Genomic DNA, 60,948 nt, shown 5'->3' on the forward strand with positions numbered 1-60,948 from the left:
TAGTCTCTCTACCTATCTATCTCTCAACCTCACACACCAACTCAGGCTCCTTCCCCACCAGAGAGGTGACATTCCATGTGCCAAGAGCCAGCTTCTGTAGCCAAGGATCAGACCGCCAAGGTCCCCACCCTCGACTACCACCCGTCACACACTGCATCCGACCCCTTTGGCCCCTCCCACGAGTGGTGAGCCCATGGGAAGGGGGACCTACGTTTCCTCTTCGGGCTGTGCCTGGCCGGGCTCTATGGGTGAAAGCGCGGCTGCCAGGCGCTCGCCAACGTGCCCCACCTCCAGAGGGGGGCCCCGGTGGCCCACGTCTGGGTGAGGGAACACGCTTTCCATTTATATAATTCATCATAAGAGGTCTTCAGGCTGCTCTTTGTCTGATCCCTCACCTAGGACTTGTTTGCCATGGGTGACCCTACCAGAGGCAGAAAGCCTCAGACAACTTAGCTCCTAGGATCATTGAGACACTCAAACCTCTCCACCATGGTAAGGTGACAGCCCAGGGAGAGGCAGTCTGATTCCTATTGAGTCATATTCACATATGGGGAGGTTGAGCCCAAGGAGCAGGTGAATGCATCATCAGGAGAAAGGCATCAGCTAAAGGTAAAACACAGCATGGACACAGGCATTAGAAAGGAATAAAACAGAAGAAAATGTAAACAAGTAAATGAACCAGGGCACTTTTAAACTGTAGGAGGGTGATTAACAAATATAAAAGGATGAGCCAATTGAATGATTAAAGTTACAATGTGTAGTTTGCACTGTTAATCTCTGGAAATACCCATTAAAATGCTTTTGAAAATGAATTATATTATGTAGTTAAAATATTGGGGGCTTTGTAACATATAACCATAAAAATACATGCAGCAGGTCTAATGGCACTTACACACTAGATTCGGCTCAACACCGCCAGGACCGGGTGGGGAGTGTTCTCATTTGGGTAGCCTTGGATTTTCCTGCACTGCACGCAACCGGACATCTTTTCAGCCCTCTTCCCGAGGTGGTCTGCCTGGAGCCGAACTAATCCAACACACCCATTGGTGACTGATTGGCTGGCTCAAAATCACACGTACCATTAGGGGGCATCTCTGATTGGCAGATAGAGTCAGCCTGTTGGGGCTTCCTGCATGTGTGATACATTTTCATTCTGGATGCTGAAAAGTTAACGAGCCTCTGACTGGAGCTGTTTTTCTCTGTGTCTCACTGCTGTGTGTGTGTGTGCACACTCACGTGCACACACACACACACACACACACACACACACACACACACACACACACACACACACATTTTCATCTTTCCCAGTCAGGTTGTGTCACCCCATCATTCTTATGTGTTACTTTTCAATTTGTACCAGAGAAGGAGAGTCTGGTCTTTACTAGTACTTTGTGAGGGAAATGAAGAGTGGGAGTGAGGGAAAAATGGGTTGGGAGAGCAGGCGGTTTAATTGACACTGACAGGGAACAGTCAGCCCCGATTAGTTCAGCCTTGGTAAGCAGTTCATTGCCAATCCAAGTTTTGAAAGAATAGACGCCAAGGGAAAAAAGATGGAGAGAGGTATAATATGTGCATAGATGTTAAAGGAAGCCACTGAGTGTAATGTAAGGGGCCTGGTTGATCATGAAAGTTCCAAACTGACGCATTGGTGAACACAAGTAGCTTAAAGTAGTTACTAAAATTTGTTCGATGTAATCATCTTGAAACGTTTCTCTGAGAGGCAACACCTTTTATTTATTAGTTTTTATGGTTGTAGAAACATTAGTGATCATCATCTAACAAAATGAAATACTGAATTGTAGCATCAAACTTTATAGTGTAACGACTGCATATTTAATTATGACCAATAAGATGTGATGATTTCATATAAATATGAAATATCAACCCATTTGATCTTTGAATGATTAACCAGAAGAGTATAGGATTCTTTGCTCATTCAGGGACCATAAACACACTTTGTATTCATTCAGACAGAGTCAAGTATAGTTAAAAGGAATTTGTTCTTTTCTAAACTAATGGTAATACATGACAAGCTATGAACAATGATATGTGATGGAGTGTATATGCGTGATGTAATGTGTGTTGTAGGTAGTGTAAAGTAGATGTGTATCATAACCTTTGTATCTGAAAGAGATTGTGAATTCTGGGTGTAAAATAATTAGTTGTCTGCTATAAACTTGCAGAGTTGATTATTAATGAAACAGCATCAGACGTAATCTGTTATGTCTACAAAGCCTGATCGGAGACCCCCATCAGATCCAGAATGTCAGGAAGTCAGGTGGACCTCAAGGCACCGAATTTCGTAGAATAAAAAAAAAAAAAAAAAAAAAAAAGAATAACCGCGGTGCGACCAGTTCGGTCTTTAGTTGTCTCCAGGTCACAACAGGCAGTAAGGTTCATTGCGTCTAAGATGGATGGAGGATGGAGTAACTCAGGAAGTCATTCTAGTTTTAATAATCTAGAGTTAATCATTTCTGCGAATCAGACTTTGACATGTTTGTAGGCTTTACCAAACATCACTCAGAAAACCACACCTTCCAGATACAAGCTGTTCTAGTGCTGTGGATAAAGAATCTTTAAACTTTATGTGAGGTGCCAACCTTAATTAGCATCTAAAGAACATTGTGTATGAGTGCAGATAATGATTGACTTTTTAAATCAAACAGTACTGATCAGAAGATATAAATGGATCATTGTAATAATAATATTCATTTCAACTTCACTGAATTAGGCACAGATTATTCAAACATTATATTATAATTCATGTTACATCTGGTTCATTCAATCATATGATTATAAATGATTATTTAACTTATGAGTGTGGAATCCAGCAGTCTGAGATAAGTTTGACAATCTTATCTTCATGGACTGTCAACAAGCACTGCAGAATCTTCTGAGTGACAGAAGTGTAACGTCCAGGAATGGTCAGTTTTCACCTACAGATTGACCTAGAAGCCACCAGTCATCTACAGACATGAATCTGCCTCTGTGTGTCTCTTACTCTTCCAAGCTGCAGGAAAAGCTTTGACACTGCGCGTTTACACTCAGATTGTCAACATCATGTTCCCTTCTCAAGGTTCTTCTCTGCCAAGCTTGTCTGCTTATCTAGGCTGTCCTGCACAGAATAAAGGACTGAACCGTTTCAATAGTAAATAATCATATGGTTAAATGAACAATAATGGTTGATGGATAATGGTAAATGGTAAATGGTCTGTATTTTATAAAGCACCTTTTAGAGTCCTGGAACCCCTCAAGGCGCTTTACAACACAATCAGTCATTCACACATTCACACACTGGTGGGGATGAGCTACAATGTAGCCACAGCTGCCCTGGAGCGCATGACAGAGGCGAGGCTGCCTAGCACTGGTGCCACCGGTCCCTCCGACTACCACCAGCAGGCAATGTGGGTTAAGCGTCTTGCCCAAGGACACAAAGACAGCTGCAGTTAATCTACTGAACCTCGGTGCCCAGAGGTCATCCGACCTTCCTGACCTCCGGATCCACGAAGAGGGTCTCCAAAAAGGGTGAGGTAGACACAGCATGAATTACGTCTGATGTGGTTGTGATAAGAATCAACTTCCTAGTTAATGCAAACCAAATTCTTTTTCACATCCAGAACTCAGTTCTTCAAGATACACACACCATTCAATCACCATGCATCACATCCCAACCACCTAGATTCATCCATCACAGTAGTCTTAGTTAACTTGGCATGTTTTTAATTGTTTAGAAAATACATTCTTACTTTTTATAAACTTGACTCTCTGTCTGAATTGATACGAAGTGTGTTTGATCCCTGAAAAAGCAAAGAATCCTAGAATCTTCTGATTAAACATCCAAAGACCAAGCAGGTTGATATTCTATATTCATATAGAATATCACAGATTATTGGTCATAAGTAAAGGCAATATATTAAGCTTAAAAGCAACAATATTTAACCCCACAGAAGATAGAATAGAAAATCCACCTAGATGATGGAATTACGTCTGCAGATGACCAGTCATTATGTAAGTCAATATATAGGTCAAAATTGCCCTTTTCTGGACGTTACAGAATAATGAAATGTTAAAGGAAACAACATCAATTTTAAAAAGGAATCTTTGCAGGTGCACCACTTTAATTCAATACAATACAATTCCAACACACAGCCAAAATCCCACATTCCTCACAACACAACACAACACAACACATAACACAACCAGTCATTCACCCATTCACAAAAAAAATCTTGTGAGTGTGGTGAAAGTTGAAATGATTCGCAGCGGGCCATCTGGCATCAAATACACAGCATTGTTAGCAAATGCATGCTTATCAGTGCATTCCAGAGGCCACAATTTTTTTTAATCGTGAGGTGATCGTGACTGCAGAGGCCTTTCTGGGGTTTGGTGGCGTATCCCCCGAAGAGGTGTGGGGTGTTACATGTCTGCGGGGGGTTGGGGGGTCTAGGGCTGCTGCGGATCACGGGGTGCCCGTGGTGGAGAGTGGTGGGGGTGGGGGAACGAGTGTGGGATAAGATTCCTTAGGGGGTTGTGTGTGTTCACTGGGGTGGGCGGGGTCTATGTTGGGTGGTTTTGTGGGTGCACGGGGTGGGGTGATTCGTGTTTAGTTGTGTGAGGATGGTTGTGCCAAATGAGTTGTGGTGACTGATGTGGCAGCAATGTGCCTTTTGGGCGTCCAGCTGCCTAACCTACTGAAGAAGAAGAAGAAGAAGAAGAAGAAGAAGAAGAAGAAGAAGAAGAAGAAGAAGAAGAAGAAGAAGAAGAAGAAGAAGAAGAAGAAGAAGAAGAAGAAGAAGAAGAAGAAGAAGAAGAAGAAGAAGAAGAAGAAGAAGAAGAAGAAGAAGACACTGTCCTTCCTTGGTCAAAGAAAACAGTTAAATGGAACAGGCTTACCTCATGCTCCAGTAAGTCACACCACATCACATGACAGGTGAGGTACAGTTATATTTTACATATATAAGTATCAATATAAATGTATTGTGAGCCTTTACCTTTTTAAATTGAGTATAAATTGGTTAAATTAAATATGTAAGCAAATTAGTGCCTGCTAGCTACCAAAGCTGCAACTACTAAGCAACCAACCATATATAACTTCTTTGATTCTATAAGCGTTTTACATAGCAGCCTGATAGCTACAATTAGTTGACTTACATGAAAATTTGCCCCCGAAGTGGCTGCCAGCTCCTGATCTGTCATTCTTTTAAAATGCACCTGACCAAGGCCAGGCTACACGACACCTCCTGTGTATCCTTGCTCAGCTAGCTAAACGGCTAACAAACGGAGAACAGATGCCTTGGTAGAACATGAACTTTGGAACCTGCCTTGGCGGTTCCTGATGATGTATCTCCTTGGCAACCAGGGCAGGACCAAGACATCAAAGCAAGATTGCTTGACATTGAGAAAGACCCGTTGTTCTTGGCCTGACTCATGAATGCTCATCAAACTGTTCTGCTGTTCAACATACTGCTGTCATTATTGACTCAGCATATTTAAAGAGCAAGTCACAACCTACCAGAGTCTTACTCCACCCATGCTTGAAAAGTGCTAAAAATACTGTTGCCTGGCAGACCAAGAAGGCAGAGAAAGCTAAAATATGACAAATGCACACGCGCAGGCTCACAATGGCATTGTGACATCATAATGTACCAGCTAACATCATAGTGTACCTCTTAGCCAATAGTTGTGGAAGATTTTTTATCAAATGCAGTGCTAAGTTTTTACCTGACGAAGGCACAACACTAACTAGGATGCACTAAAGTGCCAAATTATTGATTGCACGGTCTACAGCATGATTAGACACTCATTTATATAGTTTATCAGCAAAAAAAATTTTGATTTGGGGTGACTTGCTCTTAACTACTATAATACCACACACAGGTGCAGTTGAAGAATTAACCGGGCAACATTGTAATAACCAGTTAAAGGGGCATTATGGAAGTTTGACAGCCAAAACATGTATAGAAATAATAAATTTCTTCTTCATACATTCTCCTGCAATGCCCTGGTCCTGTGGAATGAGCCCTGGCATTTTTACTGTGATTGCCTGTTTTTCTGTAAAATCACAGAAAAAGAGAGCTGCTCGGGTCGAGCAGGCTGCTTCATGCGCGTTCACGCTCAGGCATAGCCCGTAGCAATTGCTATCAGTAGCTTTAGCAGCAGAGAGTTAGGTAGTGCCAACTCAGTGACTTTGTCGCTGTTCCTAACGCCTAGTGACGAACCTAGCTACATTTCTGAGGACCCTTAGCCACTTTCTGTAGAGCTTTCTTCTCGATATTTCCTGCAAATTGGCAACAAAATAGCCATTTTCGCTCCAAACCGTTCCTTGAACGTTGTTTTAGCTGTAATGAAGGATATAAATATTACAGATACCAAAGACATCACTGGTACTTTAGCTCACCTAATTAGACGTTGGACACTCTTGCAGGAGACCTTGGTTAGATTCTGGATGTGAACATAGTTCATTTAGAGTTTATTTTTTACATTAATGGTATATTTTTTTACAGTAAGATGCCCAAATTTTTATTTGAGACTCGCAGAACGGCATTGAATTCACAGATAAAAAAGATGTTGGTTCAACTTTCATTTTGGAACAATTTTTCAAGCAAGGGAAGGGAATGATCTGAGCATGCAGGAGGACTGACCCATCTTAAACCTTTGTCGGCTGTGCTGAAGAGAAAGGTACAGAACCAAATTATTTAATTAATTAGCTGTGCGTTCTCCTGTCCTCGGGGCCACACACACACACACACACACACACACACACACGGGACTGTCTCAGCTGTTATTTTCGTTAAGGAGTGTGCACGTACAGCATGCGCGCCTCGTGCACGAGCCTACTATTGAAGCTGCCGTTACGCTTTTGGCCTGAGGGGGCAATCACGAGCATAAAAATTCAAAACTCCGTAAAGTCCCTTTAAGACCTTTAAGGCACTTAACCACTTAACTAGTGATGGGACTTTTGGTTCTTTGAATGGAATTGTAAGTCGTCATTTACCTTAAAGAGCCAATCAAACGACTGGCTTTTTTGGCCTGTATTTGATATAGCGCCTTCTAGAGTCCTGGAACCCCCCAAGGCACTTTACAACACAACCAGTCATTCACCCATTCACACACACATTCACACACTGGTGGGAATGAGCTACAATGTAGCCACAGCTGCCCTGGGGCGCACTGACAGAGGTGAGGCTGCCGAGCACTGGCTCCACCGGTCCCTCCATCCACCACCAGCAGGCAATGTATGTTAAGTGTCTTGCTCAAGGACATGACAGCGACAGATCGAGCGGGTGCTCGAACCTGCAACCTTCCGATTACAGGCCGAGCACTTAACTCCTGTGCCAGTCGCCCAGCTTTTTGAACAAAGCAAGGTCGTGATAGCAGGGGTGGGGGGCAATGCGTCTCTCCAAAATCAGTGAGAGAACTGGGAGTGGGGTTGCAGTTGCTTGAGACAGTTTTATGGACTGAAGAAATAAAGATGAAACTTAACACTGTGATGAAAATGTTAAAATCTATAGAAGGATCTTTATCCCAATCTGTGATGCACAGTGGAGGTAATGTAATGGTTTGGGCTGGGATAGCTTCTTAGCTGAGTGCTTTTAAAGGTGTGGAGTACTCATTTAAGCCATACGTTTGCAGTGGTCTTTAGTAGGAATGAATGCCTTGTAAGTCAAACCTGGGGGATAAAAACTCAGATGCACCTTATTTGAAAATAAATTTTAATACTATTGCTACACTATAGTGATAGTAAACATTTTGGGATGTCACTTTTACTTTATAGATAAAATCAATGTTCAATTTAAGGTTTCATATTTCTCTTGCTTGCACACATGCACGCACATACACACACACACACACACACACACACACACACACACACACAGAGAGAGAGAGAGGTCAGTATAAGCCTAAGACTGAGGCTGACCTGAAAAGTTTCATAATCTAAAACCTAAAAAGCCATCATATACTGCTTATTTTATTTGGGCCCCTGGAGAGACTGTCCCTCGCATGTTGCCATGGCAGCAGAGCTCTAATTTCAGTAGTGTCATACCACATTATCATCCACGGTGTTCTCATATAGTCCAGTCTGACAACTTCACCGAGGACTGTTAAAAACCCAGCCTTCCTCCTTCCCTCTCCTTCTGGTATTACCTATTTCACTCCCTGCTGCACTTGTCACACACTTACCTCCTTCTGCACCGTCCAGCTTTCTCTCAGTGAGTCATTATCAAAGATAGAATATCTGATACATGAAAGAATTGGGGTTTTTTTCCTAATTGGAAACAGACACAGGCATTGGTAGCAGAAACAGATAATAATTTACCCAAGGATTAATAGAGCATGTGCAGCATCTAGTGTGCATGAAAGTGTAATGATTTTTCATCAAGGTCACATTGAAATGGTTATGAACATACAAACATGCATACAGGAGTGTTCTAGTGTTGTGTTACGTACTCATTAATCAGTGCTGAGGGATAAACAGTCCAGTACAGTTCCACTGGGTGTTGTAATATATCAACCTGATAACTGATTACAAACTAAATCTGCATATTTGTTTTAGAAAACCAGTAGCAGTAAGCAAAAATGAAATTTCAGTGTATTGATTTATTTTTTAAACAGACTTTTTAGTTGTATATTTTTATTGTCAGAAAGGCTTTGATACAAACACACTGACAAATCATGTTATATATTTCCCTTTTTTAACTAATTACAGTTGAATTTGATTGTTTTAACCTGTTGTAAATGTGCAGGGATCCTATAGATTGCCAGTCAGAGGACAACTACCCTGACTGTAAACTCCAGCCACACCGTTAGTGTGAGTGGAAGCACCCATTTAAAACCATGCATTTTTATTGTTGTTCTTAACTTTAAAATGGCAGCAACAGGAAACTTTAACCTTTGAAAACGTAGAACCGTCTACAACACATCACATCGCTGGATGAGCTTTTGATGAGCTTTTTCTCCAATTTTAATTCTTACGTCCTGCTGTTTGTTCTTAGATATTTTAAAGGCTTACTTGTTCATAAGAAAGGTCAGCAACTCTGCAACAGTTTAGGTACTTCCACAAACGATTGCGCATGCTCTGTGACTGACATCTGTATGTAAATGGATATCTAATGCTATTGGCTAATGCTGAGTGGCGCTCATTTCAAATTGCATGGGTTTCTACGGGTCGGGGGCAGGATGTAGAAAAAAATGTACCTATTACCTACATTATATCACAGTACAGGGTACGACCATCACTTTTACAGATTTAAAGGTTCCATTTAAAAGTTACACCTTTGAGGACAAAGGTAGGCACAGTGTATAATAAAACCATCGGCATATACACTGGACAATTTGTCTCCATAGGCTCCAAATATAAGTTTTTGTGCCAAAATGGGAGATTCCCATCACCGCCATTTTGACCGTGTCACAGGTTCCATCAAGCCCAGACAATTCCAAAAAAGGGAAAAGAGGTGGACATGAGGGTGGGGCTGTGAGGCTGGGATCAAATGACGACACCCGTTGAACTGAAGCGATGTAGCTACAAGCTAACCCAACGCTAATGCGGAGGTGGGAGCTAAGCTAACGGAGGTAGCTACTTAGCTACAACCGTAGTTCACTGTGCACAACACCGGAGCTTCTCAGTCAGAGATACGCCGGGGTGACCGCTGGGTAAAACCGGGTGGAACACAGAGGTCTCCGAGACCTCCACAAGCCTGCAGCCGCACAGCAGACAAGTGCTGCTGCGATCTGAGATGCGCAGAGCTGCCGCTGAGGGGACCATACCGATAGTCAGAACCCAGCTCCACCAACATGTTGTATTTCAACCCATTTTCTAAAGTGCAGCATTATGTTAAATGCACTGGGTTTTACCCTATTACATTTAAATTTCATGGTTAAACGGTACATGTTAAAATCTAAGCTCAGCTCGGCAGTGACCTAAAATACATAAATATAAGTTTACTTACCAAAACAAAAATGAAGTGGAGACTCATTGGACGCTCTATTAGTGCAATTAATACCACAGCAAGTCATTTTGTCCAACAATTGCACAAATAATATCCAAAAAGAATGCACAAATGCTACAACTAATGGTCTAAGTAGAGAGACTGAAAATGGCGGAACAGTTTTCAGGCCAGGCCGAGGCTCTACTGAAGCCTTTCCCGGGAGCTAGCTCTGTGGTCACGTGGGTCTGATGCTCATTAATTATACAGAATTTTAGGCTTTTAATACACTTAAACAGAAGAGTGAGAAAAAAATTCACCCCCCTCAGAGTTGTCATGAGTGTAAACTAGATCATGTAAACAAAAAACATGTTTTGGTACCAGGCTGTAAACATGTTTATTTCTGCTGTGAAATTGGTATTTTTAACATGGGAGTCAATGAAAATTTGCTCGCTTCTGACACCAGCCCCTAGTGGATGAGGGTGGAACTGCAACTTTTGTTACTTCCTGTTTGGCTTCATTTCCACACCCGAATTATGGGGGCTTGAATAAAATATACCGTTGGCCCTATTGAGATGTCATTTATTGTATATATGGGTTATTTTCGTCGGCCTGATTTTAAACCCGGAAATAAAATGCTTTGTTTCAGTGAAACGCCCACTCCGACAAAACGTGCCTACAACAGCGTCCTAGGCTAATCAGTTGTTCTTTTGGCTATGATAGTCCCATGGTTTTGGCGTTCGGCCGAGCACTCTATGTTTATGTTTATGTTGATTTATTTGGCGGACGCTTTTGTCCAAAGCCACGCACATTTGTTAACGCATAGGGCATGTTGTGATCTGCGGGGGTAACTAGAGTACCGCAGGCAACCCACACCTGCATGGGGAGAGCATGCAACTCGACGCAGAAAGGCTGCAGCCTGGTTTCGAACCTGCAACCTTCTTGCTGCGAGGCAACAGTGCTAACAACTGTGCCACCATGCAACCCTGGATCACTCTAACCACTGGACTACCAAGTCTGATACACGACACCACTCGCCTCAACCGCATATCCTGTGCTGGCCAGAGGAGACTGTTTCAGATCAGAGACTAGCTTCCGGGAGAGGAGCATGGTCTGATGACGAGACTAGTTGCTATTATTGCTTTACAGGATTTTCAAAGTAAAACTTTAAATGTGCAGCTGAAACAGGAAAATGCATGACTACAGTCCAAATTGGGCTAGTTTTTTTTTAAATAACAATAACATATTTTAAAGCCCTCCAAAAAGTGGATTTTCCATGATATGGCCCCTTTACAAAAGCAAAATCCATTCCTGAAAGGGGGACAACTCCAGATTGCTGCTTTAATTGACAGGTGGATTTGTTTCCTAGTCAATTTCTCTCTAAAATAATGTCAAAAATTAAAGATACTGGTGAAAAAATGTTAAGTTGTTATTCTGTCATCTTTCAATAATTCTTTTTCACACAGAAAAAAATACATCTTCAGCGTATCTTCAAAATCACATTAAATAGAGCTCTGAGGACTAGATGGGAGGTCTCTGGGTGCAGCCATATGTAGAGCAGCTGGTAGGCCATCCTTCCATCTGCCTAATCATTCTGATAGACTACCTTCACAATAAACTCCAACACATTAAACCAGCTGGGGTCCCTATTCCAACAATTCTCAAAACATTTTAACAAAGTGGGCCGGTTTGCTTCCATGTAAATAAATAACCATATTCACTTTCAGAGCTGGTATTGGCCCCATGACAAATTTACTGTAAAATCAAGCAAGGATGCTCCTGAGTCTGTCACAATAAAGCTGGCAAATTGCATCGAGATGCAAACATCCCAATAGAAAAATCTCATTTCACCCCAAATAAACCACAGGTTTCATTGATTGCAAGCCACCACTGTTTTCATATCAAGCAAATCAAAAGATATGACAGCCCCCCTCCCCCTGTGTTCAATCAAAACGCAGCACGGGCCCTCGGTTAATGGGTCCAATTCATGCGTTTCAGAGTGCAATGCAAATTAGGGGTGTGAAGGATGAAGATGGAGCTTTCTCTTCCTCTTCTGCTGTTTCCCAGCATCATCGCAGGGTTAGATTCTGATGAGAACCAATCACTTCAGCATAATATTTGCCTGAATGTGGTTCAACAGCACCGTGTACCCCGCCATCCATAGTCATGCTGTGGAGATGCCGAATATCAGCGTGATGGAAAGCTGGAGGATGTCTTCGCTCCATCTAAACGCCTCCTGCTTTAAAATAGATTAAAATGGAGAAAAGTAGGAGATCCAGAAAAGCATTGGGATAGAGAACAGAGGAGGAGAAAATGGGTGGAGACGTGTTTGTGTTTACAGACAAATAAAGGATGACAAGCTAAAAAATAAAGAGGAAAAACAAGCTAAAGGGGGGAGAAGGCATGACCATCAAGGGTAAGAGTACGTTTCTATACTCTCCATTTTCTCTTCATCCATTTCCTTCCATTTGCTTTTGTCTAGAAATAAAACAAAACTCCCAACATCAGATTCCATCCTCTTCCTCAAACCCAACTCGCCAAACAAAAGGAGCGCAAGAGGGTGTCAAAATCTGCTTCACTCAACACAAACATTTTGTGTTTGAATCAAATGCAGCAAAACTGTGAGATTTCTTTGTTGCACAAGATTTGCAAACATGTATCATATAAATTTGTAAAAAAATAATAAAAAACTGTTAGAGATTCTCTACTTTAAAAATACAAAACTACTCGGGTTTGTTAGACCCATTCCACCCTGTGCCACGATCTGCCCCTGCCTTCCTGACTGTGTTCCTCTCCTGCCCTGATTACCCTTATTTTTCTCACCTGTCCCTCATTACTCTGCCCATGTGTTCCTGATTTCCCTGTGTATTTATACCTCCCTCCTTGTGCCAGTCTTTGTCAGATCATTGTTGTTTGTTGTGTTGTTCCTGCCGTATCCTGCTATTAAATCCATTTTTACTTTATCCGTGCCCGCATTCCTGCCTCCTGCTCAGCTCCACCACACTTGGTCCATCATCTCCACCATCACTACATGACACCCTGGACACATGTGGGTTGAGCTTCTTCCCTCTGGGAGGAGGCTGTGATCCACATGGAACAGGAACTGTTTCCTTCCAGCTGTACTGCTCAGTACATCTGACCCCGGTTTCACACTGCAAGCATCAGCAGAACGGAACGGCAGCAAAGCAGCACCGCTTCAAATAGGATCCAATTATAGTCTATGGAGTGTTTCAAACCAGTGGCGTGTCCAGATCTTTTAAAATGGGGTGGCCCAGGTGAGGCACAACTTTGTGCATGGTTATGCTTTTTTTTATTTTACCCCCAAGCCTTTTGTGGACAATAAAAAGCCCATTTAAAGGTAAACTAGTGTGGTGGCACCTGGGGTGGCCAATTAGATTCCAAGGGTGGCCTGTGCTACCCCAGGCCACCCCCTGGACACACCCCTGTTTCAAACCAGCTGCGACGCGGCAATTTCCAGGCGCGTCCCAGAAGCGGCATGCCGCGCCGCTAAAGATAGGATCGAGTTCTATTTTTTCCGCTAGCCGCTTCTGGGACACGTCAACTTCCACAGTTCGCATAGTGCGAGACAGGAAACCACACGGTTTCAGTGTAAAATTCCCAGTTATTTTCAAAATAAAATGCAACCTTGCGATGTTACATATAACTGACGTCAGTACGTGTGACCGAACGGCTTTGTTTACCACCAGTTTCTTTCGAGAAGTGCAACAGTGTGATTCCTCGCGGGAGTTGTGATCTCTCGATGAGGAAGGTGTCGGAAGTCTCGAGGGATTTTAGAATCTCGCGGGTACAGCGAGGCGCAGCGAGGAAGCCGTGCCATAGCCAAGACTCTCCCGGTGTGAAAAGAACCGCTTTGAAGTTCGCGAGTAAGCCGCTCTGCTGCTGTACCGTTCTGCTGATGCTTGCAGTGTGAAACCGGGGTGAGTCCTCAAGCCTAACAAAGAGACTAATGCATCTTACAAAACCACTTCCACAGAGAGGAAGTATTAGGCCAATTTCGAAGCAAGTTGTAACAGGTCCAATGCAAAACATGTCCATGAAGTTCTTTGTACCAAATTACTTTCAGACAAAAACATCTCACCTGTTCCATTCACAGTTTCAGTATCTTTAAAAATGAGCCAATTCAGGAATCTGTCACTTTAATGCTCATTTTCCTTATTGTGATGTCACAATAAGGTGTATTTTCAAACGGCTTGTAGAGGCAACCTGAGACCAAAGTCTGAAAAATTGATGAACTTTTTTATTTGGGTTTGGGGTGATTTTAGACGCAATAGAGGCCAGTACGGCAACAAACTTTATGCAGAAAGTGAGATTTGCATGATGTTAGTTTTCTTGCGCGTACTCTTTCTCACATATTCAGATGTCCATATGTTTAAACGTGTTTTAATTGCTTGGACACATATTAATTGTCTCCTGCAGGAAACACCAAGATACATTCCTTGTTATTGTCTTGACTTGGCCTGATTCTGACTCAACACTTTTGTTTTCTGAATCACAAGAAAGGCATACACACTCATTTTTACACCAAAGCACAACAAATATGGTGCAACAAAAATCCTTCATCTACTCCCTTCCAGGATCTGCACATCCAATCATCAGTCACCGTTTAGTCCTCTCTTCTGCCTCCTCATACCTTCACACCAACAAACTTCATGTCCTCTTACACCGCATCCATCCATCTCCTCCTCTCAGCCTCCTGCCTGGTGGCTCCCCTGTTTGTGATTCACATGTTTGATTTGCCCTAGGTTTGACATGAGATAACTTGTTGTTGTTTACATCTATGTAGGTTTTTTTTACTGAGTTGACTTGCATATGTGTACTTTTTATATATTGTTTTTTTTTTTTTTTGTAGAATGTTCTGGATGATGTTTGTCATGTTGTCTGGAAAAAAGACTTCTATTCTCATAAGAGCCTTAAAAACATAAAAATTGTGTTATAGAACATTTATGATCTCTGATGATTTGTGATCACATTGATAACAGAATGAAGAGGACCTGTCTTGTTTACCCTGTCAGCACAAGCTCTTACTGAATGAGCCGAGCAGCCATGAGGACCATCTGAAACAAACACATTTTCACTCAGACAGCATTTGTTTGCTGCAATGTAGCGCACTAGCTAGCCCCTTAGCTGAGAATTAGAGGAATTTATGTTAATGCCTCTGTGTGCCTTTCATGTCTGAATCAGACCGAGATCTGCAACATTGGCTTTTATCTAACAAGGGCAAGCTCTGCACAAACTTCTGCATCTTGTACTGCTGCCACAAGATCCATATGCAAGTCAGGGAGGCGGAGCCAGTGTGTGTGTGGGGGGGGGAGGGGGTGCTCTATAAGTTAATTGCTCATCAACTAAACCCTTGCATGACAGAGGACTTTAGAATGATGAGAAAGGGCTTAGGACAACATAAGTCATCCAAAATGGAGAGAAGGTCAACCAACAAGGTGTTCCTGAGGAGGATTGGAGGTGGTGAGGGAGGTGGGGCCAGACGAAAGGGAGAAAAGGGACATGGGAACAAAAAGGGAGTGGAGAAATGAAATGAGAGGAAGTGTAAGAGGGAGGTGAGGAGAGGGAGTCATAAGAATAAATGAGGGACAGAGGAGGTGAGATTATTTCAGGCAGTGGTTTAGGGTTAACCCTATCCTTGGAAAGCAAGGCGACAAGTGAGTCTGACTCTTTAGACGTCTGTTTTTTTTTATTATCCTACAGACGTGACTTTTTCCTGAACAGCTAGACGGTAATTTTCCCTCTGAAGTCCTGATTCTGCTGAGATCTGCTTTTCTAATTAGCAGTGGCTCACTGTGATCCGAGGCATCTTCACACACCCAATCACATTTCATTTGTGCCCCTGGTTTCTTTTTGTTGTAAAGATGAGCTGGAACCGGTCACCAAGTGTTACGTGGCCACAATTAGAGTTTCACACCATCAAAAGCTAAACCTTCTTTTGAAGTGAAGATTGTGTCATTTCTAGTCTTTAAAATCAGTCAGACAGAAACAAAAAATGAGGTTCAGTTTGGTTTTGTTTCTTTTTAGGTGGCAAAGTGACAAATCCTCTCAGAATGTCTCTGCTCTTAGTGTCACTGTGCTCAGAAAATCCAGTTGTGTCTTTTGTTTTTGATCCTCCGGCTAGTCTGGGATAACAGCGTGATCAAAAGCTTAACCTAAGTCAGCACATGACGCTCTGTGGGCTGCCCGGGAGATAAAAGGAGGTCACAACCGGGTCTGCAACCATAAGAAGACTTCCAGGATGATTACTGATTGGGTTCTTATTAGCGCTCTGCTCAAGACATTTGCTAAACTGTCATCTTCTCTGCTCAGTGTACACTGACTCCAGCGCCAGCAGGACGTTAGTCAGAAGAACCGAATGGCTTCAAGTGTATCTCCCAGAGACAGCACCATTACAGAGAGCTAAACCTGCAACCTCCAGGAACTCCCCGTGCCTTGCTGTGAGCCCATTAAGACGGAGTTAATTAAACTACAAGGCACTGCCTCAGCAGGGGGAGGGGTTGTGCACATGTCTCACTCCCCACCTCATGCCACTCCAGGTGGCTGTTTCCCAGTCAGCTGGGGCTTTTCCTTGGCATCTGGAGGAAAGGTGAGGGGCAGGTAGGGGAGCATCACCATCTGTTTGTCTGTTCACACAAGGTGGTTAGGTGTGTTTAAGTGGTGGTGGGGGGGGGAGGGGGGGGGGTCAAACCCCCAGGAATGACCACTCGTGCAGCCCACCCCAGTTGAAAGATCTGCCAGCCTGCCTTTACCTGCTGCGATTCCATTACCCCGCCTGCACATTCTGGCACTCAAATGTTTCTGGAGCATATTAAACAGATTAATAGCACAATGCTCCAGGGACAGAGCAGCCTGTCAATCTCAGCTAAAAACACAAAAGCAGAAAATTAAAAAGGCCTGTGGCTGAACTCCAGCACTGATAAAAAATTTAAAGGAAGTGCTGGAATCTTGTGCGGCTGAGAATGAAAAGGAAAAACACACAGATGGTAAATATTTATTCTCTTCTCCTGCCTATAAACCACACATGCATGCACGTACGTGCACACGCTCACACAGGCCTGCGTGAAAGCCAAGATGAGATGGCAATGAGAAGATCTGGAATTATCAAAGAATGTGAAGTTGTGTTTTTGGATCCTTCGGTATTTTGGTACCTGCAGTTTAAAGAACGAGCAGCTGCTCCTGCGAATGAAATGTTTTATCCCAGATGGACAGTTTATCTTTTATTTCTGGGGGGAATGTCCTCGATCATTTTATATCTCCACAGAGGGTTCTGCTTTCACTTCACACACCATTGCTATTTACACGGTCTTCTATCAGAGGCCCGAGATCTTCTGGGATCTGTTTGATGTTTCATAACACTTCGGAGTTCTTGATTTTCTACTGCTTCTTAATTTCCTCTTTCAGCCCTTGGTGCCTCTCCTGCTTCTCTGATCTACTGGATCTATCAACATGTTCTAGTGATGTTAGTTGCCTCCTTCTACCATTTGCTTCTCCAGATTTCTTTAGTCTCAGCTCTTGGTGGACCTATCCTCCTCCCCGCACAACCTGGAGTGCACTTTGGATAATTTAGTGGAGAAAAGCCTATTCCTTCTCCTGGCTGTGGCTTTTCCAACAACTGTTCCCTTTACGACCACATGGACCCGTCCTCTGATGGCTACTGCCAGCAGGATAATCCACCATGCCACAAAGCTCAGATCATCTCTAACTGTTTTCTAGAATATGACCATGGGTACACTGGACTCCAACGGCCTCCACAGTCACTGGATCTCAGTCCAGTCCAGAACCTTTGGGTTGCAGTGGGATTAATATAGTTAGCGTGCAAAATCTGCAGCAACTGCAACCTCAGTTAAAAATTATCAAAACATGCAATAATTATGTCATAGTGGCTTGGACCTAGTCTGCAGCAGATATTGGAGAACCGGATGTTTGGATGAGAAATGGGTTTCTAGTAGGAATGCACCGACACTGATACTGGATTTTGGTATTGGTATCGGACCGATACCGACACCATGTACTCGTTAAAAGTTAACCGATATCAGGATGCAGTTGCCTGACTTATCATTTCTGTTGTAGCTTGTTATATTGGCCACTAGGGGGGAGCGGTTTAGCTAAAGAGTAACAGTGGGGTGCTGTAGCTTGGTTAAACAGCAGGTCAGCCATGTGGACGTACTTTAAAATGTGTGAAGATGACAGAAGCAAGGCCAAGTGCAAGCTTAGTACTGCTAAGGTGTCCAGGGGAGGAAAGGAGAAAACGTCATTCAACACCAGCAACTTAAAGCTTCTTTCCAGACTATTGCTCTTATCCCATGGCCCCATCTAGTGGCTGACAAGCATATCACACAAAAAATCTGTTGCTCTGTTTGAGATTGCGACTTCACGTTTCTGTTTACAAATGTGCTTCTGAAGCCGACAAACAGCTAAAACACGTTGTTTTATGAATATTATTCTCGTGTCATGTTGTGTTTTCATATATTTATATTTTAGAGACTTACTTGTCCGTGAAAAGTTCATCAACTGCAGCAGTCGAGGCATTCCATAAATTTGAAGCAAGTAAGCCGTAGTCTAATGCTATTGGTTAGTTCTGGTCGGCGCTCAGTTTCCTATTGCACGGAGCTCCGCAGGGCAGGAGGCGTGCTTAGCAAAAACAAAAAAGACGTATCGCTAATATTTTATCACAGGACATGATGAGACTTTACAGATTTCTGAAAAATCAAACATCATTTCTGAAAGGGGAAAACTCCGGAAAGCAGCTTTAATAAAACATCTGAGACTCCATCATCAGCCGGAGTACAACAAGTTTGCTAAAGCTAAGGCTATAAATTTTATTTTTTTATCTAACTCACCGTCTTTCCCTGTTGAAAGCAGAGGAGAAAATAAAACCTGTTTTCCAATTCATTGCATTTTTTGTGTGGTATAAGTATCGGTATCGACGAGTACTCAGATCCAAGCATCAGTATAGTGGTATCGGGGCATCCGCCGTTTCTAGAATAAAACAAATTGAAAGGAGAACTTGACACCACTGGAATGCTACAATGTGAGAAAGCCCAATGAGAAGAGCAAACCACCATTTTTTGTTTGTTAACTCAACGTACTCGCATACTTTAGACTCCCTGACTGGTCAAAATTGTTTAAAACTGAGATTTTCTAAACAGAAATTTAAAGATCAGCTTTCAGCTGATCTTTAAATCATGGTTAGTGGTGTGTGGAGAGCTGTTGTTACCTCAGCAGAGGCGTCTGAGGACATTAAAAAAATATGTTCATGAAAAATCCATGTCAACAAAATACATTCCTGCCAATCTGCTATAATAGTTTATTAAGATCAATAGAAATAAGTAGCATGGTCTAATAATGTTTAACCTCAGCATGACTTTGTCAGAACTCTGTGTGCATAGCATCTATTTTCTTATTCAGATAAAACCAAAATTATTATTCAATAAACGTCTAAATGAACAAAATATATTCAAATATCATTTACATAACAAAATCTGTCTGATTTTTAAACAACTGTTCAAAACTGGATTCTGGCTTTGTCATTTACACCCCAAAAGTGTGATCAATGCTGTTGTCTAAAGGGATCATCTTCATGAGAAAGGGACTGTTCACTGTTCTCATGCACGTGGTGTTTGGTTACTCTGGTGTCCTCCCACAGACCAGAAACACTCAGGGGGTGACCATAGATTGTCCCAAGGTTCAGGTGTGTGTGTGTGTGTGTGTGTGTGTGTGTGTGTGTGTGTGTGTGTGTGTGTGTGTGTGTGTGTGTGTGTGTGTGTGTGTGTGTGTGTGTGTGTGTGTGTGTGTGTGTGTGTGTGTGTGTGTGTGTGTGTGATGGACATGTTTAGGGTGTCCCCGTTCCCACCTTTCACCTGGAGACTGCTGAAGAGAGACAGCAGCTCTCTGAGACCTTACTCAAAAATAAGCAGCTCATAAGATGAATGAGTGAATGATGTGCAGCAACACCGACCATGAAACTATCATGATTTTAACTATGTTTATTTTTACGACACCTCAAAAAACTGTGCTTGTTGAGGAGAACTAGACAGTTTTGGCTTGCTTTTAGCAGCCCTAGTGTCATTTTGTAGAAGCGAAAGCAAAAACAATCTCCTTGCTTTGCGTTCATCCTTGAGTTGAAACGTCTCCCCAGCCTTCCTTAGAGTCTACAGCTTCCCAACTAAATTAAACAAACCAGTTGTGTTCATGCTCTAAAACATGCAGGGGACCTGTTGGAACCAGACTGTAGAGCTAGGTATGTCAGCTCCATTTTTGCTAAGTCCCAACAGAGCAGTGCACCAGTCTGAAGTTGCAAGTGGAATCTTCTGGCCACAGGGGACAACAGGGGCTAGGCGGTCTTCATTAATCTTTAAAGGGTCCTGTGAGCACATACTGGCTCAAGAAACTTATTTAAAAATATTAAAATGTTCCACAGTATCCCTTTAAAGGTTGAATATGGAATATTAAATAAAAAGCTATATTTTTTTAAATAATACCTCCATAGGGACTTTAACCCTTTAGGCCCTAGACCTGTTTTCTTTGGGCCCTGGCACCTCCCAATTGGGCCTTTGGAGTTTCATGTCCCAAGTGTCAGTGATTGTTTGCATTCCCCGAGCACAGCTACAGCTACAATAAAAACATTTTAGATTGTAAACAAAGCAATTTTTGGTTTTTGATACATTAAGATAAAATATTACTTGAACTTTATTTTAGAAGAGCTGTCCTGTGTGAAATTGCTGACAGGAGGGAGGTTGTGAGTTCACAATCTATTTAGGAAATTTAGTCCATTGTATTATTTATTCCAGGGGTCCTCAACGAAATTTGTTCAAGTTTTTTTTTTCCAGCAGACACCAGAGAAGGTCAGATGCTCTTCTAAAATAAAGTTCAAATATCTATGTATCTTAATTTATTACTATTTAAAATGGCCTTGTTTTACATCTGGGCTGTTTGATTGTGGTTTTAGTTGTGTTTGGAGAATGTGGACAGTTGTTGATGTTTGGGACATGAAACTGTAGAGGCCCCCTATTGGGGGGTGTTAGGGTTAAACAGGTTAGAGGTGTACAGAATGAAGATGTATCCTGTAAAAGCTACATGTTAACTCATTAACTGCCATTGACAATTAAAGTTGTCATTTGCATTTTTTTACTGTGTGGGCGTCGGAACGAGCCCCCGCACCTTGAGAACAAACATCCCAGCTCTAAAGCCGATCTTCATCCGTGTACGAGATCGTTTTGGGTCTTATGGGATTATGAAAGAATCAGAATCAGAATCCGCTTTATTGTCAGAGCCCCAGTGACCCGAAGCGCAGAAATTTGACTCCGCAGTACAGCCTGACCAAAGTTACACACACAAAACACGTAGAACGAAAACAGATACAGGCAGACCACGAGAGCTGCCATTCGAGGCGCTCAAAGGACAACGCTCAAATCACGCGGATTCTTCCCGATGTAAGAGGTGAGTCTCCTCTTTGTTTTCATAGTTTTCGTGTTAACATCATCATAGAGCTCAACGTTCTGTGACTCTTAAAAAACTGTGAAAACACTGAAAAATGCTGGCAGCAAAGGGCCTTTCTGATCAGGAAACGGCTGGCAGTGAATGAGTTAATTAAAAAAATAAACATGTTTATTTTGATTATCACAACACTAGGTTTATAATCCCATAAGACCCAAAACAGAACAAATCATCTACCAGCCAATAGAGGGCACCATTGCGGGTTGCCAAGCAGTCTCTGTGGACTCTGCAAGTCAAGCAGCTGCTTCTGAGCCCAGAAGATGTCAATGTCCTTCTCAGAGGAGCAGCGACCATAAAAGATCTAAAACCAGATCAGATCAAACCAGAACCAACTGATCAACCCGAATAAAAATCCCATGTATCGGCAGCAAACGATGGCTGGAAGCCTTGATCTATTGTTGCAACTACAACTGCACACACTAGATGTTCCTTTGGTGTTCATGTTCCATATTTGACCTTTAAACCATGTATGTATTAACTAAAACATAAGTACTGACATTCTTCAGAAATATTTAATGTTTAATGTATTGGTCTTGTATTTTGTCCCTTTTGGCGCTCCATATTTTTAGGGTGTGCTTTTGAATACTTTTTTTCCTTTGAGCAGGAAGAAATAGTTTTCTAGTATTTTCTGTCTTATTGGTAGAGAATAGAGTTAACACTATAAGGCAGCCATACTCCGATCACTCTTCTGTCTCCTCCCCACGCTGAACAGAACAAATCATCTCAATAGATGTCATCTTGATGGTTCATTACGTTAAACTATCTCTGCCAGCAACTTCTAATCAAATGGCTCTCTTATGGCCTGAAGGAATGTACACTCAGGGAAGTCAGTGAGGAGTCAGTGTGTGTGTGTGTGTGTGTGTGTGTGTGTGTGTGCGTGCCCGTGTGAACTTATATTAACAGGTTAATTGCCCCAACAATAAAGGAGAAGAGTGGCCAGACAACAAGAGGATGCTGCTGACTTCATCAGCAGCCCCAAAGACTCTTTCCTTCACCCAATCAAAGGCCAGCAGCAATAACACGAGAAGAACCGCGTCAGAGAGAAAGGTTGGTAAACAGCACCACTTACTGGCCACCAAGGGGAACACCATGTTCGCTCTACATGGGTTTTCTTTAGACACAGGTGAAAACAGAAGGCTTGCTGAAGGTCAAAGGTCAGACACATGTAGCAATGTTTGTGACTTTGACAAAAAATATAATAAATGGAATCCAGGTTCTTTATCCACCAAATATAAACTAGTTTTATTTATCTTCTTTTTTTCTTCTTTTATTTTATTTACTATTTTATTTATTTTCAAACAAACATGCAGTTAAAGTCTGAGAATAATGCTGACGGTAGAAGATAGACGAGTTTACTCTTGTACTGTAGCAAGTCCATTACACAGGCTTGTGTTATGGTGTTGTAGGATAAATGAAACCAGACACAATAACAATTGTTTTAATGTTTATTTAAAAAGGTTGAAGAGTTTAGACCTGTAAGAAGAAGAGCTGGTATGAGTGCTGAAGATTTAAAATGGTAAATGATTGAATGTTTGTACTTAGCTGTTTCCTTTGTGCTTCTGGAGGTGTTCCAGCTAAAAGAGTCCCCGGGGAGCTGGAGCACCTAAAGAAGGTTCCGGAGCATTCCATTCAGGAGGAATAGGAGGGATGACCTGTGAAATTGCTCTGGGAATGCAGATTAGTTTCACTGAACGTTTTTAGGATTGATTAAGGATATTTATATTTTTGTATTGTAATTCATTAAAGAAATCTTATAGATGATGATTTAAGGATAAATTAAGAATATTGAAAGATTGTATTTTTGTATTTACCTGTGTCTGGGTTTTAGGATTAGTCCAATTAGTCACACCTGTTATAAATACAGCTCTGTGTTTGTGGGAGAGTGTTGAGAGATGGATGGAGCGGCATGCATGGATTTTTGCTGCCTAGTCTTTAATTTGTAAATAATGTTAATAAATGCACTTGGGTCTGCACTGGACATCGGCCTCCTCATTATCACTTTTTCCTCCGGAGCGCATGACAGTTATCCTAAGTGCCCTCGGCACCACAACAGTTTTTTCTCCAGTTTGTAACATTATTCATCCAATCTTCACTCAAACAGGTTGTTATTTTTCTTGATATCCACCACAATATTAAATCATATTAAAGTTAGTTATGGAAGTAATGAGAGGTTTTCCACAAAGGTGACAGATTAATGGGACATTCTGATAGATGATCTACAACATATAGTTAATAACTGCCGCCTTAAAACTGAATTAAAGTGTAAATACATTTCAGCGATTTCACTGAAGAAATGTATTACTTCAAAAATCATTGTGCAACTAACTGAACATATTTTTAATGTATTACCTCATTTATCTTTGACATTTATTAACTGTTTATAAATCAAATTCAAATGAACGTCTACTGATTCACAAGTGGTAACCATATTCAGACCAAATAATAAATAAAGGCATTAAATGTGAGCAGGGGTCATACTTTTTAAGGTCATTTTAAAAATGAAATCCAGATTAGATTTGATCATGTTTGCCAGTGCAGACACTTCAGCACATTGCTTTATAAAGCGCAGAGTCGGTCTGCACTGTGGTTTCTGGATTTCCTATTAGCTCCTCTACAACTATTGCCAAACTCAGCTGCAATAATATGTTGTCTGCTGGTTATGGAGAAGAATAGAAGTCATCTTATACATGCCTTTTTAATCCAAATAAAATATGATTTACTCCTTTTACATTGGTATATTTTGAGTGAAACCTAGCTTGTTTGGTCTATTTCTGCCAGAGTTAAATCATTTGATTTTATTGAGTTTATGTGAACTGATTTTACACGGATGTTCCACAGAAGAACAATGAATGTTTTTCTGTTGTCAACCACAAACTAAATGTCTTTTTTCACAAAAGCAACAATTCCATGTCTATTTGGTTGGAATTGAGGTGTAGGCGACTCGATCCGCGCTTCCTGCCCGATTTCTGGAGAGAACAAATTCTGTCGGGGATAACTACCTCTGCAAAACACCTGTCAGCCACAGTTTGCTTTTCTTTTAAGGTACTTTCATTTCATTATTGCTGCTATTGTTGTGTTGCTGCGTTTTGCTTTTGTGTGTTGAGACTTTTGTATTTAGTTGAACTTCACGGGCCACCATAGAAAACAGACAAAAACTGTGAAAGAATTGGTAACAGGAGTACAAAAAAGGTGTGCCAGGACTTAATTAACTTTAAGTCAATAATACAAAGGGTTCAGAAAATAAAATAAAACACAACAGGGACATTTATTATCTGTAATGATTTTCATGCTGCGTCTCAGCTCAATATTCAGTGCTGTTTATACCTACATCGTTCCCTAGAGAGCATCCGAACGCAGGATGTTAGCCTCCCCTGTATGGGATACACAAGTCCTGGTTAGAGATTCTCTTTGTGTCACAGGGCTGCTAATCCTCTCTTTTCATTATTTCTTCAGTTACTTTGAAACCAGAATGTTTAGGACATAGCTGCTTTTAAAAAAAGGACAAATTTTACACGTATAAAAATGAGTTTTCTTAGTTAAAAACCTGATGTTTCTGTTGGCGGATCTCAGAGCGTGACCAGATTATTGACTGGTTCTGTTATGCAAGAGAATAAACACAAAAGGTCTCAGGTCTTAACAGCTGCCTCCCTCCAACCTTGATGGATTGCAGTTTCCCAGTTCAGGTCCTGCCACATATCCACTCACAGATGAAGCGCAAGCAGTATAAATGCAGACGCTCCAGCTCGTCTTTGGAGTTCCTTTTCCTTTAACAGCCTCTACTGCTTTCTGCACTTGTCTGGATCTGACACCTTTACCAGCTCCTTCTCTGGTTCACACACCTCATCCTTTCCAAAGTCCATCTTCAGCCTCTTATTTTCACTCCCATCCTGCTCTTATATTCTTCTCTTTGGGGCTTGCTGGCCTTGCAAATCATTTTCCAGACTACTGTTGCATTGGCCAAGCACTGTCTGTTTTCATTCCCTGTCTGGAGGACAAGTAATTTAGGGGGGAGAGAGGGAGAGCAGATGACCACTAGCTGCTGACCTTTTCTCCCTCAATTTAACTCCTCGCTGCTGTGCCCACTGAATGTGGCAATCAGGCTAGCTAGAAGTGACACTCTCATCTGAGCATGGTCAGGCATTGCACACAATTACTGTGTCACTTTTCATTTATATGTGGGGGATGTGGGCAAGTGGGAGTGTTTAAATTGGGTATAGTGAGAAAGGACAGGGCCAAGGTGTGTGTAAGATATTCTTGTTAGCATATACCTGCATCACGGGCCTGTCAGTCATATCTGTAATAACGCTAGGATGTTAGGTTCTTCTCTTCTGTTGGACCCAAACTGGAACGCAGGTAAACACAAGTACACATAGGTACACACAAGGTACACAAAGTACTGCTTTATTTTAAAGTGACATGGTACATGAACCAGTCTTGTCACGCGTGTAATACAAGGCCGTGTTTGTCACCGATAACGTGGATTCCTGCAAACTGAAGCAAGCTTCAAAGCTTCTTCCACGCACTCCTGTCATTCTTGGTACCTGCCTCAAAGCCTATACTTCAAATGCCCCGTGGCTACACAGACAAGGTCCACATATACACGCAGAGTTCACACAAGTACATTCAGTTAAGCACACAGGGTAAACCAAGTTACGCGCAGATTCAAAGGTACACACTTGATACAAACGGGTACACAAAAGTATGCACAAGTGAGCTGTGGCTCAGTGGGATGAGAGGTCATCTCCCAGTCAAAGGTCAGTGTTTCAGTTCTGGCTACCCTACCTCACGTTGAAGTGTCTTTGAGCAAGACATTGCTCTCTGTATAGCCGATCTGCAAATCAGGGTGTGAGTGTGTGTTTGAGAGGGTCGGTGTGACTTTGAATAGTCAAAATATCTTGAAAGGTTCAGAGCAGTCTAGTTGCTGTGTACACTCACGTGTTGTTTTAAAAATTACAGTTTTGCTTTGGGGTATGAAGACCCCAACACAGACTCAAACTAAAGTAGTTACAATTAAACATAGTCAGAAAAATATATATATATTTCTAAATTTCTGTTTATATTGTTCTATTGTGAAGTTAAAGCATAGTTTAAGTGAGGGTGAGCCAACGATATAAAACTATAGAGATAATCTTCACACATCAGCTCACTATGGATGAGGCGTTTCTGTGTTAGTACTAAAGGACTGCTCGCCCACTAGTAAACAAGATGAAATACAAATTGCAGAAGAGCACTCACTCACTGGGCTCTTTTTTGGGTTTACCTTGCTAGTACAGGGTTGGACCCCTTTTGTCTTCAGAGCTGCCTTAATCCTTCGTGGCATAGATTCACCAAGGTACTGGAAACATTCATCAGATTTTGGTCCATATTGACATAATATCATCACACAGTTGCTGCAGATTGGCCGGCTGAACATCCATGATGCGAATCTCCCGTTCCCCCACGTCCCAAAGGTGCTCTATTGGATTGCGATCTGGTGACTGTGGAGACCATCTGAGTACAGTGGACTCATTGTCATGTTCAAGAATCCAGTCTGAGATGATTCCAGCTCTATGACATGGTGCATTATCCTGCTGGAAGTAGCCATCAGAAGATGGTACACTGTGGTCATAAAGGGATGGACATGGTCAGCAACAATACTCGGGTGTTTTGTCGTTGTAACGATGATCAATTGGTACTAAGAGGTCCAAAGTGTGCCACGAAAATGTCCCCCACACCATCACACCAGCAGCCTGAATCATTGATACAAGGCAGAGTGGATCCATGCTTTCGTGTTTTTGACACCAAATTCTGACCCTACAATCCGAATGTCGCAGCTTCAGCTTCAGTTTCTTCTTCTTAGCTGACAGGAGTGGTACACGGTGTGGTCTTCTGCTGCCTTCAGAGATTGTCTTCTGCATGCCTTGGTTGTAACAAGTGATTGTTTGAGTTATTTTTTCCTTTCCATCAGCTCTAACCAATCTGGTCATTCTCCTCTGGCGTCAACAAGGTGATTTTGCTCACAAAACTGCCGCTCACATGATGAAGGCAGTTTTGATCCATTTCAAGATTTCTAATTATTTTTACTGTCATGAGTTGGTGCTTTGAACCCGACAGAAGAATTCAAAGATGTGGAAGTCCAAGTCAAGTCCAAGTCCTTAACTTTGAATTTTCAAGTCATGATCAAGTTATCTGTCCAACTTCAGTTTAATGACAATAATAAAATTCCAGATATAAAGCTTCTTAAAGCTTTGTTAAAGCTTCTTATTTGCCCAAACAAGCAGAAAGTGCAACTGAAACTGATTATAACAAAGTTTTGCTGCATTTAGTAGTAAAGTAAACCCAGAACGAAGAATGATTTATGATTATTGTCCATGTTGTGCCACTTTTCTGCTAAAATATCAAACATGCCGAGCCATCGTCAAGTTGATTCAAGTCGCAAGTCATTGGCGTTCAAGCCCGAGTCAAGTCATAAGTCTTTATAGATTTTATCAAGTCAAGTCGTTAAAATAATGACTCACGTCTGACTCGAGTCCAATTCATGTGACTCGAGTCCACACCTCTGCAAAATGGTGTTTGGTTTCCAAATGACTCACAAACCACCAAGAGTAGACATTTATAAGAACCAGTTACTGTAACACGGATGTGATTAATGTAAAACACCATGACCACTTCTTCGCCAGTCATCATGATGACTCATTGTAAGCCTTTGTGTGTGTGTATTCTTGGATGTGTGTAGAGTTCTGACATGCTTTCAGAAAATGTGTGTAAACGACTGCGAAAAACTGTAATGGGCTTTTTATTTGGGAAGGAATCGAAACAGTTTCTTAGGGAAAAGCGATATTACCCTCTAGTGGACAACCAAAGAATAGGACTCTGAATTCAAAATCTGCCTTGAGTGCAATTCCTGTGGAATCTCAACAGCTGGAATTTAATCATTCCAGCAAAAGACTATTATAAATGAATATATATTTTTTTAAATTCAAGAGAGCATGGGTATCTATCAAGTAAAACATTTTACAGGCGAAACTTGAAAAATCAGAATATGTTGCAAAAGTTTATTTCAGTAATTCTAAGTCCTTTTTCTCATTTTTGTATTAGTTTCACCTTAAAAGGTGTAACCAATTAAATAGATTTATGATTATGATTACATGCAAATCCAGATATTTCATGCCTTTATTTGTTATTATTGTGATGATTAGGGCTGACAGCTTGTGATATTCACTTGTATGTTAGCATTTAGTTTGAAGATTAGAGCCTTTAAATGTAACAGTAGCAGCAGAGGATTGCCACATAACTATGAAGATTAGTTAGAAATAAAAATGTTATATATATACATATACATATTTGTGTGTATATATATAGATGATTTCCTGTGGTAAACCCTAAAGAGAACAGAGAAAACAGGAAGAAGAGGTCCCCGCCTTCAGCCAACACCCATCTCAATCTGACCCCGGCCCTTTTGTTCTCTACTGTGGCCAACAGACATCAGAGCTCTCACAGAACGATCACTCGAGCCTTCACCTGTGGTGATTGTCTCATCCCGCAGTGCAAGACTTCTTTTGGTCAGTCTGCTCTTTCTGTAAAGGGGGCCAAACTTTGGAACTCTCTACCTACTGATCTAAAACTAGAAACGGACAGTAAAGTTTCTAACAAAGAACTCAAAAAATGGTTAAAGTCTAAACAACAGTGTCTACATGAATAGTTTTAAACATTGCTGCTCAAATTGCCTTTTTTATTGAAAATTGTTTGAAAATGTAATCTGTTTTCTGTTTGATTTATTGTTGATCTCTTTGTATTTTATTTAAATGTACTCTACTTTTTTAGAAAGGTTCTATGGACAAGTGTTGCAAATTAGCACGTGTGCTAACACACTAAACAATGCATCTGGTTTGTCCAACGTAATTGCTGTGTTCATGTCAACTAAACATCACATTTTGGCCCCTTCCATGAGTGGTTCATCCATGGAAAGGGGGATCCATCCTCTTGCTGGTTGGGCACCATGGGTGAAGGCCTGGCCACCAGGTGCACGCCAATATGCCCCACCTCCAGGTCTGGCTCCAGAAAGGTGCCCCAGTGACCCGCATCCTTGCGAGGGAACACAGATTTCATTCAAAGGTATCAGGTTTTTTTTTTTAAGGAAAAGTAAGTATTGCAGAGATTTTTGGGACCTGTGCCATTAAGTGCGAGGTAAATGTGTTATATTTGTTCATCTTTGTAGCAGGCAGAGGCTGTCACAAGTGCTTTCTTTATATATAAAGTGGATGAGATCCACTGGATTGGCAGACTGGGGTGGTGGTTTCCCTATTTAAAAAGGAGACCACAGAGTGTGTTCCAACTACAGGGGATCACACTCCTGAGCCTCCCTGGTAAGGTCTATTCAGGGAGAGGAGGGTCCATCGAATCATCGAACCTCGGACTCAGGGGAAAAAATGTGGTTTTTGTCCTGGCTGTGAACCAGCTCTATACCCTTAAGGAGATCCCAGAAGGTGTGTGGGAGTTTGCCTAACTAATCCACAGGTATTTTGTGGATTTGGAGAAGGCGTTTGACCGTGTCCCTCACTGGTCCTATGGGGGGTACTTCAGAAGTATGGAGTACAGGGCCCCCTTCATATGGTCTGTTAGGTCCCTGTATGACCAGTGCCAGAGCTTGGTCCACATTGCCAGCAGTAAGTTGAGCTTGTTTCCGGTAAGAGGTTAACTCTGCCAAGGCTGGCCTTTGTCACCAATTCTGTTCATAACTTTTATAGACAGGATTTCTAGGTGCAGCCAAGGTACTGGCTTCATCAAACAGTGATCTCCAGCTTTTACTGGAGCGGTTCACAGTGTGAAGCGACTGGGATGAGAATCAGCTCCTCTAAATCCGAGACCATGGTCCACACTCCGGTGGAGACCTGTGCATCTCTGGAGCTAGGATATCCTCCATCTTCCATTGATCTTTGGGGGAAGGTCTGTGGCAGCTCACACTTACTATTGAACACTATTGAACATGCTTGTAAAGAAACCTTATATGTACAAGCACGTGCACACACACAGGTGTTCACATGGTGTCCTCACAGGTATGGACTCAGGCATTTTTGACACATAACTTAGGGCTGTGGTTGGCACTAAATGCATTATGAATTTACTGTGTGCTTTTCAGCAAAAAATGTCACTGGTATATATCCTCATGTTTTTGACAGAGGGATATTTTGGTTCTGATGTATTTTTGCTTGTCACTTTTTTTCTTTCTCTCTTTCTGCAGGTCTAGAAGTGGATTTTTATTCATCCATTATTATTTATTTTTGTTCACTTTTTTCCCCTCTTCTTTATTTTCTTTACTTTCTTTCTCTTTCCTTTCTGTCTCCGTATTCATTGGGATTTAAAACAAACAAAAGTGTTTCTAATAAAGTTTGGGCATTAAAGCTGAGTCTGTGAGAGTAAAACTGTAATGCATGTATTCGGATACTCACACATCAATTCTGAATGTTTTACAGCTCAACAGGACACGGAAAAAAGTCAACAAAACAAAAAGCAAATTGATATGGGTGAATTTAGGTTTTGGTTTGACCAAGTAGTCGTTGTTGGAAACAGCTGGTTTTGACCACAGAGCTATGCTGCTTCTGAAATGTGGCAGCTGAATAAAAAATCACACTAAGATACCTGGCAGACTAGTGACAGCACAATTTAAGGGAGCAAGCAGGAAATGTATCCACACTGTCTGCTTAGAAACAATCAGTTACATTTGTTATTTAAATTAAAAAGTTTTTTTTAATGTATTATTCTGTTACAAATAATAGTGGTGTGGTGCTGCAATCACTTACACTTGCACATCTGAAATGTACCCTTTGAAAACACCAGTTCATGTATGTTTTATTAAATTTGTCCACCTTAAATTTTGGAGGCCTTTGCATGGCCAGGGACATTGTGGCTTGTGAAACCTGGACTCAGTCCTGGCCATGTTCATGCCTCAGAACCCCAGAGCTTCCATTTTCACGCTGCAGCCCAGCAGTTTGTTTCCTGCATCAACACACTCTGTCACGCACTGAGCTGAAAAATACCAAAGGAACAGAAAAATAAGAAAATACGGTGAGAAATATTAACTAAATTTAATATTTACACATAGACAAAAGCAGCGCTGCAGCATTTGCTATTGCTGGTACCATTCTCAGCTTGGATCCACCGAGCAGCCTTCCCAGCCAGAAGCTCCCACTCCTCCTTTGCATCCATCTTGAATCCATGAAGCCAGATCAGAGCCAAAAAGGTGGCGTACACTTTTCTGTTGACCTGATTCAACACAAAATAATTCAGAAAAGAAAGTAAAGTAGCTTAATAAATAAATGTTTTGGTTCCATTTTTTTTTACCAAAGTAGTCAAATAACTTCAGTCAACTTTATTTTATAGTTAATGTTTACATTTTGTGTTTTGTGTGAATCTTTTTGAAGTTTTATCTTAAGACATTTAGTTCTACTGTAAAATTATTAATATTTTAACTGAATACAGTCAGTTAAAGAATGATCATTTCCCATTCTCTCGACCACCCACCCCGGTAGGTTTTGACATCTCCATCTCCTCACTGGTCTTTCCCAGCACATCAGCCAAATGTGAGTCAAGCAGCCAGAAGCCAGAAGCTTTCTGGAGGGAGATCAGCAGCAGCAGAGGGTCTCTATCAGGTTGGGGAGGTGCAGCAGCTCTTTTCTCTGAATCGAAATAATCAGAGGAATAAAAAAATAGAGACAATTTGTCTTAATTGCTGAAATAAGGAAAAACCATTGAAGATTACATTTAATAATCAGGCATTGCAATAAATTCTGTTTATTTATGGCTCAAGCCTTGGGCACACTGGTGGCGAACGTGCCGCGCCCGCGCTGTGCCTGTGCTGCGTCATCAATTTCAATAGAAATCATTATAGTTAATGAGAGTGGAAACACGGAGAGTGCCGCGCTGCGACCCAGCAGCTAGGCGCTGAAGATAGGCGCCAGTTCAATCTCATTTCTGCTGAAAGCACAACTTTTCATTGAACTCTGTGACGACATGGGGGTGGTCCATAAAACTATGCTATCTTACAGTAAAGCATGGCGGCTGTCGCAAGGGAAAGTTTGGTCAGAGCTCAGAAGTGAAATTGGATATTTTTGGAGCAAGAGTGCATGCATTAGAATGTCATTTTGGTGAAACTGGCCGACCACAGTGACATGTGTTATAAAAGCTACAATAATCAAATCTACTGGACTTATTGATTGTGATGAAAGTAGTTATAGGTCGAAGGTGGCACAGGAGTTAAGTGCTCGCCCTGTATTCGGAAGGTTGCAGGTTCGAGCCCCACTCAGTGTGTCTCTGTAATTGTGTCCTTGGGCAAGACACTTAACACGCCTTGCCTGCTGCTGGTGGTGGTCAGAGGGACCGGTGGCGCCTGTGCACAGCAGATTCGCCTCTGTCAGTGCGCCCCAGGGCAGCTGTGGCTATGATGTAGCTCATTACCACCAGGGTGTGAATGTGTGTGTGAATGAGTGAATGATTGATTGTGTTGTAAAGCACCTTGGGGGGTTCCAGGACTCTAGAAGGCGGTATATCAAGTACAGACCAGTTACCATTATATGTGAAGCAGTGAACTAATGTTTGTAGCTTTTGAAAAACTTTAATGAATTAATTAATGAACTCAAAATTCTATTTTGTCTTGGCCCCCAAAACGCCTTCAAACGGCCCTGGGTGTGGGCCTGAGTTTTGAAAATGATAAGCATTGTATATTACATGCTTATAGCTTGTTGCTTTATACAGGTAAAACGTGTCGTAGGATGAATCTACCTACATTTTACTTTTCAAACACTCTTTTGTTTTCTTGTTTTTTTTTTTCCTGTCCTGTCTGTCTCTGGTCTTCCTGCACCTCCTCTCAATCCTCCAGAAAAAACTGCTGCCTGGCTTCTTACTTTTTCACCTCATGATTTACTTTTGAACGACGCAGATCAAAGGGATCCACCGACCGCAAAGCGGAGTGTGCGGCTGTGCCAGTGAGGTGAGATCACAACAGCACGGGTGATGAGCTCCACAGTAGCAGAGCGGGTACCAGGGAATAGCGGACATGAACGATCGTGTTAATAATAACTTTTTGGTTGCGCCACTTTGAGAATGTGCCATGTGCAGGACGCAGCTGCCTGGAGCGCAGCGATCAGCGCTCTGCCGCTCTCCGCTCAAAAGAATCCCCGATACGCTGAGAGTCCCTATTAGTAGAAACTGGATCTTTTTTGGGCTCTCCCTAGATGTGTAAGATATCCAGCTCCCCCATTTTCATCAACATAGGAAACCCTGCCCCCCCGGATGCCCCGGACATAAAGAGAAAAGTGGGCATGCCCGGGGAAAAGAGGACATTCATTATTACGCAGCATTGTTATTAAGCACAAGAGAAATATATGTAAATTAATGCTAAACCCTTTACATCAAATGCCAGGTCTAGTGCAAAGATGAATTCAAAGCTCAGTCTCTCTGAGAGAATCTTTTAGATATCTTAGCCAAATTCATGAGCTTACCTTCTACAGAGCCTTCAGAGCCTCTTCAAAAGAGGACATGATTACGAAGTTAAAGAACTCCCTCCACTGCTCACCAGTGTGCCCAGTCCTGGTTTCCAGTTATCTTCCAACATGTGCACACAATGTGTCAGTGGGAACACCAGCAGCAAAAGTCACAGCTTTTTAGGGCATCTCACTATCCATCAACTCTTAGAAGAGCCAAGCCTTTAAGTCCTCTTTCGTATCTCTAATAGGTCTAACAGTTGTCGCCACAGTGTTTGGCAAGGTCCATTTGAACACAAACACTTCCACACCCCCAAACTCCCCTGAAATCCTGGATGTGTGAGATCAGGTGCTCTTGTGGCCTTACAGCTTTCTACTTTAACCACTGGTTACCTTTAGGTGGAGGCTTGACAACAGCAGCATTAGGCTTTTGAGGTGGTTTATGAGGCTTCATCAAGGTGAAGAATCTTTGCTTCATTTTAGAGAGAAAACCATTGTCAGGCTTGCCCTGTCTGGAAACTGCAGAAGAGCGGTAGAAGAAGAAGAAGAAGAAGAAGAAGAAGAAGAAGAAGAAGAAGAAGAAGAAGAAGAAGAAGAAGAAGAAGATGAAGAAGAAGAAGAAGAAGAAGAAGAAGAAGAAGAAGAAGAAGAAGAAGAAGAAGAAGAAGAAGAAGAAGAAGAAGAAGAAGAAGAGTCACAGATAAAATCACAAACGGCTTCACAGAAAACAAAAGCAATCAAACAAACAAAATGAAAAACAAACAAACTTAAGGAAACTATGTTACTGCTCCACTGGGATTTAGCTTTACTGCTTTATTGATGAGGTGAATCAGATTGGGAAAATGAATACATGATTAAAAACGAGAGATTACAATAAAAACATGTTTGGTAGTATACCTTGAAGAAGATCCTGAGACACCTACATGTCCCCGCTTAAGAAAGGACCTCTTCCCCCACCCAGAGTTGGCATTCTAGCCCTTTCCTGTCAAGAACCACAGCCAGGGAACTGGAGGTGCTGATCCTCATCCTAGCCACTTTACACTCAGCTATGAATCCACCCAGGGGCGGGCTAGGACAATAATTCAGGCCAGGAATTTGACACCATCCCAGGCCAACACCCAATTAACGCAAAACACTAAAAGTGAGCCAGGCTGGGCGTCTACTGATGTAAAAGTGTAAAACTAAATTATTAAAGCTTCATGCACCCTGTTTCTTTCCTTTATAATATACATGTTTGTGTTCTGCTGCTATAAGCTGTACTTATGTTGAATAAACGAAAATTCTATTTAATTCAGTTAAAACATGCCACCTGCACACTAAAATTTCATCCACTACACTTTACCAGTGTAGTGGATGAAATAGAACAGACATCATAATCCACTTCAATTTGAGATTAACAGGTACCAGACTAGTTATACACATCACTACTGTGTGTGGTGGTGGTGTCACCAACTGACATGCCTTGTCATTTAGGTTTATAACTTAGCAGAAGCAGATTAAATGAACAGCCTTGCTCAACAATGGCTAAAGCCTTTTGCAGATGTACACGTCTCCTTTTTTCTGGATGCAAAGTCATTAATGAGGTCATCTGATGCTGTGCTTCTTCTGAGCTGATCTGAACTTATGACAGTCAGACCACTCAAGTGTTCTTGTGCCATATGAGCCTCAGTTTTGAGATGTTGCAGTCAGGAGCTGAAACTAACAGGGAAAGCTAACTTCTCACTTCAGCATTGACCCTGTTATCACCAGAAATCCATCATGCAAGCAGATTGTTCCCTTCCAGTCGATTCACGCGGCAAACATCACGCCCTGGTGTGGCCTGGCTGAAGACACATCTAATCACTCCTGTAAAGGCTTGTCCTTCTCCACTTTAAAGGTCTACCTGGCAGTCATTTCTGCTTGCCATGAATCTTTTAGTTTCTCCTGGCACTCACCCTTTAGCCTTTAAGTTCATGAAAGGGGTTCGCAGACTGAGGCCCATTATTAGATCTTCGGTACCTTCTTGGGACCTCACTTTGGTGCTGGAGGCCCTGTGTGGTCCCCTATTTGAGCCCATTGAATCAATTCTGTCATATAAGACAGCCCTGTTCTTAGCCCTAGCATTGGCTAAGAAAGCGGGGTTCTTCATGCTCTTTCGGTCCACCCTTCCTGTCTGAAATTTTCATCAGACTGATCTAGGGTCACTGCATCCGAATGCTGCGTATTTGCCCAAGGTCATTCCGCTCAACTATGGTTCCATGACAATAGAGCTACTGGGCTTCAATCGTCCTCCTTTTGCCTCTGAGGAGTAGAGGAGGGTGCATTGTCTGTGCCCAGTTCATGTTCTGCAGGCTTATATAGATCGTGCTCAGAATGTCTGAAAAACAGACCAACTATTTGTGTGTTTTGCTGAACCGTCCATGGGAAAAGCTTTGTCGAAGCAAAGGCATTTCAGTTGGTGACATTTGCTCAGCTGCAAGCTGGGCTACACCCCACACTTTTGTGAGGTTTTACTGTTTGGATGTTTTGGCCCTTTCGAGGGCCCATGCGGTTCTTTCTGCTGGGTCTGACTTGCCACCTTAGATTGCAAACTCAGCCCAAGTTTGTTAGCTACTCATGGGCGTTTCAATAAGTCCCATAGTACCTTCATTGTACCAAGTGAATCGACTGAAAGGGAATGTTAGGTTATGCATATAACCACTGTACAACGCAGGGCTGCCACATTTCACAGCCTAGCTCGGTGAAGAGCGGCTATCGAACTGAGGAATGAGGGTGATGCTGTCACGCTCATTTGCCTTTACAGGCATGATTAGATGTGTCTTCTGCCAGGTCACATGGGGGCGTGATGTCCCATAGTACCTTCGTTGTTCAAGGTTGAACCACACATATCTGTAGATTAAGGAAATTGTGCACATTTACTGTCATTTTGTTTTTAAATATTGAGTTTTGACTTTGTCCCAGTTTTTCATTATGGCCCAGTGTGAATTTGAGTTTGACGCCCCTGATTTAGATATTAAGTGCATCATGAATGTCGTGCCTGAGCGGACCAGATTAACAGCCAGATGCACAAGCCAGATGTGTCTTTTGATTTTGACCCCTCCCCACTGGCTAACTGCCGCTAAATGTAGATGAAACTAAAATCCTAATTACTGCCCCTAATCAAACAACAACTAGCTGAATTGTGCTCTTCTGGCCAGTTGAGTCTCAGAAACCTCTGTGTCATCTTGGACTCTGCCACAATCGTCGTACCAGGATTATTTATTGCTCAGATTATTTTAACAGAAAAATATGTCAAAACCTACAACTCTGATGCAAAATCTGTATTAGGCATGTCAATGAGCGCTTTACCGATGGACTACTTACAACCTTGTTGTAAAGCCAACACTTGAGCCATTCTGGTAGCTGTGCCATTAGGACCTGTTGAAAATGCCCAGAAGAAAAGGAGAGATGAAGACATTACTTCTGCATATGAAAACAAAAGTTTCTGATTGAGTTCAGTAACATGTTTAGGCACACTGATCTATAGCTGACATAGGTTGGATTTTTAAACCTGAAATAGTAAGTGAGTAAGTAATACAAATATATATTTTTATCCCTTTAGATAAAAACATAGGGTAGGGAGACTGAAATATACAAAACAAAGGTGATAAATGAAAATAAAGAGCAAACAGAGGATGTACACAAGTTCATACTAAAGCCAGCTTGACCAAATGAGTTTTCAGCAGCTTTTTAAAGGAGACCACTGATCTCAGGCTCAGGGGGAGAGTCTGGGAGCCACAGCAACAAATACTATATATTTGTATATCTGTAATGGGTAATGTGCTGAGATGAAAAAAACACTGATTTTTGGAAAATGTAAAGTGTCAACCTAGAGATCTTAAGTCACCAATAAATAGAACCTGAAAACATGATGGGGCAGAGCAGTCCAAATTGATGAGTATTTTTGTTAAGTTCAATCTGTGTTGCTTTTTCAATTAATAAGCGACAGACTTGAGCTGAAACTTCCATATAGACAGGTAAAAACAAAGCTTTTACTACTCTGTTTATGGATAAGAACCCAAAAATGGAATTAATGTTGAGTAGTTTTCATGGTTGTATGCATTCCTCACAATGTCGAACCTCACGCCTGAGCATGTTAGTTCATGACCCCCTACTGTAGTCTAAATATCTCTCCATGATATGCATCCCCAGACAAACACTGGCAGACATACCAGTCATGCTAAACAATGTTGTAGGCAGCATAACTATTACAGCCACCGCCTGTAATGAATTGTTTCTGCTGCCTGTTCAGCACCACGGACAGCGTCTGTTCCCTACAAATCAGCACCACGGACAGCGGAAGGCTGACAATTCTCTTTCACACTTCCTCCCTCCTGGATGAGGATGGGGCAGCTGTTTGGAGTTGTCCTGATGAAGACTAAGCAATTGTACTCCTTCAGATGTTGAGGTTAATAGTTGCACCAGGGGTTCAGATCTGTGCTGTTGTCCCCAGATCACTCTGTGTAGCATTATTAGTGATCTTAATCTTAAAAAAACTTGATTGTTTGAAAGATTTAGGAAAACATCTTGTGTAGTTTGTTTTATACAGCCTCAGCACAACTGATGAATTGTTAACTCATTCACTGCCATTGACGACAAAAGTTGTCATTTTAAATCCAACCACTTTCTGCAATTGGCAACTAGTCGTCAATTGCATTTTTTAACAAAGTGGGCCTGGGAATGAGTCCGCACACCTTCAAAGTAAACATCACAGCTCTAAATCTGATCTTCATCCGTGTGTGTCACACATCATGTGATCAGTAAGCAGAAAATCTATGAATTCGGAGATCGTTTTGGGACGCTGCTGTGATAAAAGTGAGGCGCAAACCTGAAAATAATCTGCAGCTCACACTTTGACAATAATTATGAAAGAACAGAAAAGGCTAGAAACATGTTGATTCTTCCTAATGCAAAAAGTGAGTCTACTCTTACTTTTGGTAGTTTTGGTGTTTACATCATCATGGAGCACAATGTTCTGTGACTCTTCAAAATACAGTAAAAATGCTCAAAAACGCTGGCAGCCAGAAGCTTTCTGGTCAGGAAACAGCTGGAAGTGAATTAGTTCATAGCCTCAGAGCTTTATTGTGGTTTTCTGATAGTGTGTTTTGTTGGTTAAATTATTGTTGAAGAGTGCTTCCACATAGATCACCTCTAGATTTAGGTCAACTGATTTGGGTGGAGAATTGCTTCTGAGATTTAGATGCCCTGTGTAGCCTCCGGAAATGGTCTGTTTTTCAATCTACAGGTCACCTCTTCAGTATCGGTAATTTGGAGACATAAGTCTCCAGCTGGAGCTCTAATCTACAGACGGGACAGTTGCTTCTTTTACACTCAGAACTCAGCTCTACTAGATACGGAAGTTCTGATAACATCATATTCACACAGGCACAAAATACCACATCTCCTCCATCTAGATTCATCCATCACAGTAAATGTTAGTTAACTTGTCATGTTTTAATTGTTTGGAAAATAAATTCTTACTTTTACAAACCTGACTCTTTCATGAATAAACACGAAGTGTTTACAATCCCTGAATAAACAAAGAATCCTAGAATCTTCTGATTAAACACGCAAAGACCAAGCAGGTTGATATTCTATATTTATACAGTGTATCACAGCTTATTGGTCATAAGTAGAGGTAATATAGTGAGCTCTTAAAGCACTCAGTTTACCAAATCCTACACCTGTGTTTTCTCCTTTCGGGATTCTTTTCAGTTATTTTCTAGTTTGTTTAGCCTGGAGGTGTTTTGTGTTCATTTTGTCCTGGCCCATGAAAGAGAAGAGAAAACACCACAAAGATAAGAAGGAAGTAGACATTACAGTAAACAACTGGATTCAGTTCTGTTTTGTTTTTACAACTTTTGATGTATTTTCTATGTTGTAATCTATTTTTTGTATCTCTGGTAACAAATTTTACCCAAAGATCAGTAAAATTCCAATTCGTGTTTTTATAGCTTCTCATAAAGGTGTAAGTATGTGCATTTTAACACATTTCTGCAGCAAAAATCTTACCATGTCTGAGCTCTGGTTCATAAGGTCCGGTAAAAAACACCCACAAGAAAGGCTGAGGCTATGAACTTCCAGCTGTTTCCTGATCAGAAAGCTTCTGGCTGCCAGCGTTTTTGAGCATTTTTACTGTATTTTGAAGAGTCACAGAACATTGTGCTAGGCCCTCACCCAGACCTAAGAGCAACATAGCTATCAAGGTACTAAGTGTAAACCGATATATCAGCCAACTGATATTTGACATTTTTTATATATCGGCCAATGTATGTTATGAGTTGTTCCGTTTTGATAAGGTTTTGGTTTCTGTTACTGGTTTTCTGATCATCTCTGTTTCTGTGTTTTTTGAAGGTCAGTTGCAGCTCCTTCCAGGTGCCCTGCCCCCCTGTGGGCTTCTCCGGAGTGTCACAGCTGGCTGCGATTGCCCAATTACCACCCTTACTTAAGCCACTGTTTTCCAGCCCTCAGTGTGGCGTTGTTTTGTCTGTATTGCTTAATAGAGCCAGCGTGCCTTCATGTTTGTGACTTCTGATTAGTTTTTTCCCACTGTGTGTGGTGATTTTTGGTTATTAAAGACCCTGAACCAGAACCAAGGCTTGTTATTCCAACAATCGGGTTACTGCCTGAACCTCACTGTGACAATATATCTCCTCAGTAAAGCTGAATCGGCCATCGGTGGTCATGACCTATACATATTGGCATTGGTATCTGCAATAGAATCAAATCAATCAAAGATACAACCAATACTGATTGACCTCTAATAACCACGGTCTCAGACAGTCTTTGTTGGAAAGGTTCTACGTCTGAGAATGACAAGCCAATACCAGCGACATTCTCAGATGTGGAGTTACCCAGGAGGCAGCGGTCTAAAGGAAGCAGTCAGCCAAACTGCATAATGGGACAGAAATGACACAAAGAAGCAGGAAAAGAAACTGAATTGACAGCAGGTGATCTACAGGAATCCACAAAAAAGCCAGCCTGAGAAGATGAGTTTTCTGCCAAACTTTCACTAATTCTGTGATGTAAACTTGAATATTTATCAACGGTGTCAGAGCTTGGTCCACATTGCCAGCAGTAAGTAATGCTGGGACTCCGCCAAGGCTGCCCCTTATCACCGATTCTGTTCATAACTTTTATGGACAGGGTTTCTAGGCACAGCCAAGGTGTTGAGGGGAATCCATCTTGGTGGACTAAGGATTAGGTCTCTGCTTTTTGCAGATATGTTATGAACCTGTTGGCTTCATCATAGCGTGATCTCCTGCTGTCGTTGTGTTGGTCACCCCACCTCCAGCTGAGCTGTCGCTGGAGCGGTTCATAGCAGAGAGAATCAGCTCCTCCTTGTACCAATCTGCTGTGGTGAACAGAGAGCTAAAACAGCTTGTGACCAACGGTCACAAGCCTTTGGTAGTGACTGAAAAATGAGACTGTGGATACAAGCAGCTGAAATGAGCTTTCTCCAAAGGGTGTCTGGGCTCTCCATTAGAGATGGAGTGAGAAGCCATCTAGGAGAGGCTCGGAGTGGATCCGCTGCTGCTCCGCATCAAGAGGAGCCAGTTGAGGTGGCTCGAGCATCTGGTTAGGATGCCTTCTGGACACCTACCTAGTGAGGTTTTCTGGGCACGCCCAACTGGGCGGAGACCTAAAGGGAGACCCAGGACCCGCTGGAGGGACTATGTCTCTAGGTTGGCCAGGGAACGCCTTTTAGGATTCAGAGGAGCTGGCCCAAGTGGCTGGGGAAAGGGGAGTCTGGGTCTTTCTGCTTAGGCTGCTGCCCCCGCGACCTGACCCTGGATAAGCAGAACAGAATGGATGAATGGACAGCAGTGTTGTTATTATTTTTTTTTTTACATTTCTACTTAAAGATGGGAATTGTGACACTGTGGTCATCTCTGATGAAAGTCTTTGTGAGAAATGAAAGCCTAAGGCCTTGCTTGCCAGCTCAGTAGCCAAGTGATAGAGTGCCCACCTTGAGCCTGGAGACCAGGGTTCGATTCCTGGTCGGGTCACACCAAAGATTTTGAACAAATGGGACCCAATGCCTCCCTGCTTGACACTCAGCATTAAGTAGTTGGATTGGGGGGGGTTAAACTACCAAATGGTTCCCGAGCGCAGCTGTGTCTGCAGCTCACAACTCCTCCAGGGGATAGGTCAAATGCAAAGAACAAATATCACACACACATCAGTGTGTGATACGTCATCAGGAACCACCAAGGCATGTTCCAATCGGTTCATGTTTCACCAAGGCGTCTGTCCTCCATTTGTTACACATTAGGGTTAGCTAACTGGGAGCTTTCCCCAGTTAGCTAGCTGAGGAAAGATACATGCGAGGTGCCTTGTTGCCTTCCCTTGGTTAAAGATTTATCAGAATACAGTGCAGTATGTTCTAAAGGACGATGGATCAGGAACCAGCTGCTACTTTGTGGGCACATTTTCTATTCAAATGCAAGTCAACTAATTGTAGCTATCGGGCTGATATCTGAAATGTTTTTTTTTTTTATATATCCAGAGCAGTTATCTTTGCTAAGTAGTTGCAGCTTTGGTGGCTAGCAGGTAGTAACTCACTTACATATTGCATTTAACCAATATATACACGATTAAAAAAGTAAAAGGCTCGTTATACATTTACTTTGAAACTTTTACGTATGAAATATAACTTTGCCTCACGTGTCACACTACATAACTGCGGTAACATGAGGCAAGTCTTTTCCATTTAACCATTTTCTTTGACCAAGGAAGGACAGTGTCCTTGTAGGCAAAGTGAGGTTCCCAAGAAACACCCGAAGTTTTTCCTTTTTCCTCATGGTTACTCTCTTCCTTGTAAGCTGCATTGTATTTTTGAAACACCACATCTGTTCTCTGGTATGTCATGTGTCTCTGCTACTTATCTACCAACCAGATGAGATGTAGGACAGATATGGGAAAACCTAATCCTAACCCTATAACCTTCCTTTTTGTTAATGTATACATTTAAAAATATGAAAGGGAAATTACTCACAGCAAAACACAGCCCAACAAAACAAAATGAGAATAACTTACGTTTAGAGACAGGTGTTGGAACATTTCTACACACCAGAGGTCCTTGAACTGGCTTGCCGTTGTCTTTGTTAACAGCAATGAAAGCAGTGAAAGAACTGCTCACTCCGGATTGGACACTAAGCTCCACCACCTTCTTCACCTCTCTATCTTGCTGTTCTCTGTGTGGTCCCTGCTCTGACTCCAAACATCTAATTGCACTGTGAGCAGCCAACCTGTGGAGTGTTAATCTGTAGAAAGGAGGGAGCAAACAATGGAGCCACAACAAATTCAAATTCTAAATCAAACATACTTTATTAATCCCAGAGGGAAATTAGAGATGAGAAAAAAATGAGATGTCTTTTCATGTATTTTATTTACCAAGATTCATGTTGTGAATTTCATGGAGGAAAATATGGCTAATGTTGCAGAAAAAAGAGGCTAATTATTACTTAAGCATTATGTGACCTCCTATTCAAGAGGTTAGGGTTAGGTTAAGATGTTGGTCAGTGACCTGCTTAGCTGCTTCTGGGGGAACCCAAAATGATCCCCATCATCAAAACTATAAAAAGATTTTGTGATTTTTTTTTTATTTTATAATTAAATTAAGATAAGAATTGTAACACGTTAAAATAAAATACAATGTTCAAAGATATAATAAATATGATCTTGTGAACAAAAGGCCATCCACATGAACAGGGTTAAAGTTGAAGGGGTCGACCGTTCAGATCAAGCTGATCTCTCACAAAGACACTTGGGTTAACAAAGCTTCTAGGATAAGGACGTTTGGCCTGAATGGCAACATCACCTCAAGCCTTTACAGGGTACTGGTTAAACATCTGTTGACTGGCTGAGTTACAGTCTGGCATGGGAGCTGCTCTGCCTACAGTTGGAAATCACTACATGTGGATAAAACTAAAAGCAACCTAAGGTCTAAATGTGATGCCAAACTAAGAGTGGTTTTACCCCGTGTCATCAGCAGGTTTGAGACTGAAGTATATCTGGTTCTGAAAAGGATGACCTGCCAGGCTGTATTTCACAGTCACACAGCCTTCTGAAGCACCCAGACTCTGTGAAATAAATACACAACACAAATAAATAGAATATCACTGGTCAATGTTTACATCATCCTCTTAATCTTTATTTGAACAGCACTGTTTGCTAGCACTCAGGATGGCTCAAAGTCCTACACACCTTGTTTAAACAGTTTGAATCCAATTAAAAACAGTCAAAACCACTTCAAATCATAATTTACAACATCACGATATAAAACACACCTGCCATTCATACTATATTATTAAAAGCTAATCTATAAAATGTAGCATCAATCTGGTCTACAACATGAAAGGGAGGGAGCCTGCCCAATATCCACTGGTAGAACATTCTAGAGTTTGGGAGCCATGACAGAGAATGCATTATTTTCACTAATTGATGCAGGTGAAAAAAAAAACCAAGTCCTGGTAATCTAATTTATTTTGGTGTCCAACATGAGTGCCAAGTCCATTTTCACCCCCAGACTGGAGACAATATTCTTCTCATAGTCTTCAAGCGCCAGACTTATTGCTGGGTTTCAGCACACACGCACGACTTTTACTCATGACAAAATAACAGGGCTGCAAACTGGCGCAGCGGTTAGCTCTGTGGCCTTGCAGCGAGAAGGTCCTGGGATCTCAGTGATCTCATCTTGGCCTGGGGTCTTTCTGCAAACATTCTAAGGAACTTTGAAAGAAAAGCGTCTGGACTTCTTTGAGTTGCTTGAAGACGTTTCACCTCTCATCCGAGAGGCTTATTCAGTTCTAAGGTCAAATGGTGGAGAGTCCCAGATTTAAACCCAGTGGGAGTTTCCCACCGAAGAGGGAACAAAAGACCCCCTGATGATCTTCTACATAAACACATGAGCCAAGGTGTGAGGGTGGGTGTGAGTCCTATTCCAGCCAGAGTTTCGGCTCAGACCTTGGCTCATGTGTTTATGTAGAAGATCATCAGGGGGTATTTTGTTCCCTCTTCGGGGGGAAACTCCCACTGGGTTTAAATCTGGGACTCTCCACCATTTGACCTTAGAACTGAATAAGCCTCTCGGATGAGAGGTGAAACGTCTTCAAGCAACTCAAAGAAGTCCAGGCGCTTTTCTTTCAAAGCTCCTTAGACTACAATGACCTGGATGACTGAGAACCTTCACAGACATTTTTCTGCAAACATGTTCTCCCTGTGCATGCGTGGGTTCTCTCTGAGTGCTCCGACTTGCTCCCACGGTCCAAAAGCATGACTGTCAGGTTCATTGGTCTGTCTAAGTTGTCCTTAGGTGTGAGTGTGTGTGCTTGGTCGTTTTGGCCTGTGTGTCTCTGCGTTGGACTGGCAACCTGTCCAGGGTGTACCCCGTCTGCTTGCCCTGATGGAAATGAAACAGTTTGTTTCAGAGACACTTTGCCCAAACACGCCAACAACAGTGTTTAAGGCCAATCTGCAGCTGAGGTGGCCTTGGTAATCCAGTGGTTAAAGCCTTTCAACTAGAGCCCTGTGCGGGACTGTTTTCTTCATCCTGCTCCTGCCTGCTCCCGCTGAATTTCTGACCATTACAGCCCGCAACCGCAACGTGTGTGTTACACTCCCGCCCGCACCCGTAGCGTGCATGTCTACTCCCGCCCGCACCCGTAGCGTGCATGTCTACTCCCGCCCGCACCCGTAGCGTGCATGTCTACTCCCGCCCGCACCCGTAGCGTGCATGTCTACTCCCGCCCGCAACCGCAAAACTCTGAGAAATTATTACCTCACAATAAAAGAGATGTATTGAGTTTGCATCCTCTATGGTCCTGGAGAAAACATGTCATTTTATAGGCTATACCAGGGGTCGGCAACCTGCGGCTCTTCCATCCATCTGATGCGGCTCTCTGTGCTTGTAAAATAATGAATGGATATTTAAATAAAATGCTTTATATTTTACTGCATTAATTTTACATCTGTATGTCAATTCTAAATGTAAAGATTGTCTGTGTAAACCTGAACAGGTCCAACCCGGTCTTACTGTGAGACCGGGTTGGGTCACGCTTGTGAGTAATCATATAGGCGCTTTCTGAGCTGAAGATGTGAGATTCTGAGCTTCTCCTCAGACAGGCTCCTGGATGCGTCGCACATTGGAGACAGGAACAAGCGCTATTCAGCCAAAGTTTCATCATCAGGGAACATTTTCTAAGTGACAAGTCTCTCTGAGAGACAGGGTTTGGAAAACGCTCGCTTCAGTGGGACGAACCTTCCCGCATGCGCTCTGGTTCTGCGAATCGCTCCAAGCCCCTCTCCACATCTTCAGCTCACTGTGCACCTTATGTACGCGCTGACAGTGAGCTGCGCTGAGCAATGTCCAGCTCAGATGTTCAGATGGGAATCTTTTCTTGGGTGATTTAGCTACATCTGCGATTTGCGAAACAAATAAAATGTCAGTTCGTCTGCATGCGTCGGGGTAATTCTTTCTATTCTTTCTTTGTCAAAATAAACGGTCAAATACGGGAACTATCCGGTCAACACAAGCCCTGCTTTTAACTGTTCTGTTTTCTTGTGAAAATTGTTGCAAAGAGATAAAATTTAACTTGATTACCACCAGAGCTGCGCACTGCGCCGTTATCGCCGTGATGGTAAATGAAGGAAAAACAAATTGATCGGATCCTGCACGTCTTTTAACACATTGGTCAGGATTGACACACTTTGATTTCATTTCGTTTTTAACCCTTTAAAGCTGATGCGTCACCATGCAGGATCACAGGTGATGCCTCGGCGCATGTGATTTCAAATGACTCCTCGCTACTTAAAACTATAAAATTCTTAAAATAAACAAAGGAGCTACTGTGTGGTGCTTATAGGGTTAATGAAGTCAAGGCCATTTCATATTCATATTCTATTCTCCTCTGTAGTCAGGCAGTGATCGAGGTCGCTTTTCTAAGAGAGGCCTGATCGGAGAAACTCCTCCAAATGTCTGACTTGCCTTGCTTTGGTTTTTGTGTCATAAAGACCTTGTTTCAGCTTCTTTTCAAAATCAGTTGCCGACTCCATCATACTCATCCCGACCCCGCACTGTTTCTTTTAGCCGACCGTTCCCGCCCGCAGCAAAGTTCACACCGCCCGCCCCCGCAAGATATGTGTTGGGTCCCGCGGGACCCGGCGGGACCCAATCCCGATGCAGCCCTCTACTTTCAACTTGTTTTGCCAAATGTTGATGCCGGTTCACTCCCGGTGACATAATTTATTTAGCCAGCTGAAGCAGATTTTATTTTATTTTTTTCATATTTTAGATTTATTGATTATTTACTGCAAACTATTTTGTGCCTCAAAAGATCTTTGAGTTTGGTCATTTCCAAGCAGCCTTTTAGTTGATTTACTCTGCTCGCTTCACATGGACTCACACAGGCTAAATAAACAAAGAAAGTTAAAAATAAAAGATTAGTCCTTGTATTTTAAACTGTCTACCAATAAAGGGTTGAAAACATGATACTAGCAAGTGTAGCTAAAAAAGAAGAAAGTTACTGCTGCGACCATGTAATAAAAATGAACTTGTCATCTGTTGTATAATTGCTTTATACAAGTTATTGATCACTACTGTTTGTCAATCACACTTATCATGAGGATGTAATCAAGGAGAGCCGAACATAATGTGATCATGAGGATGTAATCAAGGTAATCCTGGTGGAGGTGTGCAGCTTTGCACGCACATCAGGGAATGTATAAGGAGCAGAGCAGAGCTCAGAGCTGTTAGAGCTGTTTGAAGGATTCTATTTGACGAGGTTCATGGATTACGTTTTCTAACTGGGGTGTTCAGCTCTCCACCCATAAGCAACGGTAAGAGAAATGTTTTGTTCATGATTGATAACTTGTATGAATGCTGGTTGAATAAAGCCTTGTTGTTCCTCTAATATTCAAGTTGTGTTTCATTGTTTCTGGCGTCGACTTGACAACGATCCTGATTAAATAAATATAAAGTGTAAAAAGAGACTTTGAGTCTTTTAAGGTAATTAAAATAAAATAAAACATTTTATTTTAGAACATTTTTGGCGTCACGAACAGGATCAGTCAAGCTATTCCAGCAACAATGAAGTGTTTTTGGAGAAGCAAAAAGGAGCCGAGTGCTTCTGGGGAGGGAACGCCGATTCCCGTGCCGATTCCCGGCTGGGAAACGGAGGAGTTCCGATCCATTGGTGATATGTTAAGGCAGCGCGGTGGACGCCCTGGGCCGTGGGGAGAGTTAAATGGAGTGGTCAGCCCCGCCGTGGTGCTGGACCGTTTGACGCGGATAGAAGTTAAAAAAAAAGCGCCGCTGGCAGGAGTGAGAGATATGATGTGGCTTTTTGCAGAAGCATGGAAAAAACAGGAGTTAGAATTGAGCAGTTGTAGAGAGCGAGCGGCGCAGGAGAAAATCCATGCTGAAGAAGTTGAGAAATCATGCTCAGAGTTTGAGCAGAGAGTGTGTGTGATGGGGAAAGAGCTAAAGCATGCTCAGAATGTTTTGGATAAAACGCTGACTTTTGTGTCTCGAGCGCAAAGGAAGGAAAAGAAGCGACCTCGTAGAACAGGTCCTGCTCAGATCCGGGCGTTTGTAAAGAATGTTGGTGAAGATTGGGACCCGCAGAAATGGAACGGGGATCTTTGGGGGGATGATGAGGAGGAGGAGTGGGTGATTAAACCTGACCCACCACCTCAGCCCTTGTATCCATCATTACAGAGGATAAAGATGTCAGAACAAAGACCTATTACTAGGCGTCGGCGAGAACAGCAAATTATTCCACCAATACTGGTAGATATGGTGGATGATCAGGGACGGCCGGAACTCGATGAGGCGGGTAATATAAGAAGGATGTTACAACAGCAGCCACAACCCGCCCCTAGGCTGCTAACAACGCTAGAGGATTATTCACAAGATGAGTTAAATCACATGAATGGGAAGCTGAAACAGCGCCCAGGCGAACCAACTGACTCCTGGCTTAATCGCCTTATGGAGGATGGCGCGTGTGATATAGCCATAGATGCCGGTGATGCCATGAGATTTTCAGGATTAAGTACTGATGCACAGATAAATGCTGAATACAGGGCTACAGTCCGGGCATTGCCAGCTGATGAAGATTTCAATGTGGGGGATGCATATGCTCTGGCATGTCATGTAATCTATCCTACCACGGCGGACTGGTCTGAGATTAAAGGGCAATGGCAGACAGTGAGAGATGCCATTCAGCGGCTCACCAGACTCACTATTAGAGAGCAAGTGGCTCGAAACGGGGGAGCTGGAGTGGTGGACTGTAACATCTCTAAGGCAACTAGAGATCACCTCATCAGACATGCCCCACCACATTATAAACCCATGGTGACCAGCTTGTTGTTTGGCGCGGCAGACCAGACTTTTGCCGCGATAAAAGATCGTCTTGGCGAACTCACCACGCTGGGTGATTGGTCTGAGACGAGGAGAGAGGGAGCTAGAACTGAAAATAAACCCAGGATTGATCCACATTCAAGGGGTCGTAAAGGGGGGGCAATGGGCCCCTCTAGAACAGATCTGTGGAGGGCACTGCGACAAGCGGGAGTGCCGTTTGAGGAGATTGATGGATTGCCCACTAATGCATTGATGGAGAAATGCAGCCAAATGGGACTGAAGGTCCATTGTCAGTTCAGACATTGTCCTGAAAAGGACGACAGGATGTCTGTGTCAGAATTGGTTGGAATGTTGCAGAATGTGATCAGGGAGGTGGCGTCGAAGCCTGCTGAACCTTCCGCCCCTCCCAAGGAATCTTCAGAGGAGGAGAGTTCAGATGAGTGTTATCAGGTGGCGGCAGTGAAGCGTAGAAAGAAAAAACAGCACCGAAGGGAACATGATGATGAATAGGATGAAGGTCAAGCTCAGGTTGTTGCCAGTGCCTCAGGATGGTCAATAAATGATATCAGACCACATGTGGAATTACAGATTTATTGGAAAAAATCAGTACAGACAGTAATGGCATTGGTTGACACTGGGGCGGAGGCCTCGGTAATTCATGGCAATCCTGATAAAATAAAGGGAAACATTGTAGAAAAAGGAGTATCAATGCTCCACGAGCAAGTGGCAGACGTTCCAGAAATGGATGAAGTGCCTTTTGAGGTAAAACCAATCCAGGATTCTCCTGTGAAACTGGGGGTAAGATGGAGCGAACTCACCCCAGAGCAGCAGGAGCGAGCCTGGTTCACTGATGGTTCCTGTCAATATGTGGCAGGAACCAGGAAATGGAAGGCTGGGGCATTTAACCCTGGTACACAACAAGTTATGGAACTCACAGGGACAGGAAAGAGTAGTCAATGGGCGGAGTTGAAAGTAGTACACATGGTAATAATGACGGCTGGGGTGCAGGGAGTAAGTATTTATACTGACTCCTGGTCAGTAGCCCAAGGAATGTTAACTTGGATGCCAACTTGGCATGCTACACAATGGAAGATACATTCAAAAGAGGTTTGGGGAGCTGACCTATGGAAGGACATTTGGGAGAAATGCCAAAATATTCCTGTGTCAGTATTACATGTGGATGCTCATACTAATAACAATGATCCTGAATCCCTGCATAATCAGACTGTAGATAAGATAGTGAAAATTCAGGCTGTAAGACAATCAAGTCCTGGATTAGCCAAATGGGCTCACGTTACTGCTGGACATTGGGGTGTGCAGGGAACATTGAAATGGGCGAGGGACAGAGGAATAGATCTCATCATTGATGATATTAAAACTGCCATAGAAGATTGTGAACCTTGTCAACATCAGAAAAAGAGAATCCCTCGACATATACAGGGACAGATACATCGAGGTAAACAAGCGGGACAGTGTTGGCAGATTGATTTCATTGGACCATTGCCAAAAAGTAAAAACTGTAAGTATGCATGCACAGCCGTGGATACGGTGTCAGGGGTACTGGTGGTGCATCCGTGTCATAACGCCAATCAGGAGGCTACATTGAAATGTCTGTCATTAATAGAGACCTATTATGGACTACCTTTGCAGGTTCAGACTGATAATGGTACCCATTTCACTGGAAATAAGGTCAAAGAATGGGCAGAGAACAACGCGGTAGAATGGATCTATCATGTAGCATATCACCCGAAAGCTAGTGGACTCATTGAGAGAATGAATGGATTACTGAAAGAGAAACTAAGGAAACTATCGGTTATTAATTCTTTGGACAAATGGAGAGAAAATCTGACTAGGGCAGTACATCAGTTAAATAACAGACCCGTGGGGGATGGAGTTACTCCACTGATGCTAATGGTTGCCAGGGCAGGAAGGGAAACAACTTCTACTGACCCTCCTATACGAATGTGGAAACTAACTTCTGAGGCAGAACTCCCTGTTAGAGCAACTGCGGGCTCTGTGGGATTAGATCTTAAAATCTTGGAAAGCATCACTTTAGTAACCAATAAAGTGACAGTGGTAAAAACAGGATTGGGAATACAATGTCCACCAGGAACTTATGCTCATGTGTGTCCAAGAAGTGGTTTAGCTTTGAGGGGTCTAACCATTTTAGCTGGGGTAATAGACTCAGACTATCAAGGGGAAATAGGTGTGGTGTGTCAGCATACAGGTAAAGAACCGTTGGTACTGGAAAAAGGAGACAAGATAGCTCAGTTAGTAATCAAACGGTGTGTAATGTCCAAAGTTGAAGAGATTACTAAACCTACCACTATCACTCAGAGGGGTGAAACTGGGTTTGAATCATCAGACTTTACTGCGGGGGCAAAAGTGTGGGTGGAGCAGCTCAATGGTCCTCCCAGAGCTGGAGAGATTATTGCACAGGGAAAAGATGCTGTGGTAAGTGTATTGTTCCCCGGAGAGGAAAAATGGATTAATATTCCGATAAACAAATGTTACAGGAGAGAAAATTAATGCTTGTCATTCTATCTGCAGTTTTATATGTATCCCATAAGCAACGGCGGGTGTCTGAGTGACGGTGGTTGACTGGGTCCCCTTCCCCTACAAAAGGATTGAACCTTTGTCGAGGCGATGGATGGGCTCCGCGGACCTGGTGGTGTCGGATGTTTGGTCATCGTCCTCCATGTCCTCGCTGTCATCGCACTGAGGGCACATTTCTGTTGGGGGCTCACGGAAGGACAAGTGTTGGAAGAAGGGGTCATGGGCCATCTGGAATTGGTTAGCAGTATGTCCAACCGCACTCAAGGCACATTCACATGCAGAGCAAATGACGCTTGCTACTTGGGAAACCTAACATCTACCGGTAAGATGTACCGGTGCAGAGGATGTCTTAAAATCCGAGGAAGGGTGATCAGCCCAGGGGTGTTGGTTCAAGGATCAACAGTAACCTTTAATTCTGCAGCGTGCATCTGTGCATACCATCAGGGGAATGGTACTTGCATACAAAATGGCACAAATTGGAGTATGAAGGTTGATCGCGATTTCCGGATCAGGAATGGAACTGTAATCACAGGAGGACGCGCCTATTTGTACATATTCTGGGTGCTGCCCGACACAGCTAGAGCTACGCAGACAGCTGTAGCTCCCCTGGTTCACACTTGTCAACAAATGGGACAAATAAGGGTAGCCGAATATGTGCGATGGACTGTGAAATTCCCTCCTATTCCGCCTTGCAACAGGAGGAGGCGAGCATGGTATGACACCGTGCTAGGAGGAACTGGAACTTTGTATGGTCTGGCTAACACAGCAAACAATGAGGTAACACGAACTATGCTGTCCAACACTGGAGAATACACCGCACAAGCTGTCACCAAGACTGCAAGATGGATGCCTTCGACTGTATCTAGTCAGCTAGAAGGAAGTGATGTGTGGAAAAGTGTATTTAAATGGAATCTAAAGCTTTGGAATGAAACTTATGATGCATTGCATAATTTGTCACACATAGGTAATTGGACAGTCTGTTCCTTGCAGACTATTCATGCTGAGACACAGAGAAATAGGTTTCAAATACAGGTAATGAGTAATAACTATCATGCATGGCGAACATTATGGAACATCAGTAGTTCATTATGGCTACAGCTACATGCAGAAATGACGATTTGTAATAAATCTATGTGTACTGGATACTGGGATCAGTATAATATGACATCAGTAATGACTGTGTGTAGATATCAGATACTGCCGGTGATAACCACTAAAGGGTTTTGGTATCTCCATGTTAGTGGAGAGTGGTGGGATGTTAAAACAAATCGAACATATGAAGTAAAACACTGTGATGAGACTGATAAGGGTTTAGCCTGCCCATTGGTAAAAGGACATAGCAATCCATGTTTCACTGATTCAAGGGTCGTACTCTGTGATTGGACGGTCACACCCCCAGAGGAACAGTTTTGGCAGGTGGGTCCTAACACCTTATGCGTGGCTACAATGACCAATTCCCCACAGGTACCTTCAGTTCCCTTTTCAGGTTGTCTCAAGGGTATACATATGTGGGAATGGAATAACGTGACCTATTGGTTGAGTAATTACACTGTATCTAGTCGGCTGACTAAGATACAATGGGAGGTTTTACACTCCCCTTGGACACTCTCACTGGAACGATTCAAATGCGCATTGGATGGTTCCACTGAAGTGGCAAAATTGATTGACTCTCATAGGTCCAACCTTTCCAGGCTTATGGTGTCTACTCTTGTGGCACAAGGGGAAATAAAACATGTTGCTACATTGATTGAACAGGCTTCCGCTCATCATTGGTGGGATATATTTACAGGCATGTCGAGTACCGCTAATAAAGTGCTAATTCCACCTATGATTGCAGCATTAATTATAATCAGCATTCTAACATTGTGTAATCTTATTATTTGTTGGTATGTTATTCGATTAAGAAGAGAAATAAATTGGGTAATAATGCAAAGACTACGATGAAAATTAAAGTGGAACTACAAGGTATGTTATAAATGACGTTGGTTTTGATGGGGAAATGGTGATGGATATGTTACATAAATTAGATGAAAAGTTCAAGAGTGGAATGTAATAAAAATGAACTTGTCATCTGTTGTATAATTGCTTTATACAAGTTATTGATCACTACTGTTTGTCAATCACACTTATCATGAGGATGTAATCAAGGAGAGCCGAACATAATGTGATCATGAGGATGTAATCAAGGTAATCCTGGTGGAGGTGTGCAGCTTTGCACGCACATCAGGGAATGTATAAGGAGCAGAGCAGAGCTCAGAGCTGTTAGAGCTGTTTGAAGGATTCTATTTGACGAGGTTCATGGATTACGTTTTCTAACTGGGGTGTTCAGCTCTCCACCCATAAGCAACGGTAAGAGAAATGTTTTGTTCATGATTGATAACTTGTATGAATGCTGGTTGAATAAAGCCTTGTTGTTCCTCTAATATTCAAGTTGTGTTTCATTGTTTCTGGCGTCGACTTGACAACGATCCTGATTAAATAAATATAAAGTGTAAAAAGAGACTTTGAGTCTTTTAAGGTAATTAAAATAAAATAAAACATTTTATTTTAGAACAGACCAGGATGCCAGACCAGAAGTGGCAGAGTGGAGACTAGTTCCTGGCTGGAGGGCTGAACAGGGCAAAAAGCTGTTTACGCTTAAAACAAGATCTAAACAGTGTTTTGTTTATTTAATCCTTTGATGCATGAATTATGAAATCTTCAACCATGATTTTTTACATTTTTTTTCATTCATCTTTAGGTGTGAATGAAACAAATTTCATATTTACATATTTTTTGTAAAAATTAATTTACAAATAATTTATTACATGTCCACCTCAGTGGACAGCGTGCAATCTGAACATGAAATATGTTGGCTTGACTTACTGAAGTACAAATAGAGGGGTTCAAATGCAATAAAGTCTTCAACAGCTGTGCTTAATAGCAAAAATAAATAAATAACAATTTTAAGTACCTGTCCACTGTGACCATTATGCATCAAAGGGTTAAGGCCAGATCAACAAAAGAATATGAAATCTGAGCATGAAACGAGATAATGGGGATCCTACCTCTCCAGTAAGTTGGGCATAAATCAGTGACCTCTGACCCTGAAACATTGTTGTGATGGGTGGGGAGAGGACGGTAGCGGACACTCCCTTTGGTAAATCCCATGCGACAGAGACCTCCTCCACGACTGGCTGCTGTGCAAACTTCAGTGACTGTGTCACCTGGTTGTTAAAAATGTAAAAATGATTTCTTTTTCACATTATCAATCCAGCATAATCTGTTGGTACATATGGAGTTATATTTGTTTACTTTTGGTTGCATCCTGTCAGTCCCAGTGATAAACTGAGCATGACCTCCTCCTGCCTTGGCTATCCCATTAATAAGAGCAGAGTTGGCTCCTTCTCCAATCCCAAATGAGAAACATCTAAAATCCCATAGTTTGTTCATTACAACACGCAGCAGCAGGTCATGACACCAACTATGAGTCAGTGTTTCTGTGGTGTTACCGGTGGGAGCCTGCATTCTTCTTCACAAGATCAATCACTTCTTTGGTGTTCCCCACCTCTCCGTCAGTGAAGACAAACAGCTAAGGGACGAGACGTTACTCAAAAGTTAAAAACCGACAGATTATCTGAACGAGAGGTCACTGGTGTTTTAGGAACATCAATGTTGCTAATACACATGAAGAGCAAATATGAGCTTCATTCAAAACTTTCTTAAAGGGTGTGAGTGGAGCAGAAGGAGTTATTCTGCAGATCATCCACAACATTTTATGAGACTGGTGCGCTAAAGTTGTGTTAAAAATCACGTTTGTGTCTTTGAAGTTTTATTTTATCGCTCACTTGTCTAGGCTGTTTGGGAATGCAGGGCTGGCTGTAAATGTGTTGAAGAGGTTGAAGGATCTCTGTTCCTCCTAGATTAGCCCCCATTTCCTGAACTTTCTTCATAGCCTCCTCCATGGTCTTCCTGTTGTACTTTACACTCTCACTGCCATCAGACACACAAGATGATTAGATCTGATGGTAATTCATTCATACTCTAATAAGAACACGAATAGATTATATAAACAGTACTTAAATTAACCAAAACAAAATTAAACATAGAGCATGACCCGCAGATAAACGTCCTCTTCCAAATACGACAAATGCGATGGTGTGTGTGCGCGTGCATGGGTCAGTGACGTGCAGTCAGAAGAGGCACCTTGTCATTCTGACAAGTAAAATGCTAATAAGGATTTAATCTAAAGTCATTGTGTCCACTGACTGGTAGTTTTCTGTATGATTTCATAATGTTTATGGTAAAAATCTCTGAATTTACTTGTTCCTTGATAAAATATACACGTAGAAGTGAGAGGGGAAACAGATGTGCCTGCCTCCGCTCTCTCTGAGCTGCCGCGATTCAGGCACAGCGCATGCACCAACTCCCTGGATCAGGTGTGTGTGGCGCTACGCCCTCTAAAGTAGAGGCAAAGAAGAGCGCTGCCTCTGGAGGCGGAGATGAGAGCTGCCTCCGTGCTCAAAGAGCAGCGCTGCACACATTCACCAAAGCAGGAAGTTGGCACATGCTCACTGTAGTCTGTCTTTATATCGCCAACATATGTATTTTTTATTTCCCATGTGCTCGATTTGACGACGTTCTACAGTCTGTCTGATATATTTAATGACAAGAGTGTGACAAGTTCAGTCTTTCTGAAGGGCCATAAACTCTTAGTGAAAATGCACTGGAGGAGGCAGGCAGTACCGTGCCTCACTAATAGGGACAGTGCTGAGCTCCATAGACACCCGTGCAAACTGGCTGCTCGTACACACACAGAGCCGACAAGTCTGTGAGAGTGAGCTCGTTTAAATTTACTCTCAGTGAGTGGGAGAGTTATGGCTAAAAACTGAAGAATTTATTTAAACTAAATTTTAAGTCAGAATAGGAGATGATATGATTTATATAACAGGGTGATCATGGAGATGTCAGGTTCATGGACTTTATTAAAGGTAAGACCATACATGATTTTCAAGAGTGATAAAAGAGCAATGAATACATTTTTAGGTCAAATTTGCTCAAATATTAAATATCATTTTAGTTTTCTTGTTGGTGTATTGTTGAATAGTATGGAATTGATTAAATCATAACCAAGAAGTTTAAAAACTAAATATTTTACTAAGGTCAAAAATAAAATACAAGCGTCTACTTCAGGATCATATATTTACAAGTCTGACTGTCATGAACTTCACTGCACGTGTGTGTGTGTGTGTGTGTGTGTGTGTGTGTGTGTGTGTGTGTGTGTGTGTGTGTGTGTGTGTGTGTGTGTGTGTGTGTGTGTGTGTGTGTGTGTGTGTGTGTGTGTGTAAGGACATAATCACTCACGGGAACATCTGTATAAATTTGGACCAAAAGCTGTAGATGTTGAAGTAGCAGCCCATAGGTAAACTCTTCAGCAGGAGCAGCAGAGTGTCCTAAAGAGGAACAGAAAACATCACAATCAACATCCAAGACACATGAAAATGTTTATATTTTACAGATAACCCTCAGATAAATACCCTTGCACTAGTTATGCGAGTTTCGTGTGGATTGCTGTAATTGATGGACCGGCCCATACTCCCAGATCGATCCATCAGGAACACAAACTCTCCACTGGAGGCGAGTGAGGACATCACAGACTGAGGGAACTCAGGGTACAGGCTCACCATCACCACTGGATCACCCATCAGTGAGCCTGGAACAGGACAGAATATCAACATAAATCCCATAAAATCCATTTATTTCAAAAATACACAAAAAACACTAGTTTTGATGTGTGAGCTCACCAGGTTGAGCAGAGGCCTGTCCTGCCTCCACTACAGCAGTGGGCTGGTGGGTGTCTTTGTAATAAATCAGCACTTCAACGTCTCTGTCAAACGTGTGTCCTGCAGCCAACTTAAGCTACAGTTCAAACACACACACACATACACACACACACACACAAATAAAGTTGTTCATCTTGTTAGGAACAACCACACCCAGCAGTAACATCAGCTCTCTACCCACCGTGGCCTGTGTTTGATCACTGTTCAGGTACTGAAGAGGCTCCAGGGAACAGCTGGACTCCACTTTACAGATTGGACGAGGAGAGGACACTTGGACAGAAAAGGACAGACTGTAGGGCACCAGAGAGGCTGGAACTGAGCTCACCTGGACCCTGGGGCCTTCACTACCTGGAAACAACATGACGGACAACAGGGAGTCACCTGGTGTTGGTTTGATCTGGAGACTTTGTCAGGTTGGTGGGTTCTAACGGGACGTGTGTCTCCTTCATCCATCAGCTGCTTCTCCTACCCCGAGGTTGGTAGCGAGGGTTGAGCACAGCAGGCAGACAGAACCTCAGCCCATCATCAGCCTGCACAGCCAGCTCAGTGACGTACTCCAGCCTGATGGAGGCGCTCTCTCCTGGAGGCAGACTGCCCACACTCAGAGAGAATATATCTGGACTCTGCTCACTCTCCTCCAGTAGAAAGGCCTGCTGACCGGAGCTCAGTGCATCATCATACTCCTCTCGAGCCTGCAGTCCACATGAAACGTGTCAGTAATGTTCTCTTTACTGTGTTTCAGCTCCGCTCTAGAGGAACTGTGTCCAGCTCACCTGCTGTTTCTCCTTCAGCTCAGCTACAATGTGTGTCTGTCCAATCTGAGCACTGAAATGACACACAGCAGCATCTCCAGGCAGAGGGATGACAAAGACAGCCTCTAGTGGTTTGTCTTCCTGGTTCTTGTAGTTCAGAGTGGAGACCACTGTAGCTACATGGTCCCTCACCTCCAGGTCCACCTCGATGCTTTTTAGAGGAACTGACAAGCAGGAACAAATACTAGCAAATATTTACAAACATACAGACTCTGTGACTACTTGTGTTTGAGTAAAAGATTTATTACAAAAAAATCAACAGCAATGTGTTCATTTTCTAGCATTTTAGAGCAAAACATTTGCATGTTGTCATTTAATCCGAACTGATCTGCTAAAACGAGGTAGTGTCAAAAAAGAATAACAAGATTTTTATTTATTTATTTATTTATTATTCATTCATTTATTTATTTATTTATTTATTTTATTTATTTACACAGATAGACACAAAATATTCCAAGTGTGTTTTCTGGCAGCAGTGCGGTGAAAAAATAAAGGATCAGTATTTCGTATTAATAGGAACGTTTCTCGTTATAACTTCGTATAAAAGTAGTTTAAACGGGGTTCTCAAAGTAATTTAAATTTAATTACTCGTAATCATTAGATCGCTCTAAAGGCGAAACACTGACACCTAGCGGGATGTTTGAATCTTTGTCGAATAGAAACAAGAGGATGGAGTCAGAGCTTGTTTGTGCCTTTTTAAGAAGCAGTAATTAGTCAGGTGAACACATTTCTCCACACTTCGTCCTCTACTTAGAAAACAAAGACGACAAGGCTTACACTTGGATTTCCGGTCCACACAACTCTCTTTAGTCTCCGCACCTATTCCACCTTCCTCAGGATCCACTGATTTCCCTCTCTTTCCAGTTCACTCTCGCTCTTTCTTAACATTTTTTAATCACAATTGTCTCTAATTTTACTCGTTTAAAATATATTTTTAACCATTTTCTAAATTATTTTTATATTTTTACATTTTTTGTTTTTGTGAAGCGCCTCGTGGTTTTTATCTTGAGAGGCGCTATAGAAACGATATTTTTCTTCTTCTTCACGCAAAATTGCGGTTGAGGTGCTTTCAAAGTAAATACTGACTTCCTATTCGTGCTTTTTCATGTTTAAAAATCTTAAAACATTTGTATTAATAAAATATTGCCGTACTTCTCGATATTACATTCGACATGTGGGAAATCTGGCCGTTTGTTATTGTTTTTGCACCTGTGTTGGTCAACCTCAACTTCTCGGGGATGTCAGCCTGTTGCCTTGACCGTTGTTGTTGTGGCGCTGCTGCTGCTGCTGTACTCTCTAAAGATGAGCATAATGAAATGGGATAGGTGCTTCGTTCATTCCACCACAGCATAACCGCCATTTTACCGTTAAACCACTTGAAACGTTCTCGTTAAAACAAACTTCTGATATGAGAAGGTTTCTCGTTGAAACGAGATTTATACAAAATGAGAAACTGTCTTATTATTTCCCCGCGCTGACGGATACGCTTCCGTATTTTACACACTAAAGTTTCATCTTACATTTTTATGACTACAGAGTCAATGTTACTCATAAAAGGCACAATAAATCTGGTTACCTGGTGTTCTATCAGATGTTAAAATACCAACACGCTCCATGCTTCCTTTCCAAAACATTACCGTTGTAAAATATGGAAATGTTTAAAGAATTATCTTTTAAAACCCCTTAAATTAAAGAAAACCTGTTAATGCGATGTTCAGTAAAATCCACACATACAACCCGGTACGCATAGGCGGAGATCCAATGGGGGCACGTCCTCCTCTTGCAGAAGCCCCCCCCCCCCCCAATAAATAAAATAAAATAATTGAGCTTACAAAACATTTTAATGGCGATATAGTAGTGTCCAGTGACAGCAGAGCACAATCGATGACAATTAAAATCGCAAAACAATGTGGTTTCCATCATTTCAAGATTATGACCCCCTTTCATTTTTCACAAAGTGGTAGAGTCCAACCAAGCTGTTTCAAACGGGGCTGAATTATCCTCCTGTCAATCTGCAAAGTTAAGAGACAAGTAGCCTAGCTATTTTCCAGTGTCTCAATCCCAAAGCAAAGAAAAAGTGAATTCAACTCAACAAACGGGATGATGTAGTTCCTCCACAGAACATGTAAAGATTATTTTATTCATTTTTTTCTTGGGCTATTATCTTATTATTTCAGAAAAACAGAGCTTTTTATTGTTATCTTGTTAATTTAGAGAAACAAAGCTTTTTGATTTTCTTTCAGGTGAATGCAATATGCCAAATGGGCACTGAAAAAACATGTTTTTCTGCGCTAAATTCCACTTTCAATACTTTGCAGTGGTATCTATGGCTTATCTATCTAGAATGACTTGAGTCAATCTCTTTGGTGGGAAAACCTCTGGTCTATTGCTCCTGTTGCAAGAAGTAATAGTTAGTTGGACGAGAGGGGAACAGAAAACAGCAGGATTTGAAGTCTTAAAAGCTATTCAAATATTAGG

The 60,948-nt window shown here is 42.2% G+C and overlaps 1 protein-coding gene across 5 annotated transcripts; it reads right to left on the reverse strand.

Annotated features, from left to right (window-relative positions):
* Positions 1–31,254: 31,254 nt before the first annotated feature.
* LOC107396815 (von Willebrand factor A domain-containing protein 5A) lies at positions 31,255–60,260 on the reverse strand. Of its 5 annotated transcripts, none has more exons than XM_054742895.2 (18): positions 60,047–60,260; positions 58,432–58,634; positions 58,128–58,350; positions 57,840–58,006; positions 57,620–57,734; positions 57,353–57,528; positions 57,180–57,268; positions 55,664–55,808; positions 55,328–55,407; positions 55,131–55,245; positions 54,884–55,042; positions 43,901–44,004; positions 42,959–43,185; positions 37,244–37,297; positions 34,295–34,420; positions 31,944–32,098; positions 31,562–31,685; positions 31,255–31,448 (listed from the first exon to the last, which is right to left on the reverse strand). In XM_054742895.2, the coding sequence occupies exons 1-18, from the start codon at positions 60,102–60,104 to the stop codon at positions 31,369–31,371; spliced, it is 2,400 nt and encodes a 799-aa protein (XP_054598870.2). In that variant the 5' UTR covers positions 60,105–60,260; the 3' UTR covers positions 31,255–31,368. The 5 variants fall into 5 exon arrangements, with proteins under 5 accessions (XP_054598870.2, XP_070399513.1, XP_070399512.1 ...); XM_070543412.1 differs by lacking the exon at positions 60,047–60,260 and adding an exon at positions 59,680–59,899 and having other exon boundaries at positions 37,247–37,297; XM_070543411.1 differs by lacking the exon at positions 60,047–60,260 and adding an exon at positions 59,680–59,899.
* Between the last annotated feature and the right edge of the window lie 688 nt (positions 60,261–60,948).

The sequence above is a fragment of the Nothobranchius furzeri genome, chromosome 13, assembly GCF_043380555.1.
Source record: "Nothobranchius furzeri strain GRZ-AD chromosome 13, NfurGRZ-RIMD1, whole genome shotgun sequence".
In the NCBI taxonomy this organism is placed as follows: domain Eukaryota; kingdom Metazoa; phylum Chordata; class Actinopteri; order Cyprinodontiformes; family Nothobranchiidae; genus Nothobranchius; species Nothobranchius furzeri.

What these genes read in the sequence shown, in the direction of transcription:
- LOC107396815 (XM_070543411.1), bottom strand. Translation starts at nt 59,830, where the DNA reads ATGGCGGTTATGCTGTGGTGGAATGAACGAAGCACCTATCCCATTTCA. An exon ending in AGCTGAAGGAGAAACAGCAG is followed by an intron (nt 58,351 to 58,431) that starts GTGAGCTGGACA and finishes TGTGGACTGCAG; the next exon opens with GCTCGAGAGGAGTATGATGA. An exon ending in AAGAATGCAGGCTCCCACCG is followed by an intron (nt 55,246 to 55,327) that starts GTAACACCACAG and finishes ATGGGATTTTAG; the next exon opens with ATGTTTCTCATTTGGGATTG.